The sequence below is a fragment of the Rattus norvegicus genome, chromosome 5, assembly GCF_021556685.1.
Source record: "Rattus norvegicus strain SHRSP/BbbUtx chromosome 5, alternate assembly SHRSP_T2T, whole genome shotgun sequence".
Classification (NCBI taxonomy): Eukaryota; Metazoa; Chordata; class Mammalia; order Rodentia; family Muridae; genus Rattus; species Rattus norvegicus.
In genome coordinates, this window is record NC_141538.1 from 73,648,298 (window position 1) to 73,720,386 (window position 72,089).

At 42.7% G+C, this 72,089-nt stretch overlaps 1 protein-coding gene and 1 pseudogene across 1 annotated transcript; one reads left to right on the plus strand and one right to left on the minus strand.

Annotated features, from left to right (window-relative positions):
• Positions 1-1,014: 1,014 nt before the first annotated feature.
• Positions 1,015-36,669, plus strand: Tmem38b (transmembrane protein 38B). Its single transcript, NM_001014191.1, is given in 6 exon segments — positions 1,015-1,154; positions 18,176-18,332; positions 25,588-25,772; positions 27,055-27,142; positions 30,419-30,536; positions 34,675-36,669. Coding segments are annotated over 6 exon segments (876 nt in total). The 5' UTR covers positions 1,015-1,042; the 3' UTR covers positions 34,891-36,669.
• Plet1-ps1 (placenta expressed transcript 1, pseudogene 1) lies at positions 15,518-18,053 on the minus strand (annotated as a pseudogene).
• Positions 36,670-72,089: the final 35,420 nt, after the last annotated feature.

A 72,089-nucleotide genomic window follows, 5' to 3' on the forward strand; every position in this document is an offset into this window, starting at 1 on the left:
ATCTCAAGTTCTTTTTGCAACTAATTTCAGCAGATTGCTCCTTTTCTTGTTTTTCCGAAACCTGGCTCCGTTTGCTGTCTTTACAGGTGGGGTTTGCATCCACTTTACTCCGCTTGCACCTGGGTGCCCTTAAGACCCACGTTTACAATCCTACCTTTTGTCTTGGACCAGTGAGTATATTTTTGATTTCCCTAGTCTCTTCTCATAAATCTTTGGTGCTGGATTGCAACTTCAGCCACCCGCCCATCTTCTTCGCTGGATCAACCACTCGGCACAAAGATTGGGCTTTTGGTAAACAAGATTGAGCACAGTGTAGCGATTGATCAAGAGCTTAAACCGCCTGGTTTCACTGTGGAAGGTTTTTTTTTTTTTTCATTTCTTTTCTAACTTCTTTTTTCAGGTTATAGTCTAGCCAAAATAACTTCTAACATTTATAGACTAGCTTTTAAAACCTTATGCATTTCCCTGCAATGATCTTCCGTAACCAACTGCCTGGGCATGGCATCCATACTTTTTGTGCTTTGTGAAATTCCGTCCTTTAAAAAAAAAAGGTTCCCCTATAATACCCTATAATACCTAGGGCAGTCCAAAAAGAATTGTTCAGTTCACATGCCAATGGTTCTACTGTTGAGAAACTTGGTTTAGAAAAATACTAGTTTCAATGCATAAAGCATTACCATTTTATTTTTCATATCTTCACTAAGTAACCAATGAGTTACATCGTGTTAGTTCACGTTGTAGAAGACGAATGGCACCGGTTTACACAGAATCTGACTCTGAGCGTCGCCCCTTGGGTCAGTTGACACTGACTGCAGCACTCAGAAAATGTCATACCTTTATTAGGAGAACCAGAGCCAGGGTATAATCCGCTGGCCCCGCCTCTCGTTCCGGCTCCCGCTCCGCCCCCGTCCCGGCCCCGCCCCCTAGGCACCAGGGCGCACGCGCAGGACTGGAGCTGGCGCGGCCGTCCCCTCCCCCATCCCCGCCGCCGGAGGGGAACCGGCAGCCGCGGCTGCTGGGGCCGGCGGGGTCGGTAGTCGTCATGGAGTACCCGTGGGATGATCTGACTCTGGCCTTCTCCCGCACGTCCATGTTTCCCTTTTTTGACATCGCCCACTACCTGGTGTCGGTGATGGCGCTGAAGCAGCGGCCAGGTGAGTGAAGGGGCCCGACGCGCTCCTGGTTCCGCGTCCTCACTGCCGGAGGCAGGGGCGCCGGGATCCCCTGCGGCCCACCCCTCAGTACAGGGCACCCGACTCAGACCCAGTCTTAGGAAAGTGATGTAGACCCCTGAACAGAGCGTCTCAGGTGGGACTTAGCACCTTGCTAGCGTGTTAAACCCGGAGAGTGGGTGGCTTTGCGTTTTCTCAGTCACTCGAGACGTGGTACAGGTAACAGTCACTTGGCTTTTGTAGTTCAGCATCCGTGAAACGTGTGGGATGGGATGTGATTTTCACAACGTTGAGTTCTGGGAACCATGTGATCAAAGAGCAATGTTTGTTCTCCTGTCTCTCACACTGAATGTGGCTTGACTTTTAAAGTTACCCACTTTCCCATCATTTTTCTGAGTCTTTCTGTCTTTGAGTTCGGCATTTCTCGGCCTTCTGCTCTCTGCTGCCTTTTCTTGTCCGTAGGTGAAGGGTGAAAGTTTAAGGATGGTATGAATGTCTTACCTTTTCCTGAGTACCAATTCTCTAAATCCTTGACTCTCATAGGTTTTTGACAGTTTCTATGGAGCTCGTTGAACAGGTCATCTGCATGGGATACTGTTTCTGTGATTAAGGAGAACTATAGTTTTGTTACTGCTCCATATCCAGAATCTGATAGTACCTTGTATTGACTAAATCAGACGTTTTTAAAGTCTGATTCAAAGGCTCACTTTCCACGTACTTCCCGGTCACGCACTGTAAAATTCATTATTTTCATAATGTACCTAGAGGTTATTCATCGTTTCTTGCCTTTATGAGCGTACAGCGAAGTTTCTCAATGACCATGTGACTTAGTGTCGTAAGAGATGATTGAGGCAGCTGATAAGTCCGAGCTAGATATTAAGATTTGCCTAACTGGACAGCAATGTGCCTTTTCTCACGAAATACTTTCTTGCTTTGGATAATAGTTATTTTGGTAAAGAACACATTATTTACATTTAATGCATTATTTTAAAATCCAAATGTGAAAGCTTTAAAAACTGTTTATGTTTCTAAATGCTAAATATAACAAAAAACTCTAGGCCCTTCATTGTTGTTACTGGAGATGGAAGCTACTGAAATGCTCTCCCACCAAGTGTAGCCCCTGGCCAAGGAATTTTAAAAGTAATTTTTTTAAAGGTATGCTTTCCATAAGTATATTCACTATTTTTTTAATCACAAAGTTATATGATTTTGGATAAAAACAGTAATAGAACGACTGTCATGATAAAAATATAAAGTATTTTCCTACTCCAAATCCCCTTTACCCTTCTGTAGTCTCTAATCCCCAAATCCTGGCAACCCATTCATGCCCTCTTTAAATTTTAGGGGTCTATATGGGTCCAAAATTTGAGAATCACTTGGGTAATTGAATGCTAATTACCATGGAGGGAAACATGCTTTTCACCTAGTATTAGCAAATGACAGCAGTCACAGGAGAATGCCTACGTAAGCATCCAGGGAGTGTGTTAGAGGACCTACTATTAACTTTAAAAGTAGTGATTATTTTCAATCCTCACCATCTGGCCATTTTCAGAGAAAGCCATTTTCATTTGCATTTTTATGGTTATTAATGTGTATGCTTCCTTGGTTTATTGGTCATTTGTATTTAATTCCTGTAAATGCCTAGTATCTTTTGCCTATGTATCAGGACATAGATTGTTTTGTTTTCTTCATACTTCATGGACCTTTCATTGTAAGTGCTGAAGGGTTTTCCTCTCATTAAGTTTTAGCTTTTAGTGCAGAAGTTTTAAAAAGATTATGGTTATATCTATTTATTTATTTATATTTTTTAAATTTATTTAGTGTATGAGTACACTGTTGCTATTTCCAGATAGCACCAGAAGAGGGCATGGGGCCCTGTTACAGATGGTTGTGAGCCACCATGTGGTTGCTGGGAATTGAACTCAGGACCTCTGGAAGAGCAGTCAGTGCTCTTAACTGCTGAGCCATTTCTCCAGTCCTCTATTTACTTTTTTATAGACAGATCTTCTTTATGACTTTTAGGATTTATATATTGTTTCAGGAAGGTTGGTCCAAAGATTATAGCAATACTGACTTATGCTCTTTTACAAATATATTTATTTTTATTATTTTTAAGTGTGTATGCGTGCGTGTGCATGCATGTGCGTGTGTGCACATATTAGTACAGGTGCCTGCAGAGGCCACTGGGTCAGATTTCCTTGGAGCTCGAGTTATGTTAGAGTTAGAGGTATTTCTAAGCCATCCATTGAGGGTGCTGGAAACTGAATCAGATCCTCTGTAAGAGTAATAAGTGCTCTTAGCCCCTGGACCATACATATCTCCAGCTTCTTAGGTATATGTCTTTTTCATGTTTTAGACTTCTGCCCTAAAAGACAAAGCTGAGTATATGGTCACAAAAGGAAGCTCTCGGGGCTTGAGATTAGATGGCTCAGTGGGTAAGACAGCTGCATACACAAGCCTGAGGACCTGAGATCAAATCCCCAGACCTATGTAAAAGCTGAGAGTAGCTACCTGTGCTTGTGACCTAGACTCTATGGCGGTTTGGGAGAGACAGGATTGCTGGGTCTTGCTGACTGCTAGCCTAGCTTCAGGATCAGCTGGAGATCCTGTCTAGAATGAGTAAGATAGACCATGATAGAGTAGGACGTCTGATGCTTTCCTCTGTTTTCCATGAATTCGAGTACACACACATAACACACACACACACACACACACACACACACACACACACACACACACACACACACCACACACACACCACACACCCTTAACCTTTCTATAACAGTTAGGTGGCGGATGGGTATTTCATTGCAAGTCTTTGCATCTCAGTGATGAGTTAGTGCAGAGAACACTTGGAACTCAGTGATCTTGGCAGAGCGGCCAACTGAATTGGTCCTGTCCTATCACAGAGATCCCTCTTCTGATGGCCATTTGCAGGTCCCTAGTATTTACGTGCTATCTTTAGCTTTGGATTTCCTTTGGGAGTTGCTGAAATTCTTCCAGTAAATTCTCTTTGGCTTAAGTTTGTCGTGTTGCTTGTAGCCAAGAAGCATATTTCCTTTTCTAGCCTCATGTGAAACAGCTGGTGCAGAGTGACCAGTAGTAGCACTGGCTGTAGTTTTCCTTGCTCCTGAATTCACGAGGATGCTTCTAAAGTTTAATGAAATGTGAGGTTTGCCATGGGCCTTTTGGAAGGGTCCTGTAAGAAAGCCTTATTGTGTTTGTTAACTTCCTGGTCAGCCCCTATTTATTTACCAATTTTACCAATTTTATCAAGTTTCTGTTTGTTTGTTTCTTTGCTTCTTTGTTGTTGTCTTTAATCAGAAATCTATTGATCAGCACTGCTGAATAATGTCTATAATCCTAGCACTTGGGAAGCAAAGCCAGGAAGATTGGAGAAAATTCAAGTGAAGCCTGGGCTACATAGCAAGACCTGGTTTCAAAAACCAAAATAGAAGACATATATTGAGATAAATAATTACACATATTGCTTTTCCCATGGAAATGTAATGTCGACTACATGAATGTAATTACTGAATTGAAGAACTATAAATCATTCTTTCATTCTTGGAACAAACCTGACTTGCTCTATGTACTATTTCAGTGTAGCGATTTGATTTGCTAGCACTCCATGTCAGTTGTTTTCTTCATGTTCATGATTGGTGTTTGCACATTAGATTGTTTTGTTGGGCTCTCCATTTCTGGTTTGGGCAGTAAGGCTCTGCTGCTTTCATAAAGTAGGTTTGGGTCAAGATGATGTATTTAATAGGCATTGCCTGATTTTAGGTCTTTAGTAGACTTCAACTATGAAGTCTGTGAATTTCTTTCTTGGTACATTCTTTTGTTTTGTTTTGAGATAGTTTCTCTCTGTAGCCCTGGCTGTCCTGGACCTCACTCTGTAGATAGAGGCTGGCCTCAACCTCACAGAGATCCGCCTGCCTCTGCCTCGAGAGTTCTGGGATTAAAGGTGTTCCCCCCACCCCCATCCCCTCAACCTGGTCTTAATACATTCTAATGGGTAGGCGTTTCCTTCTTTTCTCATTAATTGTAAGTTGCTTGGTAATTTACACTTTTCTGAGGAGTCACCTGTCTCCTGTAGATTTTCTGTCAGAGCACATGTGCACATGTCTAGGTCTTTCAGTAGTTCAGACTTATTGTGTATGTATGTGTTTATGGAGATGTGTACATTCATGCTTGTAGGTACCAGTGCATGAGGAGACAAAAGTCAATGCTGGATTATCCTCCTTGATCCTGTTCCTCCTAGTTGAGACATGTTTCCTCAGTGAATCTGGAGTTCACTGTTTGTCTGGGCTAGCTGACTGTGGGTTGCAGAGACCTGCCTCTAAGTGCTGGTTTCTGGATGTGAGCATTGCTATTCCCAGCTTTTCTGTGGTCACTGGGGATCTGACTCAGGTCCTCATGCTCACATGACAAGCAGTTTAACAGTGGAGACACCTTCCTACCCCGCCTAGTTGTTTATTCTTAAGTGTCTCTTCAACTTTTGTGCACCTGTCTTATGCCTTATGATAATTTTTATAGGTTTTTGTCTATCTTTTATCTTTTTATTTTTATTAAAATATATTTGTCCAGACTCTGTCTGTAGATAGAGTGATTAGCTTCTGTGTGGTCAGCATTTCTTTCCCTTAATTTAGAATGGAAGCCCTGGTATGTGTGTGTCTCATCCAAGGTTTAATTAGATCATCGCTTAGTATATCCATGCTTTACCAATCGACAGTGCTTTGTGATGGCCTAGGAAAACTCCACTTTGTACTAGGCACCCATGGTAGCCATTTGACTCTGGCCTAAATTCCTGAAAGCTAAGTTCCCACCAACTCTGACTTCTTGCCCCTTCCCAAGGATGGTGTGACTGCTGTGAAATGACTAACTGCTTGCTCTGGCTTCTGTAAACTTGCTTATTGCTGTGAGCATGTGGAGTAAGGCAGTTGCTCACATCCCTGTAAATTCCACAGCTGTGAAGTATTTGTGGATTTTGCCTTTCAAAGCCCTTTGTTCACCTGCTTCTGGGCAACATGTCTCTAATTTGGGTTAGAGATTGCAGCCGTGCTAGCAATTTTAATAAATTTGGCTAATTATAATCTGAATGGAATCTAGTGGTCTTTTCCAGGTGGTCTTGAACTTCATAATACTTTCAGTTCCCCCCATGACCAGTTTTCCAGAGCTCTAGAGCCCACAGTACAGTAAAGCTACATACAATTCATGCATGTGCAGATAGCAGAGTCCTTCCCTCACCCACCACATGGCCCTAGGAATTCAAGACTAGCCTGAGCTATATAGGAGTTCAAGGCCATCCTGGGCAACAAGAGGCAATGTCGCAACACCCCTCTTCTTCCAGCAAACTGAAAACAGCTTATCCACCTAACATTAGAGGATTATTGGGTAGTCATTGCCTTTTTTTCAATGTAATTTTTCTTCAGCCATTAAAGTAATTCAGGCAGTTTTAAAATGACACATCATTAGAACACCGTGGAATACGCTCGATTGTGTGTGCACAACACAACACAACACAACAACACACAACCCACACAAATCTACCTTAAGTATGTGCTATAAAAATGAGTTCTGCATCTGGACATCAAGTGCAGGAAAGAATGCTATTGGTGTTGTGATGGAGGGAGTGTGGGTGGTTTTAGTTCTGCTACCACAGTTCTTTCTAGCGTGACCATCCCCCACCAGAGGAAGATATGACAGGCTCCTGTTGGTGTGGCTGACACATGTTAAGTTCCTCTTCACACTCACAGTGACAGCTGTGGGCAGCCCACAGTGCAGGCACACCTCCATCAATCTGCTCAGAGGTGGCTCAGGGGCAGCCATAAGCCATGCCTGTGAACAGAGGGGTTCAAGAGTTGGTGATATTGAAATATTTTTGAGGAGAGACACAAAGAAGTCTTCATGCTTACTCTCACAGTAAGTGGGGTATAAAGGAGAGTTTAGATTGGTATTTTAGCAACAGCTGATGAGCTGTTTTCGGAATACTCTACTGGATTATAGCAGATACTAAAATACCATTGGTTCTGGATCATATAGAAGAGTCAGAGACACTAGCAGGAAGATTCTATAACTGGGGACTAAAATAAAAATAAAATTAAAAATGAGACCTGGGGCTGGGGACATAGCTTAGAAGTGGAGTACTTGACTGGCTGGCATGCACTAATGTAGCACAGAAAAACTAGCAAGCAAGCAAACCAGTTTCTGTAGGGTCTAGGGCTGCTCACAGAGAAGAGACAGTGAGACTTGTTTGCTCAAGTGCTTTGCTCACTTCTCTTGAGACGGGATCTCATGTATTCCAGGCTAGCTTTGAGCTTGCCGTGTGGCTGAAGGTGACCTTGGGTTTCTAGTTCTTCTGCCTCCTCCTGGTGAGTGCTGGGATTACAGGTCCGTGTCACCACACCTGGTTTCACGAGGTCCTGGGCATCAAATCCAGGGATTCATGCGCATGCTCAACCAACAGTCCACTAGCTGAACTCTGTCCCTAGCTGGCTCTCTGTTCTCCCTTTTCCAAGACCCTGTTTTGTTTTCCCATCTCTGCCAATGTGTCACTCTTTGGAATCCGCCCATTTGTGTTCTCTCGTGTGTAATCTCTGTGGAGGTTTTACGAAATGCCAGTGTAAGTTAGAGAATAAAAGGTTTTTTGAGAAACTGGTTTTCTCTCAAAGGTGGCCAGCTTGCCATGCCTAACAGAATGTCCCCCAGCTTGTGAAACTTCTATGCCAAGAAACCCAAATCTGTTACCATCCCCTACACTGTAAAACCTTTTGTGACATTCTTAATCTTTCTCACCGTTGTTAAGGGAGGCCCACTGCATTCCCAGACTGGAAGATCCCTTTCCTCTTTCTGACGCCTCAGTTGTTCTCCACCCAGCCAGCATGGGAGACTGTGAGGATGTTACCTAGCTGATGGGGAGAGGCTTCAGCCTCCTTTGAGGGGATTAAAGTGTGTACCACACTTCCTGCTTTGTGTGCTTGCTTGCCTCCTGGAAAGAAAGGGTCTTGCTGGGTTACTTTTGTATTGTTCCTATGTTTCTTTGTGTGGCAATAAGAATATTTGTTCCCAACAGTTTGGAGAACTACCTCTCATATTTGTGTGCTTGAGATTGGAGGGTTCTTTCTTCTTTAGATTTATTCTTATGTTTTAAATTATGTGGATGAGCGTATGTCTGTAGGGGTATGTGTGCATGAATGCAGGTGCCAAGGGAAGCCAGAGGTCCCTGGACTTGAGCGACCCAACATGGGTGCAGACAATTGAACTTGGGTTCTTTGAAAGAATACCAAGTGTTCTTAACTACTGAGCCATCTGTGCAGCCCAGTAATCATAGTTACTCAAACCCAAGGGAAGGGTACCATCCTTCCCCTCTTCCTACATTACTTTTGCTTCATAATCAAAGACAAAAACATCAGTGTATTAATGTGAATTGGATCTTTCCCCCTTTACCTCCATTTGTCTTATAATTAATTCTAATTCCTTGGCATTTGATTGTCTGCAGTTTAGGGCTGCAGCTAGTAGTGTAAGATCTGTCTGTCTGTCTGTCTGTTGATCTAGCTAGCTATCATCTGTCTATCTCTGTGTAGCCCTGACTGTCCTGAACTCTAAGATCAGCCTACACCTGTGCTGGGATTAAGGGTGTATGCCACCATGCCTGGCTGGTTTTTGTTTGTTTGTTTAATTTGTATTTATCGTTTATGAGACAAGGTCTCATCATGTAACGCTGACGGGCTGGAGACCCTGTGTAGACCAGGCCTGGAGACCCTGTGTAGACCAGGCCTGGAGACCCTGTGTAGACCAGGCCTGGAGACCCTGTGTAGACCAGGCTGGCTGGCCGAGCCGCTCAGGTGCTGGGAGGGAAGGTGGACGTCACCACCCTTGGCTACATTGTCAGTTTTATTCCACCTTGTTTTGTAATGAGGATTTTCTCTCCTTTATACTTTTTTTGTTGTTGTTATTTCTGTTTTTAAGGTTTTTGTTTGTATGTTTTGAGAAAGAGATTTATGTAACCCAGGATAGCCCTGAACTTACCTTAGAGCAGCAGTTCTCAACCTCTGGGTCCCTCCATCTCCAAAAAATATTTACATGAGATTCATAATGGTAGCAAAATTACAATTATGAACTAGTAATGAAAACCATTTTATGATTGGGGTCAGCACAGAACGCTGAACTCTATTAAAGGGTCACAAGCATTAAGAAGGTTGAGAACCATTGCCTTAGGGGTCCCCTGAGTGCCAGGTCGTATGAGGGACTCGTGCCACTGTTATTTTCATAAATCTTAAAATAATTTGGCCACGGTGGCTGTGCTATGGTGAAGATTTGAAATCTCATTTCTCAGGAGGCTGACAAGTGATAATCCTAAATTCCAGGCCAACCTAGGTTGCATATAGAGACCCTTTCTCAAAAACACAACAAAAATAACCATCCAGTCCCCTCCACCTCAGAAAACCCCTCCTCAGACAGTTGTCTTTAAGTCTTTGTTCTCATCCAGTAGTCTGTTCTCTAAGACCCTCCCCTCAAGGTCTCATGTACCCTAGGCTAGGTTTGAACCAGAAGACACCTTGGCATTCAGGTCTTCTGGCCTCCACCTCCTGAGTGCTGGCGTAACAAGCATTCAGCATGGTTTCTTTTGCAGTGCTGGGAATTGAGCCTTGTACCTCCTGCATGATAAGCAAGCACTTCAGCAACTGAGCTACACCCCAGCCTTCTGAAATTTAATCTACAATTATTTCTTCTATCCACGACAGCTTTGTTTTAGTCTGAAGTCTTCAACAACCATTTTCCTAACTTTCAAATCATATGTGCTTCATTAAATCACATTGTCACTGAGCAGCGTCTCTTTCAGGAACTGTGTTAGACATTGAGGCTCCCTAAACAAAAGATAGTTATAGCCCTAAAGAAGCGCAGCTCTTTCTTCTCTTTGAGGGGTGCCTCATACTGCGGCACTGTCATTCTTACATGGTAATGATAGTTACCGAATTCAGCTCCATGAAGACCATTGCAGTGGGATATGTATAAATCCCTATGCATTTCTTTTCTGATGCACTCGTTTGACCGATGTGGAGTTTGGGGAATGAAGTGCCCTTCCTAGGGCACGTGGGTAGTAAATTATAGAGCTTGTTCTTGACTCCAGGTCTTGCCTGTTCCAGTTTCTTACTCTTTGCTGTTTGCTTTCTCTTACTGTTCTGGGTTTTCAGTATTTACAAGTCTCAATAAGCTGCCTTGTTGTGTTTTATTCTCCATGATTTTTATAATTTCCACACCACAAAGCAATTTCTCTACTATTTTTGTAATTAAATCCAGAAACAAAGGATGCCGCTGAGCCTATATCTAGTTTGTGGGTGATGAAAAGTTGATATATCAAGAATTTCCTTGTCAGTCTTGGTGTTAGGGACAGTGGAAAGTGACAGCAGCATACCTTGCAGTTTTTGTGGATGCTTATATATATGCATCAAAAGGACAAAAGTCATAAATGGATGGCCTGGGAGTGCGCAGATGTACCAGTCCATGTAATTAATATCTGGATAAGAAGACAGCATCCATAATCTTCAGAAACACCCTGTGTTGTATGATTTAAAAAGCTAGAATAGATTCTATCTGGTGTGGAGTGAGAAAGGATGTATGAGAAGTGACCTAGACTGGGGCTGGGGTTTTGTTTGTAAAGTACTTGTGACACAGCGTGATGACCCGAGTTCCATCTCACATAAGCCATTTTCAGAAGCTTTGTGCTGTGGTGCCCATTCCTAATCCTAGTGCTGGATTCCTGGCTAGCCAGGCTAGCTGAATTGGTTAGTTTTAAGTTTCATAAAAGACCTGTCTCAAAAAGTAAGCTTAAAGGAGATACCCAGCTTCTACCTCTGCCTCTACATGTGCATGACTAAACTCTACCAATAATGGGGTGGGTAGCATGGGTGAGAATTTTAAACTTAGCATCCTGTTTGCACAGTGAGTGGGTGGGACTGGACACCAGCTAGAGTGTCTCCTCCTCAGGGGTCCAGTTTTGGCTCTAAAGAGATTTTTCTCTATGAATTTTAACAATTTCAACTTATCTTTGTTCCCCCATAGTAACTGCTTTGAGACGCTTATACCTCCTACGCTGTATTTACCTTTGCTTTTCAACGGCTCGTTTGACAGTTCTATATGTACGTCGTTCTTTATATTAAATCCTCTCTGTTAAAATAACTGTTTTCTGTTTTCTGACTAGACTCTTAACTGATAGCAGAAACCCTGGAGTAGAGCTTACCTTCACACTCTGGTTTGCATGTGTCTTGTTATTTTGGTTTTGATTTTGTTTTGCTTTACTTTCAAAAAAAGAAAACATGTCTCTATGTAGCCCTGGTGGTCCTGGAGCTCCCTGTGTAGACCAGGCTGGCCTCGAACTCATGGAGATACATCTGTTTCTTCCAAGTGCTGGGATAAAACGCTTTTTTTTTTTATTAGCTCCAGTATACTATCTATGTAGGAAAGCCATCTGATGCTGTGTAGATGCCCAATAAGATCATCATCTGTGGAACATGTTAGAATGTAGGAAAGTTAGCATAGATCTGAAGGAAGACGGGTGTGGTCCAGTCAACTGAAGTGCTTCTGCCTTTCCTTTTTCCTTTTAGATTAGTATAGAGAAAAAGGCATTTGATTATTAATTGCAAGCTGCATTATAGGTGCTGGCTGCCGCCAGAGCTACTGCCTGTCTACATAGGATGATTCACAGCCCATCACCAGGAGCCAGTGGCTTATAAAAGACCTAACTGCCAAGCCACGTGCTCGCCATCTCTTGTTTTTCAAACCATTAGTTATGAAGAATGCTGCCAGGTCTTGTTATAACCAAGTTAGTGACGCTGTTTCAGGCTCAGGCTGTGGGTTCTTTTGGGATTTTGTATGTGTGATTCTCGGTGAGTTCATGGACGGCCGTATGATTTGATGTTTAGCTTTCATTCTTAGTAAAATAAGTCTAACTGGAATGTAGTGTTTTCACTCCATTACACATCAGCTATGACTGCTTTTCTGCCAAATTGGAGCTGGATGATTGAACAGACACTGTGTAGCCCACAGTGTCTAAAATTCTTACATCTAACCAATAGAAGCAGTTTGCTAGCTCCTGGTTTCATTGGGTAGAGGGAAATGCAAGCTCCAACTGTGAGCTGCAAAGGGCTTACTATAAATAACCTGGGTCATATGACTGGGCTACTCTTCATGTCCCTGACCACTGCTCTTCCCAGCACAGCCACTCCCCATGCCTTTCCAGCTCTAGGAGGCTATATGGGTACAGGCTTCATTCAGTTAGGCCATTTGCCTGTCACGTCCTCCGCTAGCTGTCCATTTGACATTAAAGTTCATATGTGATTGTATTTCAGCCATCCTGTACTTGAAACTTAATTTAGGTTGCAGTGTGACAGCTTTTGCAAAGAATTTTTGGGAAAACGATTCTGTTGATAGCATATTTGAAATATCTTAAGGTAGGATGGAGAATTTTTTCTCTTGCTCTTAAATGTATGTTAAAAATTAAGTAATTTGGGGCTACAGAAATATGCATAAAGCACTTGCTGTACAAGCATAAGAAAGGAGTTTGGATTTCCAGAAGCCAGGTAAAAGCCAGACAGGTATGCTGGCCACCTATAACCCCAGTGCTGGGGCAGACTCAGGCAATCCCTGGGGCAACCTGGCTCGCTAGTCTAGCTGGAATCAGTGAACCAGGGTTCAGAGAGAGACCCTGTCTCAATAAATAAAATGGGTGGAAATTAAGGAAGATACCAATGTCAACTGTGTGCTTCCATATACATGTACACACATGTTCACACACACCCATGTACAACATGTGTATCCACACACGTGTGAATACCCATACACACACCACAAACACATGTACACACACACACATCCACCCCCCCCCCCACCCACAGCTCCAATTAGTGTAGTCTGAGCTAGAGAAGCTTTTCTTACTGACAGGATTTTGAAAGTAGAGGGAGGCAATCCCCTCCCCAGAGCTCTCTCTTCTCTCAGAGTCTCCTCTAATCCATCCTAGTTCATTGGCATAAGGATTGTTGTGTTTACTTTCTCTGACATGGTGGGCACACCATGCCCACCCCCGCCTTTCAATAAAATGGTGATATTCTTGGCATAGAGGAGTGAAGGAGCAGCAGCCAAGGCTTTCGTTTAGCACGTGTGTTACTGCTGCTCCCAGATTGGTCTATTCAGCAACTACATCAGCCAGCAGTGTCTACCGTGTACTCAGCATAAACATGACTTTTAAAATATCCTTATAAAGTATATAATATTTTCATTTTGTATAGGATACAAATGAATGCAAAAGAGATTGTGGCTAGAGAGCTCCTGAGTGCTCCTAACTGTGTAAATTGTGATAACACTCGGTAAGGGAAGTTAATGGTGGCATAATTTTAATGCTTAAATGGTTTGAGATATTTCACTTTTTTTTTTTTTGTCATCTGAACAGTTTTAGAGTACCTATTCCTTACTAAGGTCTCCTTTAAAATCTTAAAGATTACGTCTCAAATTGAGCTATGACTTGTGGACAAGATCAAGTATCTGATGAGGTCTTAAATGCAGTGAGTAAATCGAACTTGTGAGAAATGTTAGTTGCTAGGCTTAATGAGAAATGAATAGCACTTAGTATGTTTGATTTGTGTTATCTTGATGGGTAAAGGGAAGTCTGGATGTATATGGGTCCTCTTATTAGCCAGCGAATGCTGAGTGCAGGAGAAAGGTCATTTGTTAGAAAAACACTCTAAATGTGAGCTTATGGGAAGTAGTCGGTTACTTTAGAATATGTCTTCATAGTGATGGCCACATGGCGCACTTTAAATCTTACTCAGGTAGAGCTTCCATTCCTAGAACTCATCTCCACTGCTAACCAGGGTATGCCTCTGTATGTGAGGAAGTAAAAGGGGGGAGGGGAGGGGAGGGCATGAGTGCACACAAGCCTGCATGCAGGAATGCATATGTGAATGAATAAGTAGCCTAGAGGAATAGATAAAGTCACTCCCCAGGAGACACATGTGACTGTGGAGTCACATGGTCATGTGGACATGGAAAAAGGGGCAGGCAGTTTTGCTCTTTTCCCCTGATTTTCTTGTGTGATGATGGAATAACCTACTGCTTACTATGTGCCATTCTCACTGTCATAAAGTTCTGGAAACGTCCGTCTGCTGTGGATCCTTATGACACTGCTGTGAGGTGGGATCGCCCCCAGCACACACACTTTTCCCACGCAGCTGGGCACTGGAGGTACTTGTACGTCACGGGGGAGAGCACTCAATTACTCGTTAACACCAGAGAAGGTACTGGAGCCAGAGTGTGTTGCTAGGAACCTAGGTTCTGTGCTCCACCTGCCTCAGCTGACTCTACTGTCTTAGCCCTAGGTGTTTCAGTGAAGTGTTAGTTATTCATTGATTAGTGAGCGCTCACAGCCCAAAGGAACAGATGAAAGGCCACTTCCTTACTGTGCTAACTCATCAGCATGTGGTCAGTCACACTGCAAGAGAAGATATTGAACAGGTTAATACACTCGTTTGCATAGATTATCTTTACCTTAACTAGCTGTCAATCTACCCACTTTCTTCTTCTTTCTTGTTCAATATATCATTTATTTGACTTAGGAAAAAAAAGTCATGTGTCCTGTCATTGGCTTCTGAGGCATAGTTTTTATATACTTTCTCTCTTCAAAACCTACTGACTGGTCTGGGCACAGTGGGCTAGTAGCCACAGGACAATCACTCATTTCTCTTTTTCCTTCAGTCATATAAGTCACCTAAGTCCTTTGTAACCTGAGTAGGTTTGGCCAGAAATCTGAAGATTATTCAGATATTCCCCTCCCCACCCCAAAGCCCAGGAGGCTCATGGAAATACTTTGGCAAGAAACACAAGTTCTCATTGCCTGTCAACATGTTAAACTGAGAGTCAGAACTTCAGGTTACAACCAGGAAGGACTAAGTATTTACAAAAAACAGAATTTGTGCCCTGAGAGAGCCAGGAAATGTTTGTGTTCCTCAAATGCACTGGTGTCTCAGGTCTGTGATCCAGAGGTGGTGGAGCTGCAGACTGAGGACATAAAACCTTCATTCATGGGCTGGAGAGGTGGCTCAGTGGTTAAGAGCACTGACTGCTCTTCCAGAGGTTCTGAGTTCAAATCCCAGCAACCACATGGTGGCTCACAACCATCTGCAATGGGGTCTGATGCCCTCTTCTGGTGTGTCTGAAGACAGCTACAGTGTACTCATATACATAAAACGAATAAATGAGTTTTAAAAAAACAAAACCAAAAGCCTTCATTCTTGTATGTGTGAGCTCGGGAGGATGCCCTGGAGGTTGGAGATTTGCTTCCCCAGTTTCCTTTAGAAGAGGAGTTTACTAATGAGAAAAACAAGCGCCTGCCAGGGGGCTGCAGAGAGTACAGATGGCCAAGCTTGTGGCTGTGGTCACGGCTATGGTTACGACTGTGGTCTTGGCTGTGGTCATGGCTGTAGTCATGGTTGTGGTCCGGCTGGTCTCAAAACTCTCAGGAGTTGGGGTCAAGATCGAGGATTTTATTTGTTCCAGTCTCACAGATGACTCTGTAGCTGTGCATGCGATTAATGACAGTGAAGACCTGCAGATTGACTTTAGTCACATCCTCAGAATTAGGAGCTGTCCAGGCTGTCCAGAAGGCCGGGTTGCTTAGGTATGTCCACTCATAGACACTGCTGTCGCTGCACTTCTGATATGCTCCACCCCAGATGCCCGCTGGGTTGTTGTTCTCCCCAGCACCGACTGACTCGTTCACGGGGACTGTCACTGTATAGATTGTATTCCCACCAGAGACCTCAGCCGTAGTGTTGATTCTCACATTGTCAGAGCTGTAGACTTTATCAAAGACCACGCAGGACCCATTATCACTGGCAAGCGGGGGAAAAGCACAGAGCCAGGCCCAGGAACAGCCCCAGGTGTGGCAGCAAGGAGCAGAGCGCAGGTGCGGTCCCAGTCTGTTGGGGTTGCAGGGCCTGGCAGTAGTCTCTACCCACCTTCTTCCATTTATATGTCTAATATCTAATATTTATTATGTATTATATATATTCAGAGGTACAATAGTATCATATTTAGGATGGATCATCCCAGTTCAAATGATCAAATCAAGAACATTTCTCACAGGCAGGCCCGGCTGCTGGGGTTTTAGTTGATTCCAGTTGTAGTCAAGTTGACAATCAAGGTTAGCCATTAGAAGCAGCAGTGTGTCTTAGCTATCTACCCTCTGTCCCCATTATCTTTGACATTTGAGTTTGTTCTTTATTCCCAGGTTGATATGTTGAAAGCTTAGTTTGTTTACTGTAGGTACTTAGTTTTCTAAAGTAATTAAGGTTATAAACCTTTCTTAAATAAAACAAACAGCAAACCTATTTCGTCATTGGTAGTGGTAGGGTACTACAGCAGATGTGTGGAGGTCAGAGAAGAGCTTTGTGGAGTTGATTCTCTTCTCACATCTTTTCATGGATTCTGGGGCGCTGAACTCAGGTTGTCAGACTTGTACAAGAACCTGTACCCACTGAGCCACCCAACTGGTCCAACTTTTCTTTTAAAAAAATTAATTACACTATTTATTTATTTAGCGCGCGCGCGCGCGTGTGTGTGTGTGTGTATGTGTATGTGTATATGTGTGTGTGCGCATGCGTGGTTGTCAGAGGACAACTTGTGGGATTTGATTCTCTCCATCCACAATATCTGTCCTAGGGCTCAAAGGAAGTTTTCAGGCTTGGCTTACTTGCTAAGCCATTTCACTGGTCTCCGACCTTAATATAGTCCTTTGACACATTGTTTCGGAGTGCTCACAGTAAGATTTGGGGTAGAAGGAAACACTAAGTGGGACCTTTTTTAAATGAACCATCTATTATTAGGGGATTGGTAAAAAAAACTTGGATGATATTTTGAGGATGTCAAATTAGTCATTAAAAATACCCCTGTGGCTGTGAGATGGCTTAGTGGGGAAAGGGCCTGCTGTGCAAGCACGGAGACTGGAGTCTGTGTCCCTAGCCCCTGTTAAAGCTGGCCATGGTGCTGGAAGGGTGGCAGCAGGAAGAACCTAGGAGTGCTTACCAGCCTGTGGAGTCAGAACAGAGAGCTCGGGATTTTGTGACTGACCTTGTCTCTAAAAGTAAGGTAGGGAGCCAGGCAGAGTGATGCATGCCTTTCATTCCAGCGTTCAGGAGGTTGAGAGAGGTGGATGGATCTCTAGTTTCTAGTATGAGACTAGCCTTGTCTACGTAGAGAGTTTAGGCCAGCCAAGGTTATATAGTGCCCTGCCTAACAAAAGGTAAAAGACAGCAATAGAGGAAGAAGCCCCGGGTCAGCCCCGGGTCAGCCCCACTTCCGTATGTGCACACATAGGCAATTGCATCATAGATTACTCAAGCACATAGATGTGTGCGCTAGCTCTTACCTTCTCCCCCACCTCAAAAACAAACCCTATGTCTGTTTGAAGAAAAACCTATTGTTTTGGGGTTAGAGGACTCGGTGGATAAAGCACTGGCTGCACAGGCGTCAAAAGCTGACTTTATCTCCAAAACCCAAGGAAAAGGCAATTAAAGCAACACATGCCTGGAACCACAGCGGATCCTGGAGGCTTACGGGTCTGTCAATCTAACTGCGGCAGCAAGCTTCGGGCTCAGCAAGTCTCAAAAACTAGTGTGGAGATTCGATCGAGGAAAGACGTCCTGACGTCACCTCTGACCTCCACGTGCATGCACTGGAGAGTACCCTCCCAACATACCTGCACACACTTGCACACACCTGCACATACCTGCACACACCTGCACATACCTGCACACACCTGCAGCCATCTCACTACACTCCACACAGTGAAGCCCATGACTTGAAAAGAACACAGACGTCAATCGCCATGATGAGCTCTCTTATGAGTATAATTTGTTAGAAATAAACAGTTTGTTTCTCTAGTGTATTGGGTGCTTAGCGCTTTTGGTAAATGTGCAGCTGTCTCAGGGCGTGTTCACTTGTCCTTTCAGGAGCGGTGGCCGCGGCCTGGAGCAACCCCCTGTCCAGCTGGTTGAGTGCTATGCTGCATTGCTTTGGGGGAGGAATTTTGTCGTGTATACTGCTTGCAGAGCCTCCACTGAAGTTCCTTACAAACCACACTAATATTTTACTGGCATCTTCAATCTGGTAAGTTGCCTTAGGCCCGCACTATGAGGGTTTTAAAGAATTGGTTAATAGACTGTAGTAAAATGGATCTTTTCCCTTGAAAGTTTTTTATGTCCTTAAGTTAATGCATGTGCAGTGAATGTTCCCAAGTAGAGCCAAAGATTTTTAAGTGCAAAGTTTGCCTCTTGCCTTTCCTCCCCTTACCTTCGCCCAGTGGAAATTGTTCTTACAGTTTTTGTGGGAATATTTTAATGTAAGAGAACATCAAATATTGGCCCAAATACTTTGTTTTGTGAAATAAACAAATAGACATGATAAGGAAGTGTGAACAACTAAAAAGTCCAAATGGTTATGGCTTATACATAACTTTTCTCATCTTCTTTTCTGTTGGCTTTGCATTTGCTTGTTTATTGATTGATCGATAGGTTCACTGTGTAGCCCTGGCTGTCCTGAACGAAACTCAGTATGTTCCTCGGGCTGTCCTCCAACTCACAGGGATCTACCAGCCTCTGCCTCCCCAGTGCTGGGGTTAAAGGTTTGCACCACCACATCTGGCTATTGGATTATTTAAAGGCTTCTGACGTCTTTAAACATGAATTTGGAAAACGATAGTAGGAATTGGCTTGGATTCTTCTTCATGCAGATTTAGATGTTCTTAAGATTGATTAATTAAGTTAAAAATATATTGATTATTGATACCAATGTATTGTACATGCTATGTTTTATTTAAAGAAAACTATGCTTTCTATTAAAACCCTATCTATTTATTATATATAGGAACATTTAGTGTTCATTGTCCCTGGGACTGGTGAGAGGGCTCGGTGGGTAAAGGTGCTTGCCACCCAAGCCTAGCAACCTGAGTTCGAGCCCCGAACTCACACAAAGCTGGAAGGAGAGGACCGATGCACAGAGAAGCTTCTTGTCTTCCACACGTTCACTGTGGCATGCAGCCCTCTGCTGCTCATGCACATGCAACACCGTGAGAAAAAGAACCAAAAGTACTTGTGAATGTATTAGGTAGTTGTAAGCAGGGTGAATGTTAAAAACAACATTGTAATGGTGAAGAAGTAGAGGGAACCTGTGGCTGTGGGAAGTAGGTGGGTGGAATTACTCACTTGATAGCTAGAAATTATTGAATTAATATTATATATCAGCTAAAATTCATTTCATATTATAACATGAATCCTGTGTTAGTATATTAGTTAGGGCTTTACTGCTGTGAACAGACACCATGGTCAAGGCAAGTCTTCTAAAGGACAACATTTAATTGGGGCTGGCTTACAGGTTCAGGGGTTCAGTCCATTATCATCTAGGTGGGAGCATGGCAGTGTCCAGGCAGATGTGGGGCTGGAGTTGAGAGTTATGTTTCTTGTTCTGAAGGCAGCTAGGAGAAGACTGGCTTCTGGGCAGCTAGGATGAGTATCTTAAAGCCCACGCCCACAGTGACACACTTTCTCCAACAAGGCCACACCTCCAGATAGTGCCACCGGTGCCCTGGGCCAAGCGTATTCATACCACCACACAAGTAGCTATTATAATTTTTTCTTTATTGGTGACATTAAGAGAAAAAAATTACTTAAATACCATGAAACTGTATGTTGTATCTCTCTGATCTGTAGCTAAAGGTTGAATTTATCTACAACTATTTTAAACATCCAGTAAATATGTAAGCTATCTAGTCAGGTATGGGATGACCGAGTGCATTGAACTGTTCTGCAGGATAAGGCTCCTTTATATATGACCAGGATTCCAAGTTTTACTGTGCTTTTGTTTTTTAAAATGCAGTGCGATAGTAAATTGGGATTTTTTTGGGGTTGGGGATTTAGCTCAGTGGTAGAGTGCTTGCCTAGCAAGCGCAAGGCCCTGGGTTCGGTCCCCAGCTCCGGAAAAAAAGAAAAAAAAAAAAAAAGAAAAAAAATTGGGATTTTTTTTTTACTAACAACAATTACACGTTTCTCTCTCAAGTAGTTGGTATCTAAAATCATGACTCACTCTGTCAGATGAGAACAGAGGAGAGCGTACTACCAAACTCAGACAGGAAGTCTCCAGAGATTGTATAGGCTGCTGCTATATGATCACTACCTCCCTCTTTTAGTAGTTCGTGTTTTTGGCTGTGGAAAGTGGGTGGAGTGGAGTTAATCACTGGATAGCTAGTATGTATTGAACTATTAGGTAAATTCTTTATATTTATTTTCATACTTATGAGTCCTATGAAGTAGCTATTGTAATTATGCTTTTAAAGATCTATTGATTTTTATTTTATGTGTATGAGTGTTTTGCTTGAATGTATGTATGTATGTGTGTATACATACATATGCATGCATATATGGTGTGTAACATGAATATGTATGTGCCTGGCACCTCAAGAACCCAGAAGGGAACATTGACTACCCTGGACCAGAAATTAGAGATAGTTGTGAGTACCCGTGTGGGTGGGTGCTGGGAATTCAGGCCAGGTCGTCTGGAGCAGCAGGAGCAGCAGCCAGTGCTCTTAGCTGCTAAGCCATCTCTCCAGTCCTTTATCACTTCCATTACAGTGAGGAGACAGACCCGGGAACAGTTCCAGAATGTCTATCTAGGTAGGTGTCGAGGCCAGCGTCAGAGCGAGTGTGACTGTAGGGCCCTGCGCATGACAGCTGCGCTGTGTCTTAGACTTGCTTACTCATCGCACAGCACCGCCCTCCACAAGCTCTGCTGAAGGACTCCCGTTCTATAGCGGTACTTTACAAAGGCACTAGCAATCCGGTTTGTTTTAATGTTGTGTAAATGCTGCAACTGTATAAAAAGTCAGATAGCCAGATTCTGTTAATGTCCTGTCTCTTCTGTTCCTAGCATTAAATACTCACCCCTTCCACTTCTGGTCTGGACTTTAGTAACTTCCTAAGAGGGCTAGTTGCTTTTTTCATTACCCCCATATCTATTCCTCACATAATGATGAAGTAATTATCTGAAATAAGTTACAGCGTGTCACTCCTGTGTGTAGTAATTTCTTTTAGGAACAACATCCTGAATTTTCCCATGACCTACTGTACATCCCTATAAAGTCTCCCTCTGCTCTCTTCCCTGTGCTGTTACTCCCGCTCCTCTTACTCCTTCCTTTCCAGCCGCACACGCACATTTGTGGACACCTCTGACTTGCCCGAGTGTTGTTTAGCTTGTTGTACCACTGTAGAGAGGCGGGGCTGCTGCTCATCCTGCAAAGATGATCAGTTTTAAAACAATGGTAGCAATAAGAACAAACCTATGTATGAACTCAGATTAAAGGATGTTTTGGGAGATTATACAGAGTGCAACTTTTGTGTTTATTTGAAACTAATTGTCCCATCTTTGGCCTGTGGGAGCCTTTTCAGATGATTCCCTCAGCCCTGGGTATTATAAGAGTCTTATCCTTTTTTCTGGAATTAGTTTTAGTTTCTTTTAGGGAGAAATAGCTTTTCCAAGGTTCACTCAGAGCATTGGAGACACTGCTAGGGCATCCATTGAACTGAGCTGGGGTAAAGAAAGAAAAAAGTGACTCAAGTTCATACTAATATTTATCTCTAATTCAAATTCAAGACTATTTATTATTTATCTTGTCTCTGTTATATATGTAATACTTGGAATTTAGTTACATACAAAGATTTGATATTTGTTGGGCAAAGGATGTTACAAAATTAAAATATTCTGACATTCCTAATTAATTTTATTCAGTTCTTTGCTCACCTACATTTAATTTTACTCATCTTTTAATCAAGGGTGTTTTCTGTGCTGTCAGAGTTTCACGGTCACTAAGCCATTTTTCCCTGCTTAGTCTTCCCTCTCCGAGTTTGCTCAGTCCGTACTTGATGCTATTATATCTTGGCCCTGTAGTTTGGCTCTTTGGAGCTATGGTGAGTACTGCTTTATCCTTAACAGATCATGACTGTGAGGCACGAAGAGGTTCGCAACTTAGCCAAGGAATTGGAGACCCTGAGTATACAAAGCCCAGATTTAAACTGTGTTTATTTTATCTTTTAGTTGGTGCATAAGCAGTGAATTGCTTTGAATTCTGGAATAGAAACATTGTCCTTACAGTCTCTTAAATATGAGAAATTATGCTGGAGTCAAGACGGTATATATTATTGTTTAATTATAAAAGTTTCAACACTTAGAATAAAATTCAGTCTTTGCTTCTGATTTTGAGAGTCAAATGATTTGGGGAATCATATTCAAGTAAGGTCATCTTCAGAACGGTAGCATGCCTGGGGATTAGCGCCATCTACTGGTAAAGACAAACAAGCGCTTGCTTCTGTCCCTGTGTAGCTGCTTTCTGAAAACTCCACATACTTTCATATGAGTTGTCTGTTTAAAAAGGCATTTATGGGGGCAGTACATAATTTATAATTTTCTATCTATTGATCTTATGTCTCAGAATGTTTTCCTTAAACTTCCAAGCACTCTGTAGGGGGATTATATTTAGATGAGGGAAATACATATGAGTCACAGTTTGCGTCTTTCTTAAGGTATATCCATGAAATTTCTTTGCTGTCCTAACCTCATACCAGGGCTATTGCAGTAGAATAGTGTGGGCAGAGTCTGTGTTCGTTTGGCTCAGTTAAGTGACACTGCCTCTGGAGGTTTGATGGTAAATGAGGAGGTGTTCTCTGTGAGAAGAACCCAGCGGAGCTCTTCCTGCTTGATCGCTGCTTAAAACCTGCTCACTGCTTTATGTTGGCTGTTTCCTATTTTCACTAGTTTCTACTCTCCACCATTTTTCTCTTTATTAATCTGACCCACAGTACTTAAAAGTATATGAGAAATTTATTATCTTCTCATTCCATTTTTTCCTTTCGTGTGTGTGTGTGTGTGTGTGTGTGTGTGTGTGTGTGTGTGTTAGGTGCTAACAAGGTAAAGGTGTTTTGTATATTACAAACTTAAGGTGAAATCACAATCTTTACAGAAGAGCCGTGCTGTTTAAATAATGACCGATTCCCAGAATTCATCAGAGGGACGTCCACAGCTAACTTACAGTGCAGAACGACTGTTTTGTCTGCAGTCGGTTGTTTTTCACGTTTATTTGTAAGTCTCTTGAACACTACAGAGAACTAACTGTTCCTTTTGCTCCATGGTGACTCAGGCGGGCACAGGGGGTTGTAACAAGTGAGGTTGTAGGTGTACTTTAGAAATATCTGATGTTAGGCAATGCCTTTAATCCCAGCCCTTGGGAGGCAGAGGCAGGGAGATCTCTGTGAAGTCAAGGCTAGCCTGGTCTACAGAGCTGGTTCCAGGATAGCCAGAACTGCAAAAGAAACACTGTCTTGAAAAACCAAAGGGGGTGGGGGGAGAAAGAGAAATATTCAATTAAAAAGGATAAAAACATAGGACTCAGAAGTAGCAGTAATTATAAATTATAGACTGAAATTATAATATCGCATAGTAGAATGTAAAAGTTGCTGTTGTGGTAATAAGTTTTAGCACATGTTGAAGATGGAATTATGGAAGGCAAATGGGGCTGTTATTACACTGGTTTTCTGCGTTTGAGCATGTCATTTTTAACATGAATTACTGCTGAAGGGAAACTATAGCATCTGTTCTTTACTCTATAAGAGGTGCCAAGCTTGCCTAGGAAGCGCAAGGCCCTGGGTTCGGTCCCCAGCTCCGGGGGGGGGGGGGTTCCTCTTTGGAGGAAAGAACCAAAAAAAAAAAAGAGGTGCCAAAGTATTGTTTCATTTTATTAAGAATATATATACAATTCATTATTTAAGTGATTTTTTCTCCATTGTCCAACTTCCTGGAAATCACTTCTACGTTTAAAACTTTCAAAATATCATATGTTCATGTAAACAATTTTAAACCATACAATTTTATTTCAGATTGCATAAAATTGTCTCCAGAGACTTCATTTCTTTCTCTCAGACTCTGTCTGAAGTTAACTGATTCTTTGCTATGTTTTTATTTTGTTTTATTTTGTTTTTTTTTTGTTTTTTTTTTTTTTTGCCTCCAGATTGACTGTTAATAGACTATTCAGTTCAGAGCTCTTTTTCCTTGTGCTGAATTTTTGGTTAGAGAACAGCTGATAAGATGTAGGATTCCTGGGGTTGAGGATTTAGCTCAGTGGTAGAGCGCTTGCCTAGGAAGCGCAAGGCCCTGGGTTCGGTCCCCAGCTCCGGGGGGAAAAAAAAAAAAAAAGAACCAAAGATGTAGGATTCCTGCCATCCAGTGACCAGTCTGTCCACCTATGAGCACGATAGCCTTTATCTTTATGTTGTAAAGAACACTGTATACAGAGCCCCTCTGAGGTGTAAGAACCAACTATTTCAGCTGTACAGAGCCACTGCTTTCTGAGCTGAGCTGAAATGAAACAGACATTCTGTGGACTGTGAGTACTTGAGTAAGAAGGAAGGTAGTGGCTGACCATTGCTTCCGTATTAGGTCTCTGGAGCAGTGCTAGCAAATATTTCATATTCAGTGAATGCATGTAAGGTTTTTTGTTTATGACTCATGAATTAGAATGAAACTAACACTTGTTTTCAAAAGAACCAAAACAAGTGCCTAGTTTTCTGTGTCACTCCATTAGAAGGTGTACTGTGCTTTGTGTACCTGTCCGGGTATTAGGAATGGGGGACAACTGTATATTCTATCTCGTAATACTATTGGTAGCATTTGAGGGGTGCTGAAGAACAAAGGAAGATTCAAACCATAGGTCACCAGAGAATGCTTAGATCACTGGCTAAAACTAAGCTATTCAACCAGATTAAAGATTGAACTCTATTCTTTCAGCTGCATGAAAATACATTTTCCACAACATAAACCTATTTCCTCGTGAGTTGTCTCTGTCTTTGTATAGATTTTAACTTATGCTATAAGCTAAGGATCACACAGGTCGAGATGTTGGTAGGAGTTGGAATGCCACTCTGGCTTATCTGCCAAAAGGCTGGTGTGTCTAACTCCTTTTCCCTACGAACAAAGACACCGGATGCTCATAGCCCATCCCTGCTGGGACTGCTGAGGCACTTGCTTCTTTCTCTGGATGAATCATGCACCTAACTTTCTTTTCAGACTGTGTGGGTGAATGAAAAGCTGTATATAGCATTGCAAAATGTGTGCTCCTCCTTGTGACACAGTCTTATCATATATGTATCGTGTGACTCGAAAAGTAGTCTAGTGTCCAGACTCCCTTTTTGAAATCATACTCCAAGCTCTCATGGATGATTGCTTTGGTTGTGTAATGCCATGTTGTTAGTGGTGAAGACTTAGATTTTCACTTCTATTCCTCTGATATTATTTACGTATTGAAATATTTAAATTTTAATTTCAGGTATATTGTATTCTTTTGCCCACGTGACCTAGTTTCCCAGGGCTACTCATATCAACCTATTCAGCTCCTGGCTGCGGGAATGAAGGAAGTGACCAGAACTTGGAAAATAGTAGGTGGAGTCGCGCATGCTAATGGCTATTACAGGAATGGCTGGATAGTCATGATAGCTGTTGGATGGGCCCGAGGTAAGATTAACAGTCTGTTCACACGTATTGTGTAGCTCATGAAGATTCCTTTGCTTACAGGAATAGGGCTCACATGCGGTAATAAAGCCTTTTTGAAAGTGAGAGACTTGTCTGGTTTCTTAGCTAGTAAAGTTAAAGTTCTTTACGTGAATACTAGTGATTAGCCATTATTATTTTAAAATTTTATTTAGTATATATACAGTGTTCTGCCTGTATGCCTGCCTTTGTGCCAGAAGAGGGCACCAGATCCCATTAGAGATGGTTGTGAGCCACCATGTGGTTGCTAGGAATTGAACTCAGGCTCTTAACCACTGAGCCATCTCTCCAGCCATTATTTTGAGCCTCATGGCCTTGTAAAGTTTCTTAGGAATAATTTCTTTTGTTATTTCTGAAACAGATGGAATCAGAAGTAATTACTTTACCACATATGAAATATGTTTAATATGAAATTTTATCTCATTAAATTAAGCAACATTGCTGAGGCAGGCCTATAATCTGAATACTTGGGGACAGGAGAATCACAAGTTTGAAGCCTGCTTGAGCTACACAGAGAATTCTAGAAATGCCCTGTCTAAAAATGAAAACAAATTGTTTTATATTCTTCCCTTTCTTGTCAGTTGTTGGAAATAGCAAATATTCATATTCACATTGCTCTAATTGCTTTCTATTTATTCTATATTTCCTCCCTCCCTCGGTCCTCTCTCCCTCCCTCCCTCTCTCCCTCCCTTCCCTGTCGGTATCCCGAGGAGTCCCTGCTGACCTCAGCCTCACAGTGCAGTTGAGATGATCTTGAACTTCTGGCTTGCTCTGGCTCCTGAGTGCTGGGGTCACAGGCCCGTGCTGCCATGCCTGGTTTATGCATTGTTGAGGACTGATGTGTGCTAGGGAAGTGCTTCTAGCAATGCCACTAATCCTGTTTTATGTAGGTATTGACAGAGTTCTATACCCTTTGCTCTGGTGTGCTGCACCTAAAACTAGTCATATCAAGGAAAGACATGGACAGAGGATCTTACTTTTCCTAAAACAGTTCTGTATATACATGTCTGTGCCTGAGAGCCCAGATTTAGCCTTAGGTCACAGTAAGGCAGACAGTTGTCATTCTGAGGAGGGAAAATGCACTCGTCCCAGATCTGTGTACGAAGACAAAGTTTTTCTTCCTTTTGAGAATTCTGTTTCGGTGATCTTGGATTTTAGACCGGGAGGGGAAACTCTAACTTCCCCTACCATGTATTTTCTTAAGCAAATCGGTTAAATCTTCGTTTCTTCTCTATTTTATCTTTAGGTGCAGGTGGTGCTATCATCACAGCTTGTGAGCAGTTGTTAAAAGGAGACTGGAAACCAGAAGGTGATGAATGGCTGAAGATGTCCTTGTAAGTGGTCTCTGTTATACTGAGGTGTGGGCTTTCAGCCTCAGATATCACCCACTGGCTTTAAATGAATGCACTTGGAGCTCTGCATGTGACTGAGACACAAGCACAGACACAAACAGAAACAACTAGCTGTCCCATTGGGAAGAAAACCAGCAAACTCATTAAGAGTTGTTGATCTCAGATGAACTCTGAAAGGAAACATCAATTTTCTGTAGATTTCCCTTCTTTATAAAAACAGCTTGGCATGGGCTGGACCTAGGGCCCCCCATATGCATCAGAAGTACAGCTTTGTCTTCATGTGTGTCCCCAACAACTAGAGCAGGGCCTACTATTCCCCTAACTGGGCTGCCTTGTCTGGCCTCAGTGGGAGAGGATGTGCCAGGTGCTGTGATATGGGGGGTGGGGTCTCCCCCTTCTTTGAGGAGAAGCGTAGGGAGAAGGGGGCTGCAATTGGGATATAAAGTGAACAAATAAATAAATTAATGAAATATAAATAAAGCCAGCTTGGAGGCTGAAGAGACAGTTCAGTGGCTAAGAGAGAGCACTTGCTGCTCTTCCAGAGGACCCACATAATGCCTCATAACTCTGTAACTCCAGCTCCATTGGAGCTGATGGCCTCTTCTGGCTTCTGTGGCACCAGCCGTACATGTGGTACACAGTATATGCATGCATGCAAAACAACCATATACATAAAAACCACACCAACAAATGCTACCAGACACATGATGTCTTAGCTTATATGCAGGCCCTAGCTTTTAGTATATATAATGTGTGGCCATGGGTAGGAATTGAGTCCTGGAACTAGGAAGCAACCAAGAGAAGGGAAAGTAGTTTTGAGGAAGGATGGGGAGTGTGACAGGTTAGGGGCACAGGCTAGAGCTGAAGTACAGAGGCCAGGGTCATGGTGTACAAGGTTAAAACATGGAGTCTGAAGCCAAAGCCCTTGCATCCCTGTGGAACTTGATCTGCTGGATTTTGAAACGTCTTAGTGCCAGGGCTCTCTCGAGTATCTGCTATCATCTGCTCCACCATTGTGGTTTGGAAGGAGGATCTTACTTCCTGTTTCATAGGAAACAGTGACAGAATTTTCCAGTGCACCTCAGTCTTCGTGGGTAACAAGTCTAATCCTGATTTAACTCTTCTTTAAGTCCTCCTCCGGTGCCCTTTCCCAATTGTCTCCAAACTGCTTATTTTTAGAGTCAGTCTTTAAGAAAACATAATCCAAAATGGCCAGTGTGTATGTCAAAGCCGTTTCCTTAGGAGCCACTTTAGCGTAGGAACCAAACTATTAGAGTAACAAAGTAACATCAGATAAATCCTACTCCATTGGGCAGAGCTCATATGTATGTATGTGTGTAAGCATGTTCACATGTATGGGCTCATGTGTATCATAGTGCATGTTTGTGCCTGTGGAGGCCCAGGGCTGGTGTGGGATGTTTTTATCGACGTGTTTCCACCTCATATCTTGAGGTGAGGTCTGTCAGTGAACGTGGAGCTCCCTGTTTCTGTTATTCTGAGTAGCCAGCCTATTCCAGGGAGTTTTGTCTGTGCCTCCTGGGCCCTGGGATTACTGGTGGGCTTTTATGGACTCTCAGAATCCAATATGGTTTTCACGCTGTACAGAAAGCGCTTTACCCACTAAGCCATCTCCACAGCCCCTCATTTGCCCTTTATACTGTAAATGTTTAATTTGTATTCATTTTATAACATAGTTATACGTATATAAACTAAGTATATTAATATTAGTAATTGTTTTAAAGTATTTTTAAAATGTAGGAATATACAAAAAAAAGTTTAGAAATCTCTATTCCAAGCCATGATTGTTATTCAGTTATATTAATATGTCAAGTTCAGACCTTATACTGTTTTGAACCCATTCCTTAGTTTATAACACTTGAATAACCTTTAAAAGTAAATTGACATATAAAAGCCTCTTGTCATTTTTGCAGCGTGGCATTCTCATAGGTTATAATTTATCCTCTGTAGGCATAGCAAAGCTGGATGGAGATCTTCTACCGTCATACTTTAAGCATGTCACAAGTGTGTGACAAATCCCTGCTGCTTATGTAGGTTAGCGGTACAGTGGATTCATAATTTCACTATTAGTCCTTGAGATGTTGGCAAACGCTGACCTGCTGTGCTCTGTGGTATGCTAGGGTATATGGCTATGCTGCTGTCTAAGAGAAAGGGCCTCACTGTGTAGCTATGCTGGCCTCGAACTTACGGAGATCCACCTGACTTTGCTTCCCAAGTACTGGGTTTATTATGGGTGCCGCCCTACTGCTTTCTGAGAGTGACCGTGTGATCTTACTCTCGGTTCTGTACAGCAGCCTGAGGTTCTCCAGTGGTGGCGTTTACACCACAGTGCAGGAAAGACGTTTCCCCATTTCTCTCATCTGTCTTGGGTCTTGTTTATCACAGAAGGTTTTCAAGTCCTTTAAAAAAGTCTTAGATGGATAAATATGTTTATGCAATACTGTGCTATGGAAGCGTAATGGACACTCTAAGAAGTTTTGTGCCCGAGGGCTTATCTCAGTGGTCAAGAGCACTTGGTGTTTATCTTGATTAGGTTTATTGTTGCTGTGAGGAAACACCATGACCAAAGAAACTTGGGGGGGAAAGAGTTTATTTGGCTTATATCTCTCCATCAGTTTTCATCTGCAAATGAAGTTAGGACAGGAAGTCAGACAGGGAGGAACTGATGCAGAGGCCATGAAGGGGTGCTGCTTACTAGCTAGTTCCACCTGCTTTCTTATGGAACCCAGGGCCACCAGCCTAAGGATGGCACCACCCACAGTGGGCTGGGCCCTTCCCCATTGATCATGAAGAAAATGCCCTCCAGCTGGATCTTAGGGAGGCATTTTCTCAACCGAGGTTCTTTCCTTCCAGACAAGTCTAGCTGTGTGAAGCTGACAGCAGACAGGCAGCACAGTGCTCTTCCAGGAGAGCTGAGTTTGGTTCCCAGCATCTGACTCAGGCAGCTTACAACTGCCTGCAACTCTGATCTGATATCTCTGCGTGTGTGTGTGTGTGTGTGTGTGTGTGTGTGTGTGTGTACGCAAGATACACAAAGTCAGTAAAAATCTCTAGTACTTTATGCTGTGAGAAAAGATTTGTAAGTTTAAATAACTCAGCATTTCTGAAACTTTAAAAATATATTACATAGCTCATTTTGTGTTAATGTCTGCTAACAGTCCATTGAGTTGATGTTTACAGAGCATTCAGACAGAGCACTTGTTTTGTTTGTTACTGACTTAAAATTCTATTTCCTTTCAGCCCTTGCAAGGTAACCCTGCTGGGGTCAATTATGTTCACTTTCCAGCACACCAGGCATCTGGCAATATCAAAGCATGATCTCATGTTCCTTTACACCATCTTCCTCGTGACCATAAAGGTAAGCACGTTCCGGGTGTCCACCAGCCTGCACTATACATCCTGTTTAGGCCTTTCGTTCTGATGGAGTCCCTCAGGCAAAGCTAGTACCAAGAACACTTGTTTCTACATTGTTGAATGTAGAAGGACGGTTCTGGGGGAGTTTGCTCGATGTATCAGGAATTCCTGAAGCTCCTCTGTGGTTCTTCATTTGCCACCAGGAGGTGTTTATGGTTGGACAGGATAGGCAGGCGGTGTCTCGGAAGCCAGAGAGTAGTGGGGAGGAAGGTCAGGAGCTGCACAGGTAGGCCTACTTCATTCTTAAAACTAGGCTAGGACAGAGGTTTCAGTGAGCACTACTCTTTGTTGTTGTGAAGGGTAAGTGTATTGAGTTTGCAGGTAGAGGAAACCACACAACCTGCTCTTCATTCTGGGCCAGGTAGACAGGTGTGGATATTGATGTTTTTCTGTCTCTGCCTGTGGCTGTCTTCGTCCTTGAGAGAAATATATTCAGCTTCTTCCTTTCCTCCTTCCTTCATCTCTCCTCTGCAGTTTCCTTTCCCTCCTCTTCTATTCACCCAGAACTCATGTTCAGCTGTGCTTAGCCAGGTTCATTAAAGGAAAAATCATTATTTTTATAATTCTCTCAAGTACTTTATGATCACTAAAACTCAAGCCACAGGGAAAGAAAATAAATGGGGAAGATTATCAGTAGAGGAGAAAGCCCTATTGTGTTGTTGCTACACAGACTTATGTTGAAATGGAGGCTTTGCAATCTCGGGCAAGTCTGTGTTTTCTGAACTAGGGTTACCATGCCCCAAGGGATATGTGGCTTCTGGCATTTTCTGTATAAAATCATATTATAAATGTGATGTATTTTCTACCATTGATCTCAATGGTAATTAACTTTAAATATGTTAAATGCATTATTGGGTAAAATTCACATGTCCTTTATTTTTTATTATCATTTTACGTGCATTGGTGTTGGTCTGCACCTATCGTTGTGTACCTTGTATAAGTCTGGTGCCCAGTGAAGCCACACGAGGATGTTGGAGGCTTTGGAGCTAGAGTCACAGTAATTTGAATAATTGTGCCATGTGCATTATGGGAAATGAACCCAGGTCCTGTGGAAGAGCAGCCATCTTAACTGCTGAGCCATCTCTCCAGCTTTCTGACTTAAGAAAAAGGTTTTAAGATAAATCTTTTGTCCGTTTTGAACTGTGTCAAATTTGGATCCCTTCTTCATCAGTGGATACTTGAAAGGACTCTGAGGAACATGTATTACTAACTGGCTGTTCACTTGAAGGAACCACAGTGAACTAATTCCTATGAAACAGAGCAAAGGTGCTGAGCAGTACTAACTAAAACTGTACAGCAGCTCTGCGGTTTTAAAATTAACCATGCATGATGACCTTGGTAAAAGCACTTTCAAAGATTGGTGGAACTGCAAAATGATTTTAGTTAGTTGAGGTAAATAAAAGTGGAGACGAGGAGTATACAGGACTAAAGGGACCTGGGGAGCATAGACAGGAGCGGCCGTGGGAGAGCAGATTGAACTGTCCTGTGGCCTGTGGCTTCCACTGTTGGTACAACCAGCAGCCCTACCCCGGGCGAGGTGTAGACACCAGCTTGTCAAGGTCACTTAAAAGACCATGTAGCTAAGTACTGATTAGTGTGTTTTTACAAAAACTTACAAATGAGTACTTCTACATTTTAAAAAAAATCAGTATTTTACTAGAATAATTTATGTGTACTAAGGCCTGCTCAATCAGGGAATACATATTTATATTAAGATCTCTGGCTGCTCTTCCAGAAAATCCAAGTTCAGTTCTTAGCAACTATATAGCAGTCTTCTGCAATTCTTGTCCCAGATAACTTCTGTCCTCTACTGGCCTCCTTAGGTGTCAAGCACTCATATACATGCAGACAAAGCACTCATATATATAAATAAACTAAAATAAATACATTTAAAAATGTTTAAAGTAATATGGGTGCACCGCCAGTGGCTACAGCACTGAAGTAAACGTCTCTCCCTCTTCCAGTAACCATTAAGTACATATAAACTCTCCAGGGATCGTGGCGGGTCATGAGCACCTACCTCTTCCACGGCAGAATGTTGGCAGGTCCAGTCTTACATAAACGTTGTGCAATCCATCACCGGTGCTGTGAGGTAAAGACTGCAGCAGCGCGTCACATATCATGTCGACTTTCCATACCACCCCCCTCTTCTTCTGTTTCTTGGTTCTGACATTTCTGACATTTCTCTGAGGTTTCCTAAGTCTTGGAGTAGGATCGATGTCCCAGTTGTGCTGAGCATTAAACAGTCACTTATTCTCATTTCTTTGACCAGTCACGAGTCCCTGCACTTAATGCTACCCATTGCAAAAGGAAGCTTCAGACCGAAGCTCGCAGCAGCACTAACTGAGGCCATAACATAGCTATTGTGGATAGGCACACCTTGTCCATTTAGCAAAACTGAAGCAGTAGCCTCCCCATTAGGTCTCATGATGGCTTCTGATGAGGTTTTAGAGTATGAGATGTGACTGCATCCCCTCCTGAGGAGTGGGTCTCAAATCCAATGAGAAAGCTGCTGTATGCCCCTGGATTGCACCAGCGGGCAGTTTGCCTCACTGTTCAGTAAAGTAGCACCAGACTCCACAGCTGAGTAATACTCCATGTCAGTCTCTCTCATCAGCCTTCTGGCACCATCAGCTCTAGCAAGCATCAAGGACATTGTCCCAGTTCAAGCTTGCCTTCTCCGTGTTCTGTGACCAGAGTCTTCAGTGTCTTCAGCAATTGGCTCTTACCATCTAGTTTTGAGAGGCAACAGCAGGGGCACTAGCTTGTATTTTTGTCAGGGGATGGGGTAGGGAGGAACTTCAGACACCTCTCCAACCAACAACTTGTAGGGAGGTTGCCCTCCCCAGACACTGGACTTTGCACTTATCCTGTGGATTCTGGAAGCATCTTTATCCACTCACATAGAATATTTTAATTTTACTCATAAAATGTCATGCATCTCCATCCCTTGTCTTACTCTCCTCCTTCTGTCAACTTCCTACTTCTAGGATTCTCCTTCTGGTCAGACATCACAGATGTTATAAAAGTAGCTGTTTGGGGGCAGAAGAGATGACTCAATGGTTAATAGCATGGACTCTTCTTCTAGAGGATCCAGGTTCAATTCCCAACACCCACATGGTGGCTCATAACTATCTGTAACTCATGCATGTGATACACAGACATATGCAGGCAAATACATAAATACACATAAAATAAAGTTAGAAAGAGACAAGGGTTTTTTGTTTTTTGTTTTTTTTTTTTTTTAAATATAAGGTAGCTGTTTAAAAGTATACATGTCAGACCATTTAGGGCCTGCACAAAGTTGTGTGCAAATGAGCTTTGCTTTATATATGTGGTAGTGTTAGTAGCCTATAGATTATATTGTGCTATTTTCATCTGACAATGTGTTCTAATTAGTTTCTAATTATTTCTGGCTACTTTAACTTGTATGCACGCATCTCATCTATCTGTTTTTGAGATGGACATGGACTCTTTGTACCTTCCCAGCCCCTCGATGATACAGTTACGCTGAATGATACTTTATTCCTGACGTCATGTACCCTAAGCAAGTGGGTTGTGTAGGGCCTACTTTAGGGGTGTCACTCCAAATGCCTCTAGTTTGATTTTTCTGTGATCCAGAAGAACTGCCTGTTACAGAGTCTTAGGGCTTGAAACTAAGTTAGATCCTGAGTTCTCCCTGCAGATCCACTTTGGGATTAGTCTAATTTCTTGGTCAAGTGTGAACATTTCTGAGCAGTGTGACTTAGAAGGTAAGTGGACTTTTCAGTCCAGATTCTGAGGTCTTTGTTCTATATTTAAGTAATTCAGACAGACAGGACTGGTGGGGAGGTTCTTCCGTAGTGTCTTTCGGGAAAGTTCAGCAGCTCCTGAATGCCTGCACCATTGGTTATACTTCATTTGGTATAATGTTCTTTAAATTCATAGTGATCTGAAATTTTTCCAGAATTTAGCTTATTTTTTTCTCCTACAGATTAAATAAAAAATACATTTGAGTCCCTTTGTCCATTATTTATTTTTCTCTCTCAGTTTTAAGAAACAAAAAGTGTTTATACTGACATTCAAAGTGGATTTTCCCCTAGGTGACCATGATGATGACGAAGGATGCTGCTGTGACTCTCACGCCCTTCGAGGACACCTTGACTCGGATGCTGTTTGGCCGGCAGCAGCAGCAGTTTTCGTTGAGTGAAAAGAAAGCTGAAGTCAAACCGTCTTCCAATGGTTCTGCCTCCTCAGCGTCCAAGCGGGGCACAGAGCCTCCAAGTAGTGCTAAGAGACACGCCAAGAAAGAAGACTGAGGATTGTCCCTGAGCTCCAGAGGCAAAAAGAAAGAGTTACTTATCTCTCAGAGTGTGGTCTAGTTCTATGTAAATGATGTGAAATAAGGCTTATCTGTAGGGATGGAGGAGACAAAAGGAGAAGCGCTTTGTTTCAGGGACACCGCTCGCTCTGCTGATCTAACTCTTGGGGTCACGAGTGTATCATGTGAATTTTTCTGGTGTAAGAGATTCTCATAATTATTTGAATAGTTTTATATTGATAAAAGAATACTTTTTTAAATGTTAGAAAAGTTCACTTGTTACTAAAAAATTATAAGAATTTAACACAAAAAATTCAGTATTTTTTTTTACTTTTTGAATGACTATAATTGTGTTTTAATTCTGCAGAATTAAACTTTTACTTCATATTTCCAATATAATTCCTGTATATAGAAGACAATTCCTATTTAATTTTGAACATGGAGAACTTTTCCTAAATACTTTTTGACCTAAAATAAACAAATAGTGTATATTTGGTGTATACATTTGTTTTATATATCTTACACACATTAAAAATACCCAAAATATAATTTATTTTATTTTCAAGTATTATTTTTCATTGAGGTTGCAATGTTAATATGAGTCTCAGTTTGAAGTTCGTTTCATGCCCTTGTTTTAAAAACTACTTTTTCCTCAGAAAACTAGGGTTACAATTTGTGAGTATCTTTTTCTTTTTGCAACAGCAATCTCACTCTGTAGCCCAGGCTGGCCTCAGACCTCCTACCTCGGCTTCCCAAGTGCTGGGCCACCATGCCAGGCTGGGACGCAGTTTCTATTGTTAATAATCCTGTGTTTGGAGCCTGGGTGGTTTTGTGTCTGTCCTTACCCCGTTTCAACAGCTGGAGAGATTCTTCACACGTTGAATGTTCCCCCTGACTCGATCTGTCTGAATATGCTGGTGGCATGTGTCTGCGACTCAAGAAGAAGCCCCGTCGTGGCTGAAAGTGTGTCCCGTACCTCTGTTCCGGTGATCACTGCTTCACGAGTTTATTTGACTGTCTCTTGTGAGTTTGCAGTTTGGTATCTCTACTTAATAGACGTGTGTATATTTCTAGTTGTATTGGAAATGAAAGCTGTTTTCCTGCAAAAACGCTCAGCTCTCATGAGGACTGTCGTCCCACAATTGACGTGAACCACAGAACCTAACCTCACAAGGTAGACTACTGGAGTGAAGCAGTACAACGTTAAGTCTGCCGACTAGTTGACCAAAAGCAAACAAGCAGACATACTAAATGATAGGTTTTATTTGCTTTATTTGGTACATACAAGTCGTGTTATAACATTCATATTCTGTGGTGTGACTTTCATACCAAGAATGTGAGCTGTCTGTGTTAGGCATGTTTGCTTGGTTAAGCACTTAAATGACATCCAATATATAAAGTTTTCCTTTTTTCCCCTTTTTCCTTTTTTTTTTTTGTTTTGTTTTGTTTTGTTTTTCAAGACAGGGTTTCTCTGTGTAATAGCACTGATGGTTTCCGTTTTAATTTTTAACACACATGCACAATAGCAGGTAGTTTTACTTGATTAAGAAAAAGATTTTGAGTGGGGCACTTTTGATAACTTTGAGAAAATTGCTTATTTTTGATATTGTGACAAAAAGCACTAAATTGCATTCTCTATTATATTTGATAATCTGTAGTTAAAAACTTTGCAAAATTCGTATGTTATTGGTCTGAAGTTGTAGTTGTCGTTAAAATGGTAAGAATCTTGTTTTTCATTTGTGTTAAAAACAAATTCATTAAACTAAGTACTTTAGTACTCGAGGGGTATTTCTTTTTTCCCCGTTTGTATTATTTTGAAGAAGGAGGTCAGAATCCTGTGTTGTCTTGACACTTATGGAGCACAGTCTGAAGGGGACATTGCTCTGGAGAATGGACTAGACTTAAGGCCCCCTACCCTGAATCTCTCATAAGCTAGCGCCTTTTTCCTTACCTACCAGGAAACCCGGATGTAGCCATAGGCCTGCTTCACATGGCCCAGTCCCACTGAGGGGAGTTAGGAAACCTGTCAGAGCATGACCCCTGGTGGCAGTGATGGAGCTCTAGCAGAATGTGCCTAAATACTTTCAACCTGGGTCCCCAGAGTCTTCATTCTTCTTTGCTGACAGTTTCCAGTGACCAGTGGCCTTTCCAGTGGGCACAGACTGAGGGGCAATGAGAGGAGTGAAGGGTGCACACTTCACTGTGGGTGTAGCTTGTGTTTCTTTCAGCAAACCACTTTTTAATTAAAATGTTCTTAAGGGATAATAGCTACTTCAAGTCACAAGTTGATTGCAGTAGAGAGGAATGCTGGAAACTGAATCATGTGTTGAAGGTGTTTTAGAAGAGGAGGCAGAAAGATCGTAAGAGCCGGAGGGGATGGATGATGGAAACTTCCAGACACAACAGGACAGACACACATCTCCACTCAGAGACTGGCAGCGTGCACAGAGCCTGCACAGGGCCTGCCACATGGAGTCCCGGTGCAGAGAGAGGAAGGAGACGCAAGACTCCATCCCTAACCCAGAAGCGATCTCCAATTTACAATCAGTTGCAAAAGGGAAAATTAGTTCTGCCAATGGAGTCTCATGTTGCAGTAAATATTAATTAGGGGTTTCTACCCTACCTTAGATCATTTAGTTCCCGAATAAAAGATGTAAAACCGGGGCTGGGGATTTAGCTCAATGGTAGAGCGCTTACCTAGGAAGCGCAAGGCCCTGGGTTCGGTCCCCAGCTCCGAAAAAAAGAACCAAAAAAAAAAAAAAAAAAAAAAAAGATGTAAAACCTTTATATTTATAGCAAGTTTTAAAGCACCACAGCTGCACAGATATCAACCCTCAGTGCTATTTTGTCTACTTCCCTGTCAGTATCCCTGAGATATCCCTTGTCGTGCTCTGCCTGGGCTGCTTCTACTCCAATAGGCTGGCCCTCGTGGCCATACATTCACTATATGTCCTTACCCTTTTGTGACTTCTTCCTCTCCTCCCTCTTCTTCCCTCTCCTTGCAGTCCCTGCCTCAGACCCCAAGCCTTCAAACTGACGCCCCAGCCACCTCTCTTCTGTCCAGCTACAGGTTGTAGGCATCTTTATTAACCAACCAATCATGGACGACAACTTGGGGCAGGCGGATGAGGTTTATATAACAAAAGCTGCCATACAGGACGATCTGCTCATCTTGGAATGACCAGATCTTGGGGTACAGAATTAGCATTTGAATACAAGCAGCACTAGACCCACCCACTACAGTCTCACATGATATGCAAACTACAGTTGGGATCAGGCCCATTCCCAGAGTAGATGGCCAACATATTATCTTTTTTTTTTTTAATCTCATATTGCCTTGTTTGGTATGTATGTATGTATGTATGTATGTATGTATGTATGTATGTATGTATGTATGTAGTATGTATGTATTTTTGTATGTATGTATATACCTTTTTTTTTTTTTACCTTACTGGTCTTTTTGCTTGCATTTGATGGCTTCTGATTTTGTGTTTTTAATGTGTGTGGTTCTCCCTTCTTCTTTCTTGTTTGTGTTCTAAAGAGAGAAAGAAGACCTGGAAGAAGGGATGTGGGGAGGATGTGGAAGGGGAAACTGATTGGAATTTACTGTATGAAAAACTTTTATTGTCAATAAATAAATAAAAAAAAGCTCTCCTTCCCCTTACACAAAGCCCTCCTCCTCGTGTTGGCCCATGGCACACGTGGTCATGCTCATTTGCTTATTATGTGACAGTTGAAAAAAGCACAAGAAAAATGCCTGTTGCTATGGAGTTTACATTCCAGTGGTGGAGGCAGGAAACAAAGGAGTTCCGTGGGGTTAAAGGTCATGGATATTAAGCAGGATAGAGAGTAAGAGTTAGACTGCTGTTTAGGTGAAATCGTTCAAGCAAGGCAAGCATCAGACTGTCTCTTCGTTAAGTTGATTTACTCGGTTTTTGTTTTGTTTTGTTTTTTTTTTGAGTATTTTTTTTTTTATTAACTTGAGTATTTCTTATATACATTTCGAGTGTTATTCCCTTTCCCGGTATCCGGGCAAACATCCCCCTCCCCCCCTTCCTTATGGGTGTTCCCCTCCCAACCCTCCCCCCATTGCCGCCCTCCCCCCACCAGTCTAGTTCACTGGGGGTTCAGTCTTAGCAGGACCCAGGGCTTCCCCTTCCACTGGTGCTCTTACTAGGATATTCATTGCTACCTATGAGGTCAGAGTCCAGGGTCAGTCCATGTATAGTCTTTGGGTAGTGGCTTAGTCCCTGGAAGCTCTGGTTGCTTGGCATTGTTGTACATATGGGGTCTCGAGCCCCTTCAAGCTCTTCCAGTTCTTTCTCTGATTCCTTCAACGGGGGTCCTATTCTCAGTTCAGTGGTTTGCTGCTGGCATTCACCTCTGTATTTGCTGTATTCTGGCTGTGTCTCTCAGGAGCGATCTACATCCGGCTCCTGTCGGTCTGCACTTCTTTGCTTCATCCATCTTGTCTAATTGGGTGGCTGTATATGTATGGGCCACATGTGGGGCAGACTCTGAATGGGTGTTCCTTCAGTCTCTGTTTTAATCTTTGCCTCTCTCTTCCCTGCCAAGGGTATTCTTGTTCCCCTTTTAAAGGAGGAGTGAAGCATTCACATTTTGATCATCCGTCTTGAGTTTCATTTGTTCTAGGCATCTAGGGTAATTCAAGCATTTGGGCTAATAGCCACTTATCAATGAGTGCATACCATGTATGTCTTTCTGTGATTGGGTTAGCTCACTCAGGATGATGTTTTCCAGTTCCAACCATTTGCCTACGAATTTCATAAAGTCGTTGTTTTTGATAGCTGAGTAATATTCCATTGTGTAGATGTACCACATTTTCTGTATCCATTCCTCTGTTGAAGGGCATCTGGGTTCTTTCCAGCTTCTGGCTATTATAAATAAGGCTGCAATGAACATAGTGGAGCACGTGTCTTTTTTATATGTTGAGGCATCTTTTGGGTATATGCCCAAGAGAGGTATAGCTGGATCCTCAGGCAGTTCAATGTCCAATTTTCTGAGGATCCTCCAGACTGATTTCCAGAATGGTTGTACCAGTCTGCAATCCCACCAACAATGGAGGAGTGTTCCTCTTCCTCCACATCCTCGCCAGCATCTGTTGTCCCCTGAGTTTTTGATCTTAGCCATTCTCACTGGTGTGAGGTGAAATCTCAGGGTTGTTTTGATTTGCATTTCCCTTATGACTAAAGATGTTGAACATGTCTTGAGGTGTTTCTCAGCCATTCGGCATTCCTCAGCTGTGAATTCTTTGTTTAGCTCTGAACCCCATTTTTTAATAGGGTTATTTGTTTCCCTGCGGTCTAACTTCTTGAGTTCTTTGTATATTTTGGATATAAGGCCTCTATCTGTTGTAGGATTGGTAAAGATCTTTTCCTAATCTGTTGGTTGCCGTTTTGTCCTAACCACAGTGTCCTTTGCCTTACAGAAGCTTTGCAGTTTTATGAGATCCCATTTGTCGATTCTTGATCTTAGAGCGTAAGCCATTGGTGTTTTGTTTAGGAAATTTTTTCCAGTGCCCATGTGTTCCAGATGCTTCCCTAGTTTTTCTTCTATTAGTTTGAGTGTGTCTGGTTTGATATGGAGGTCCTTGATTCACTTGGACTTAAGCTTTGTACAGGGTGATAAGCATGGATTGATCTGCATTCTTCTACATGTTTACCTCCAGTTGAACCAGCACCATTTGCTGAAAATGCTATCTTTTTTCCATTTGATGGTTTTGGCTCCTTTGTCAAAAATCAAGTGACCATAGGTGTGTGGGTTCATTTCTGGGTCTTCAATTCTATTCCATTGGTCTATCTGTCTGTCTCTGTACCAATACCATGCAGTTTTTTATCACTATTGCTCTGTAATACTGCTTGAGTTCAGGGATAGTGATTCCCCCTGAAGTCCTTTTATTGTTAAGGATAGCTTTAGCTATCCTGGGTTTTTTGTTATTCCAGATGAATTTGCAAATTGTTCTGTCTAACTCTTTGAAGAATTGGATTGGTATTTTGATGGGGATTGCATTGAATCTGTAGATTGCTTTTGGTAAAATGGCCATTTTTACTATATTAATCCTGCCAATCCATGAGCATGGGAGATCTTTCCATCTTCTGAGGTCTTCTTCAATTTCCTTCTTCAGTGTCTTGAAGTTCTTATTGTACAGATCTTTTACTTGCTTTGTTAAAGTCACACCGAGGTACTTTATATTATTTGGGACTATTATGAAGGGTGTCGTTTCCCTAATTTCTTTCTCGGCTTGTTTCTCTTTTGTATAGAGGAAGGCAACTGATTTATTTGAGTTAATTTTATACCCAGCCACTTTGCTGAAGTTGTTTATCAGCTTTAGTAGTTCTCTGGTGGAACTTTTGGGATCACTTAAATATACTATCATATCATCTGCAAATAGTGATATTTTGACTTCTTCTTTTCCGATCTGTATCCCCTTGACCTCGTTTTGTTGTCTGATTGCTCTGGCTAGAACTTCAAGAACTATATTGAATAAGTAGGGAGAGAGTGGGCAGCCTTGTCTAGTCCCTGATTTTAGTGGGATTGCTTCAAGTTTCTCTCCATTTAGTTTAATGTTAGCAACTGGTTTGCTGTATATGGCTTTTACTATGTTCAGGTATGGGCCTTGAATTCCTATTCTTTCCAGGACTTTTATCATGAAGGGGTGTTGAATTTTGTCAAATGCTTTCTCAGCGTCTAATGAAATGATCATGTGGTTTTGTTCTTTCAGTTTGTTTATATAATGGATCACGTTGATGGTTTTCCATATATTAAACCATCCCTGCATGCCTGGGATGAAGCCTACTTGGTCATGGTGGATGATTGTTTTGATGTGCTCTTGGATTCGGTTTGCCAGAATTTTGTTGAGTATTTTTGCGTCGATATTCATAAGGGAAATTGGTCTGAAGTTCTCTTTCTTTGTTGTGTCTTTGTGTGGTTTAGGTATAAGAGTAATTGTGGCTTCGTAGAAGGTATTCGGTAGTGATCCATCTGTTTCAATTTTGTGGAACAGTTTGGATAATATTGGTATGAGGTCTTCTATGACGGTCTGATAGAATTCTACACTAAACCCGTCTGGACCTGGGCTCTTTTTGGTTGGGAGACCTTTAATGACTGCTTCTATTTCCTTAGGAGTTATGGGGTTGTTTAACTGGTTTATCTGTTCCTGATTTAACTTCGGTACCTGGTATCTGTCTAGGAAATTGTCCATTTCCTGAAGATTTTCAAGTTTTGTTGAATATAGGTTTTCATAGTAAGATCTGATGATTTTTTGAATTTCCTCTGAATCTGTTGTTATGTCTCCCTTTTCATTTCTGATTTTGTTAATTTGGACGCCCTCTCTGTGTCCTCTCGTTAGTCTGGCTAAGGGTTTATCTATCTTGTTGATTTTCTCAAAGAACCAACTTTTGGTTCTGTTGATTCTTTCTATGGTCCTTTTTGTTTCTACTTGGTTGATTTCCGCTCTGAGTTTGATTATTTCCTGCCTTCTACTCCTCCTGGGTGTATTTGCTTCTTTTTGTTCTAGAGCTTTTAGGTGTGCTGTCAAGCTGCTGACATATGCTCTTTCCTGTTTCTTTCTGCAGGCACTCAGCGCTATGAGTTTTCCTCTTAGCACAGCTTTCATTGTGTCCCATAAGTTTGGGTATGTTGTACCTTCATTTTCATTAAATTCTAAAAAGTTTTTAATTTCTTTCTTTATTTCTTCCTTGACCAGGTTATCATTGAGTAGAGCATTGTTCAATTTCCAAGTATATGTGGGCATTCTTCCTTGATTGTTATTGAAGACCAGTTTTAGGCCGTGGTGGTCCGATAGCACGCATGGGATTATTTCTATCTTTCTGTACGTGTTGAGGCCCGTTTTTTGACCAATTATATGGTCAATTTTGGAGAAAGTACCATGAGGAGCTGAGAAGAAGGTATATCCTTTTGCTTTAGGATAGAATGTTCTATAAATATCCGTTAAGTCCATTTAGCTCATGACTTCTCTTAGTCTGTCTACATCTCTGTTTAATTTCTGTTTCCATGATCTATCCATTGATGAGAGTGGGGTGTTGAAATCTCCCACTATTATTGTGTGAGGTGCAATGTGTGTTTTGAGCTCTAGTAAGGTTTCTTTTACGTATGTAGGTGCCCTTGTATTTGGGGCATAGATATTTAGGATTGAGAGTTCATCTTGGTGGATTTTTCCTTTGATGAATATGAAGTGTCCTTCCTTATCTTTTTTGATGACTTTTAGTTGGAAATTGATTTTATTTGATATTAGAATGGCTACTCCAGCTTGCTTCTTCTGACCATTTGCTTGGAAAATTGTTTTCCAGCCTTTCACTCTGAGGTAGTGTCTGTCTTTGTCTCTGAGGTGTGTTTCCTGTAGGCAGCAGAATGCAGGGTCCTCGTTGCGTATCCAGTTTGTTAATCTATGTCTTCTTATTGGGGAGTTGAGGCCATTGATGTTGAGAGATATTAAGGAATAGTGATTATTGCTTCCCGTTATATTCATATTTGGATGTGAGGTTATGTTTGTGTGCTTTCATTCTCTTTGTTTTGTTGCCAAGACGATTAGTTTCTTGCTTCTTCTAGGGTATAGCTTGCCTCCTTATGTTGGGCTTTACCATTTATTATCCTTTGTAGTGCTGGATTTGTAGAAAGATATTGTGTAAATTTGGTTTTGTCATGGAATATCTTGGTTTCTCCATCTATGTTAATTGAGAGTTTTGCAGGATACAGTAACCTGGGCTGGCATTTGTGTTCTCTTAGGGTCTGTATGACATCAGTCCAGGATCTTCTGGCCTTCATAGTTTCTGGCGAGAAGTCTGGTGTGATTCTGATAGGTCTGCCTTTATATGTTACTTGACCTTTTTCCCTTACTGCTTTTAGTATTCTTTCTTTATTTTGTGCGTTTGGTGTTTTGACTATTATGTGACGGGAGGTGTTTCTTTTCTGGTCCAATCTATTTGGAGTTCTGTAGGCTTCTTGTATGCCTATGGGTATCTCTTTTTTTAGATTAGGGAAGTTTTCTTCTATGATTTTGTTGAAGATATTTAATGGTCCTTTGAGCTGGGAGTCTTCACTCTCTTCTATACCTATTATCCTTAGGTTTTATCTTCTCATTGAGTCCTGGATTTCCTGTATGTTTTGGACCAGTAGCTTTTTCCGCTTTACATTATCTTTGACAGTTGAGTCAATGATTTCTTTCTTTTTTTTTTTTATTAACTTGAGTATTTCTTATATACATTTCAAGTGTTATTCCCTTTCCCGGTTTCCGGGCAAACATCCCCCTCCCCCCCTCCCCTTCTTTATGGGTGTTCCCCTCCCAACCCTCCCCCCATTGCCGCCCTCCCCCCATAGACTAGTTCACTGGGGGTTCAGTCTTAGCAGGACCCAGGGCTTCCCCTTCCACTGGTGCTCTTACTAGGATATTCATTGCTACCTATGGGGTCGGAGTCCAGGGTCAGTCCATGTATAGTCTTTAGGAAGTGGCTTAGTCCCTGGAAGCTCTGGTTGCTTGGCATTGTTGTACTTTTGGGGTCTCGAGCCCCTTCAAGCTCTTCCAGTTCTTTCTCTGATTCCTTCAATAGGGGACCTATTCTCAGTTCAGTGGTTTGCTGCTGGCATTCACCTCTGTATTTGCTGTATTCTGGCTGTGTCTCTCAGGAGCGATCTACATCCGGCTCCTGTTGGTCTGCACTTCTTTGCTTCATCCATCTTGTCTAATTGGGTGGCTGTATATGTATGGGCCACATGTGGGGCAGGCTCTGAATGGGTGTTCCTTCAGTCTCTGTTTTAATCTTTGCCTCTCCCTTCCCTGCCAAGGGTATTCTTTTTCCTCATTTAAAGAAGGAGTGAAGCATTCACATTTTGATCATCTGTCTTGAGTTTCGTTTGTTCTAGGGATCTAGGGTAATTCAAGCATTTGGGCTAATAGCCACTTATCAATGAGTGCATACCATGTATGTCTTTCTGTGATTGGGTTAGCTCACTCACGATGATATTTTCCAGTTCCAACCATTTGCCTACGAATTTCATAAACTCGTTGTTTTTGATAGCTGAGTAATATTCCATTGTGTAGATGTACCACATTTTCTGTATCCATTCCTCTGTTGAAGGGCATCTGGGTTCTTTCCAGTTTCTGGCTATTATAAATAAGGCTGCGATGAACATAGTGGAGCACGTGTCTCTTTTATATGTTGAGGCATCTTTTGGGTATATGCCCAAGAGAGGTATAGCTGGATCCTCAGGCAGTTCAATGTCCAATTTTCTGAGGAACCTCCAGACTGATTTCCAGAATGGTTTTACCAGTCTGCAATCCCACCAACAATGGAGGAGTGTTCCTCTTTCTCCACATCCTCGCCAGCATCTGCTGTCACCTGAGTTTTTGATCTTAGCCAATCGCACTGGTGTGAGGTGAAATCTCAGGGTTGTTTTGATTTGCATTTGAGTCAATGATTTCTATGGACTCTTCTGCTCCTGAGATTCTCTCTTCCATCTCTTGTATTCTGTTGGTGAAGCTTGTATCTACAGCTCCTTGTCTCTTCTTTTGGTTTTCTATATCCAGGGTTGTTTCCATGTGTTCTTTCTTGATTGCTTCTATTTCCATTTTTAATTCCTTCAACTGTTTGATTGTGTTTTCCTGGAATTCTTTCAGGGATTTTTGCGATTCCTCTCTGTAGGCTTCTACTTGTTTATTAATGTTTTCCTGTGTTTCCCTAAGGGAGTTCTTTTCATCTTTCTTTCTTTTTTTTTTTTTTTTTTGGTTCTTTTTTTCGGAGCTGGGGACCGAACCCAGGGCCTTGCGCTTCCTAGGTAAGCGCTCTACCACTGAGCTAAATCCCCAGCCCTCTTCACGTCTTTCTTGAAGTCCTCCAGCATCATGATCAAATATGATTTTGAAACTAGATCTTGCTTTTCTGGTGTGTTTGGATATTCCATGTTTGTTTTGGTGGGAGAATTGGGCTCCGATGATGCCATGTAGTCTTGGTTTCTGTTGCTTGGGTTCCTGCGCTTGCCTCTCGCCATCAGATTATCTCTAGTGTTACTTTGTTCTGCTATTTCTGACAGTGGCTAGACTGTCCTATAAGCCTGTGTGTCAGGAGTGCTGTAGACCTGTTTTCCTCTCTTTCAGTCAGTTATGGGGACAGAGTGTTCTGCTTTTGGGCGTGTAGTTTTTCCTCTCTACAGGTCTTCAGCTGTTCCTGTGGGCCTGTGTCTTGAGTTCACCAGGCAGCTTTCTTGCAGCAGACAAGTTGGTCTTACCTGTGGTCCCGAGGCTCAGGTTCGCTCGTGGGGTGCTGCCCACGGGCTCTCTGCAGCAGCAGCAACCAGGACGACCTGTGCCGCCCCTTCCGGGAGCTTCAGTGCACCAGGGTTCCAGATGGTCTTTGGTGTTTTCCTCTGGCGTCCGAGATGTGTGTGCAGAGAGCAGTCTCTTCTGGTTTCCCAGGCTTGTCTGCCTCTCTGAAGGTTTAGCTCTCCCTCCCATGGGATTTGGGTGCAGAGAACTGTTTATCCGGTCTGTTTCCTTCAGGTTCCGGTGGTGTCTCAGGCAGGGGTCCTGCCGCTCCTGGGCCCTCCCCTACGGGAGCCCAGAGGCCTTATACAGTTTCCTCTTGGGCCAGGGATGTGGGCAGGGGTGGGCAGTGTTGGTGGTCTCTTCCGCTCTGCAGCCTCAGGAGTGCCCACCTGACCAGGCGGTGAGGTCTCTTTCCCACGGGGTCTGGGAGCAGAGAGCTGCTGCGGGCCGGGCTGTTTTTTTTTGAGACATTTATTTTTCTTTCTTTCTTTCTTTCTTTCTTTCTTTCTTTCTTTCTTTCTTTTTTTTTTCTTCTTTTTCAGAGCTGGGGACCGAACCCAGGGCCTGTGCTTGCTAGCCAAGTGCTCTATCACTGAGCTAAATCCCCAACCCCGACATTTATTTTTCTTAATAAGTACAGTTCCACTATGTCATTTAATATAGGTGATGCTTTTTAAAAACATTTTTAAATAAGTATTTACTAGTCCAGGCTGACCTGGAACTTTGGGTGTAGTGCAGGCTGGCCTGGAACTCCAGGCCTTCGCATCCTTGTTGACAGTGTACTGTGACTGCTTAGCTAACACAACTTATTCTTACTGCCCATCTTTAACACAAAAGTTACATGAAATAAAGGTTTTAAGTGCCTATGCACTTGAGGGTTCTTCCCTGGGTCTGCAGGTGGTCATGTGGAGGGTAGAGGACACCGCTGAGTGTCTTCCTCAATCGCTTTATAACTTGCTAATTTAAACTACATTTTATTCAGTGTGTGTGCGTGTGTGTATGTGTGTGTGTGTGTGTGTGTCCGTGCTCGCGCATGAGTGTGCCATGGTATGTGTATGGAGGTCAGAGGACAACTTCCAGGAGTCTGTTCTTTCCTGCCATGTGGGTGACCAGGAGTGAACTCGGGTTCAGGGTTGGCAGTAAGTGTCTTTACCTGCTGAGCTGTCCCGCTTCTCTAGTCCCCTTTTTGAGATAAGGTCTTTCTTAAGGAGCTCACCAGGCTGACTACACTGACCAGCAAGCCCTGGGGCTGCTCCTGTGATCCCGGTACTGGTATTGTAGCTTTTTACATAGATTCTGGGGATCTGAGCGTGGTTCTCACTGCAAGCACCATGTCTACCACTCAAGCCGTGCCCCTCACCCCATAAATTGAGTTTAAACAAACGCCAGTGGCTATGCACTCCTAACCAGACCATGAATATTACAAGGACCCCAGGAAATTAGCATCCAGGTAATTCCTTCCCCAATGGATATACTATACAAGAAATCTTGTTCATGTAGATTTCTTAGAAACAACATATTTTTAGATGTCTGTATCTGTGTTTATCCGGTTCATTCCATATTAGTCCCTTCATAGTCTGCTTAAGTACCACCATTCAGTCATCCTGCGATGAACACTGGCTGTTTCTAACTTGGGCTGTTTCAAATAAACAACAATGAACACCTTTGTGCAGCTTTGGTTAACCGTGTTCTTCTTTTTGACAGTCGGAGCTATTGTGGGTTGTGCTTGGTTTTATAAAGACAAAACAACTTGTGTGTTTTTTTTCCAAAGTGGTTTTACCATTTAATGTTCCAGGACAGTGTCTTGAAATGTTCTTATTAATCTGTGTCCTTAGCAAGGGTCAGTATTGTCAGCATCTTAATTTTGTTCATTTCCAGGGAATGCTTTTTGGGGCTTGAGGCTTTCATTACCCTGACTAATGATTTTAAACAGATAGTATGTGCTGACCATCTGACTGGCTTCCTCTGAATTATCGTTCTGATCATTGCCCATATTTTGCAAGAGCTTTCTTTCTATTGGACAATCCTTGATATTTCTCAAATAATCCTGTATTCATTGCCCTAACATGCCAGGCATGTGGAACCATGTTAACAGACAGACATGAGAACTGGAAAGGCTGAGTGAGCTCAGACCACGTGAATCTCAGATCTGAGACCGGTAGGAGTGGAGCTGCTCCCTGCCTGTCTGTGCACCTGCTCTGGAACAAGTAACCACAACATCTCACTGAGGACTGGGATAGCTCCGAGCCTTCGGCCTACGAGCTTCCCTTACCTGGTATCCCTTCCCACAAAAGGTATTTAATCCCTGGTTCACCCCAAATAAAGTGTACGCATTTACATCCACCATTAAATATGATCAAGCAAGGACAGTCTTAGAGAACTGCCCCCCTAATGGATCTCTGCGGGAAGTCCTTTGCCTAAAGAGCTGTACCTAAGACTCTTGAGGAAGGCTTTCCCCCCTCCAGACTCTCCGGTACTCTCAGCTCTCCCTCAAGAGTGAGTTCTGCTTGTCCCAGAACTCCCGTTTCTGCCTGGTGGATGGATGATCCAAGGGGAAGCAAAGACTCTGGTTCCTGACTCTCAGAAGCACACCAGAGACGCCCTGTTTCCCAGAGAGTAGACAGGGGGTGCAGATGATAGGGTGGGGGGTGTTGGGGGAGGATACAGCATTGTACTAGACTTCAGGTACTTCCCCTCCAGTCTGTTGAAGGAAGACATGGGCTGTGGACATCCCCCTCCCTTTCAGATTCCCTTCTCCTTCCTCGCCCAGGCACCCACGGTGGAGAGGCAAAATGAGTATGACACTAACATATTTTCATGAACAATTTTTTTTTTGTGGGGGTGGTAGCTCAAGACAGGGTTTCTCTGTGTAGTCCTATCTGTCCTGGAACTCTCTTTGTAGACCAGTTGGCCTCGAACTCACAGAAATCTGCCTGCTTCTGCCTCCCAAGTGCTGGGATTAAAGGGAAGCACCCAGATCCAGATTTCAAAAATTTTGAAGACAGCTCGTTTTTGTGCACTTTCTTTTTATTGTTACTGCTCTTTCTGACTCATGTTAGGAAGATAAATACATGCCCATCTGAGGAACCCTACATAGTCCGTAGAGCAGACATTCACTTGTGAGTCGACTCCCTCTGGGTTGCACATCAGCTATATACATACAATTCATAATAGTAGCAAAATTAGTTATGAAGCAGCAGCAAAATAATTTTATGGTTGGTGTCACAACAACATGAGGAACTGTATTAAAGAGTCACAGCACTGGGAAGGTTGAGAACCATTGTTCTAGAAAAACAATGATGAACACTGTATGTTGCTATGTATGGCAGGAATTCTATTACTCAGGAAGTCACCCAGGCCTCCCTGGTGGCTCTGAAGACCTTATGTAAGTGGCCATTTTCCCTGTGTTTGTGCTGTAGGCTATGAATCACAAGTCAGAAGTTCAATGGCTCAGTCCTCTCTTAGAAATCCCTCCTACTGGAACTGAAGGGGATTGCAACCCCTAGGAAGAACAACATCAGCTGGCCAAACCACCCAGTAGTCCTAGAGTCCAGACCACCAACCAAGGAGCATACAGGGAGGGATCCATGGCTCCTGATACATAGGCAGCAGAGGATGGCCTTGCCCGACAGCAATAGGAGGGGCAGCCCTTGGTCCTGGAGGTTTGATGCCCCAGCATAGGGGGATGCTGAAGGGGTGGGGCCGGAGAGGGTAGGTGGGTGGGAGACCACTCTCACAGAGCCAAAGGGGAGGGAGGAGAGAGAGGTTGCAGGATGGGTGGTTTGTGGAGGGGTAACCAGGAAGAGGGATATCATTTGAGATGTAAACAAATGGAATGATTAATAATAATAAAAAAAAATTCTCCTACCTGTGGGGATTTCTCCCACTTTTTCCTAATTTCTCACTCTTCCTCAAGTTCTCATTTTTTTTCTAGAAATCTTAAGAAGCTTGTTTATAATTTTTGTATACCAGTGAGAGTCCATACCTTCAATTTTCATTAATATGAGATAGGAAGCTTGGAGCTACTCCCTCAGCCTGACCTTTGGCCATGGTAAAATGTCTGGCATCTTAGGACCTTGAGTTATGCATAATTGGGCTGTGAAAGGTCACTTTGTACTTTATAGTATACTTTGAGAATAAGGTGGACAGGTTTTAAAAACATGGTTTTATAGTGAAAGGTTAAGCGTGCCCTGGGCACGCCTGTTGTAACAGATACTTAAAGTCTGCAAGTGGGGTGGGCGCTTGAGAGGTTTGTGTTCCTCGTTATATTATTTCGTGTCTTATTATGATTATTCTAATGATGTGGTGACGGTTTGATAATAGACGTTCTTAGTAGGGTATTCTGACTCAGGCATTCAATGATCCTGCCATTTTAATCACACGTAACTCTCATGTTCACATCCTGTGTTAAATCTTTCATGTTCTCAGTTGGATACGAGTCTCAAGAGCCTATCTTATTCTTCCCTGTAATTCAATATGTGTATGTGTGTGTGTATATATATATATATATATATATATATATATATATGTCTCCCCATGAATTTTGTAGTAATTAAATCTATTAGACAGAAAGCTCCCTTCTCTCCCCCTCTGATCCACATGGAGCTTCAGGGTTGGTCCAGTCTCCTTGCCCTGACTGGTGTTTTCCGTGTAATTCACAACAGAAGATAAGCACCAGAATCTTCTGATTAAAACAACTTCAGATGTCCCAACCCACCCAATCCATGGGATGCCAGAATGGCTACTCTATAAAGGTGGCATTGACTTGTGTCGGTAGGCTTTGAAGAAAGAACTGGCGTATTGAAGGAATTGGGAAATGTTGGGAACAGGATGTGAGAGCCAGGAATAGCACAGAGTCTTCTAGGACAATGCCAGGAGGGCTCCAGGGAGACAGATGTTCCCTCAGCTGGCACAGTTACCTGTAAGTACAGGGTCTGGTAGCAGAAGAGGTGTCAAAGGTCACTTCCTATACTTCAGGTGCCATTAGAGTCTTCACACTCTCTGGGTCAGAGGCAATGGAGGGTCTCAATTTCCCAGCACTTCCAGCAACTGGTCACTTAACAGCAGCCTCCAGGGTACACACCCAGAACTCCCATTTGTTCATCTTCATCCTCTGTGATTCTCCCAACAGGAGATAATTTGTAAGGCCATCAAACCACTGTTAATTTTGTTTCCCAGTAGAGTATTTTGTCTGCAGCCTTGCTCACCTCAACCTCCTTTCCTTGCACAGGTCACATGGGTCATTCCCACCTCAGAGTTTCTATTCATGCACTCTACTTTTCTGGAATATTACCTTTTACTCCCAGATTTTTTACTTCTAGGGGACAGGAACAAATGAGAGCCTTCTCAGAAAAGAGGAGAGTAAATTTACACAGCAGCCTATCTCAAAATGCAACTGACAGATCACTAAGAATAGACACAAAAAACATCTATATTCGGTCAGGGCACACCCCTCAAAGAACACCACCCTATTCCTGGAAGCTAAAGGAGATCAGTTCAGGCAAGAATGAGAGAAGAAAATCAAGGCAAGCATTCTCTTCTAGAAAGGCTATCATAGTTTCAAAGGAACATTTATCGGGCTTGCATTATGAATTTGTAATGGATGTCTAGCATTCTGACTAGTGCACAGTTCAAAAGTTTTTGTCTGGTTAAATAATCACAAAGGTACCCACATAAGATCTGCACAACACTAGGACCACCAACTTTCATCCCAGATAGGAGAGGGGCTCTTAAGGCCACACCCCTTCCTGAAGATCCAGAAGGTAATGCTCTCTTTAGTGCTATGGCCATTGATAGCTACCAGTGTTCTAGTAAACACCTGCCAATCAAACTCATATGCATGATACAAATTAATTAAACTCAATGGGTCATCAAAACAAAGCAAAACAAAACAACAAAATCCTGAAAGAAAAACTTGTAAAAACAGAAAAGATTTGGGAAAAGGAAGATTTAGGGGGAGAGGGAATTGGATGACAGATGGTAATGTGTGTGTGTGTGTGTGTGTGTGTGTGTGTGTGTGTGTGTGTGTGTGTACATGGTCAAAATTCAATTATATACAAGTACAAAATAGAAAAATTAAAATCACAGAAAATGTATTTTTTTAAAAAAAGAGTTATGGATTTTATTGCCAGCATGTGCCCATGGAATCCTGAAGAGGGCATTGAATGTCCTGGAACTGGACTTATAGATGGTTCTGGTCTACCAAATGGGTGCTGGGAATCAAACCTGGGTCCTTTTACATGACTGCTGGAATCATATTGCACTTGGTTTACTCCATAACATTTGTGTCAAGTCCTGACTGCATCTGTGGTTAGGTCTTGCTACAGCCACACTGGTTATTACTGTTATTCACAGAATTCAGAGCTGGGTAAACCACATGATGACTGTTCCCTCCAGCATCCTACCTAGAACCTTCCAGGAGTATGAAAGAAAGCTAACCCGCAGGAAGGAAGCTTCCTGGTCACTACCAACTACCAACTTGAGTTCTTGATGTCCTGTGACCAAAATGTATGGTGGCTTCAGGGTCTTACCATCAAATTCGAGTGGGGAACCAAGAGCAACAGAAATAGTGTGTATTATTTTTGGGGGTGTCTGGAACACCTCTGACCAACAACTAGGTGGGGAGGTATCCCATGCTGGCTCTGGGTGTTTTATTGTTAATGTATTGTCTTCTGGGATGAGCATAATCCCTTATAAATAAATTATAAATTCCAAATAAACTGCGCATGCACATGACTTTCAAACGTCTTTAGCATTGTTAAAGCTCCCCTAGTTCCTTCCTGTCTCATCCTTAGTCCTCTCCTCGTGTGAATGTCCCTCTCATCATCCCTCATTGTGTCTTCAAATCATTTGTAGAGCAAAGGTTTTAAAACTGCGGCGGGGCTCAGTTGATTTCTTTTCTTAGATTGTGTATATTTTGGGTATTTTATTGAACAACTTTCCTTAATCCAAAATTATGAGCGTCTCTACTTCTGCCTCCTTCTGAAGAATAGTTTCCCAGTTCCAGCTTCTATATTTAAGCACCTGACACACTTTGAGTTGCTTCGAATCTTATCGTATGATGAAGGGCATTAGTGTAGTCTTAGAATGTCCTGATTCAGAATTATGTTGTTTACAAGTGAAGCTTATTTCTTTTTTATGTACTTCAGATATTTTTTTTCTTGACTCACTGAAGCGTATTAGATCAGATCCTCTAGCGAAGATTTGAGTCTAAGTTGAATTATGGTGGCTTCACCGTCGTTGGAACGCTACTGTTTTTGGCTGGGCAGAGACTGTAACGGGTAGGACTGCCCAGAGGAATATCGCACACAAAGTGAATTTGTAAATGCAATCCAGTTGACTCTTCTTTAATTTGTTACCTGCTATCTTCTTTAATTTATTGTTTGCCAAGTAAACTTATGGTAGCAATTTATTCCCTCTATACGGATGCCTAGAGGAAGAAAATGAACTAGTTAAGCCAATTTGCATAGTGTTGATTGTAATAATCATAATTTAAATTTTAAATTGGTAAACTTGCTGACTGGTTTTATCAGGCATCTCGGTTTGTGTGAGACTGCCTCTAAATGGATTCAGTCAGATTTATAGGCCTGTAAGGCTGAGAGGCATACTTAGGACTGTGATAAATTAATCATTTTAACACCACCTGTGAGGTCCGCTGGGAACTAGGCCAGCCACTCTCTCCTGGAAGCACTCTCTCCCGAGTGCACATTTTCTGCAAAACTTCAGAAAATTCACTGTGATGATGTCTCCATCGCCAGAGACCATAAAACTCACCATTTTATGCTGTCCTTTCTCCAAACATTAGGGTACTTGCCCATGTGTTTTTCGGGGAACAAAGAGATCTATATTTTCCCAAACTTCCTGCATCTGATCTTCCATTGGCTAGGTTTGGAAATCAGGATAATTCTGATTTCACTTATTTCTCCTACCATCAAAATGTTAGGCTTTCATTACTACATTTCCAGGATCTGCTGACCTCAATTATGGTTTATAAAATTTGCTGACACCAGGGCTCACTCTTTGTACCATAAGGTTGCACAGATTTAATAAATGTATGTTGCATATCCGCCATTTACAATATCCTACAAAATGATTCCTGTTACCAGTCCTTCCTGAACCTCTGAGCTTCACTTATTCAGCTCTCTTTGGCCCTTGCGCTCCTGACATCCTATAACACCTTCCTCAATCTTGCTAGGATCTGGGTTTTTCCTGAGGTTGGAACTGGTCATATGTAGCTTTTCTCGGCTGGCTTCTTTCACGTAGGCGATACTCATTCACATTTATCTGTGCATTTTTGTAGCTTTAATGGCTGATTTCCTCTCTCAATAGTGTTCTACTGTTTAGACAACCACAGTGTGTTTACCCATTCACCACTTGAAAGGCATTTTGGTTGCTCATAAACAAAGCTGCTGTAGATGTTGACGTACAGGTTTTTGTGCAGGGTGCACATTTTCAGGTCAGTTGGGTAAATACCTGCTAGATGTTGCATTGTATGGCAAGACTAAGCTTAGCTTTAAGGGGACCTGCCAAGCTGTCTTCTAAAATGGCCATACTATTTTTACAACCCATCAGCAATAAATGAAGGTCCTTGATATTCTTCATTCTCAGCAGCAGTTGGTATTGTCTGGGTTTGGATGAAAGCCATTCTAACAGGTGTGCAGTGGAAACTTGTTTTAACTTGTAATTCCCTAACAGCAAAAGATAATAGCCTTTTTACAGGCTTCCTCCCATGTTCCAAGTTTGATCATGAGGCCTTTTCTTTGATTGCTGTTAACTTTAAAACTATATGTATATGTATGTGTGTGTGTGTGTGTGTGTGTGTGTGTGTGTGTGTGTGTTTTGGATTAAGACAATTTCTGTTAATTGTCAACTTGATATAATCTAGAATCACATGGGAAGTGGGCCTTGGGGTGTCTTATGTTTTCTTATGGATTTTAGTTTTGCCATTACAGGGAAGAAAATGCCCAAACTTTCAGGGCAATATTAAATAATATTGACCCTCAATGACCCTCAAACTTAGTTTTCACACACAATTCAGCTGTGATGATGAACAATTTTATATGACAACTTGGTTGGACTATTCATTTATTTAATCAAATGGATAATACAGGTGTTGCACATATACTTTGTAGGTAGAGGTGAGCTGAGATTACCATGAGGTGTGTTTCTTGGAGAACATAGATAGTTGTATCTAACTGACTTTCTTTCTTTTAAAGATTTATTTATTTTATATACATGAGTACACTGAGCTGTATTCAGACACACCAGAAGAGGGCATCAGATCCCTTTATAGATGGTTGTGAGCCACCATGTAGCTGCAAGGTATCCCATCATTGCCTTCCGTAGCACCTTTTTCTTGTTGCTAGGAGAAAATACTTGGGGTGGCAGCATAAGAAAGGAAGGATTATTTTAGCTTATATTCTAAGATGACCTATCATGGTGGGAAAGTGAAAGCACCGAGAGGTTTAAGCAGCTTGTCACATTCTATCTGTTGTCAGAGGAAGACAGGGATGAGCAAATGAATGCTAGTGTCCAGCTCACTTTTTCCATTCTTATAGTCCAGGTTTCCCTGCCTAAGGAATGGTGTCACCTACAGTGAGTGAGTTTTCTTAACTTGATTAATGTAATCAAGGTGATGCCTTTCAGATATGCCCAGAGGACCATCTACTAGAGATTCTAGAGTTTGTCAAGTTGACAGTGAACACTAGCTACACACTAGCTTAGTAAATGTCTGAAGCTCTTCCTTTTTTCTATGCTTGCAACACTATATATATGCATATATATGTAAATGTATAGAGATACATAGTAACCTAGTGCCGAAGATTAACACACACATTTCATGTTGGGGTTGATAGTCACAGATATTACTGCTTTCTGACCTCTACTGTCATTGTATCCACAGAGTCTAGCCTAATCAGTTGACTTCACACAAGAGAGATTACCTTTCATAACGAGGTTGATCTTATCCAATCAGTTTGGAGGCTTAAGAACCGAACTGGTTCATCCAGGGAACAAAAGCTTCTTCCTCAAGATTACATATCAACCACTGCCCAAGTTTCCAGCCTTCCACATATATTTTGAACATGCCAACTTTATAAAAGTATAGGGTGATTCTCTAAAATGAGTATCTTTCTGTGCATATGTATGTTTGTATCCTTGCTCTGCCCATCTTCACCAATCAAAGAGAAGAGAATTGTGTGAAATAAATTGAATCAAGAATATAAAAGACTTGTGAACAAAACAGCACTGACATACATGAAAAGAGACTTAAAGACACAGAAGGATATCCCGTGTTCATGAGATGGCAGGCTTCATAGTGCTAGGATAGCCATACTTCCCAAAAGCATTATAGAGATGTAATATAACCCCAGCAGAATAGTGGTAATTTATTTTTGCGATAATAGTAGAATCAGTCTTAAATTCCCATGGGCTGTGCATGAGCTCAACCTCATGGACACCTCAGAGGCTGATCTGCTTTCATCACTAACAAGTACTGGATCTGCCAGGACTAAGTTCCCAACTATTGGTCCATTTCTCAGCATTATCAGCCACTTACACTAGGTAACCACGCTAGGACGCTTCTGTCATGGAAGGAGCAGCATTGTGCTCTTAGCAGAATAGACATTTTCTCTAGACACAGACTTGACATCCTTGCAAACAGTACTTCTAACAAAACTCACACCCATGTGTAGGCTTATAGAGTGCCTTATGCCATCGCGGTATTTCCTGTAACCCTGTTTCTGATGAAGGAACCTATTCTATGAGGAATCAAGCATAGCAATGATCAAGCATAGCATGGTCGCTGGATGTGCGTTCCATGATCCTCTCCTATCTTCCCTTTTGCCTTCAGCTGGTTCATGGGCCTCGGTTTCAAGCATCTCACAAATTTTGTAGGAAGAGCACATATCAGATGGGACCCAGGACACCCTACGTAACATTTTCAAACTGGGTTAATAGAGGTTCTGTCTAGTTTCAGGCATTTCTAATTACTATAAAAAGGTACCTTCCATGTCTGTTCACGAGAATCAATTTTTAAAAAATCTACAAAAGCAAGAAAGGTCATTAGTATAATAGGTGAGAGCTTGTCTTGACAGCCGTACTTAATTCCAGGTTCCTGTTGCCGGGCATAGGGCTACTTGGGCCAGGGATGGCTCAGGGATAAGTTGGGGGGGGGTGTTTCTCTTGTTAATATGCTTTTTTTAAATCTCCACCTTTCAAAGAGGGCATGCCATTCTGTACGTTAAAGAGATTACTCTTGCGGAAGTGGAGTTGGCAAATGGGCAGGTGGGCTTTTGGTACCCAGGTCTTCCTCATGCAACCTTAGCCACATTTCCCAGCTTTCAGGACTTTACAATAAAATGGGGGGTAGGATGCAGGTCCTAACTTTCAGTGTCCTGCGCTCACTTAGGATACAGCCCCTCAGACATGTAGCTAGGAGCCAAGTAACCACCCGTAGGTTGCACAGTGAGAACTGGATCATAAATCGCATGCTTTGTTTGCTTTTCTCTTTGGAGGTAGGAAAAAAAAACCCTTAACAATTGTTTAGGGCTTTCTGAAAATTGTCTTTTAAGGATGATACTGCATGTACTATCTGGAGATATTGTTGGAACAGATGTTGTGGGGCTCTTACATGCTCAAATGCCAAGCATGCCCATGTATCCCCCTGGCATCATCTCAGAAAAGCCTCAAGCACATTCACAGCACCACAGGGCGTTGCCTTCCACTTGACCCTCTCCTTCTCCTGATTGTTCAATGCACAAGGGTTATTAAGAAGCTGAAAGATGATTATTACGTTCCGCTGTGGATGCCAGCTATGTGCTGGCAGATTTTTTGCAAACAGATTCAGGAAATTATTGTAGGTTAACGATATAACGGGATGAGGGAGATTTTGGTCTTTGAAAAGACAAGGCTATTTTATAGAGAGAAAGCTGGGGTGTTAAGAGGAGCAGTCTATTGCAGAACTTGAGCATAGTCTATGTATGTGGAGAGCATCCATTTACAGGCAATTTGACCTTCACTTTTTTTCTTCCTTCCTTCCTTCCTTCCTTCCCTCCTTTCTTTCTTTCTTTCTTTCTTTCTTTCTTTCTTTCTTTCTTTCTTTCTTTCTTTCTCTCTTTCTTTTTGAGACAAGGTCTCTTTATGTAGACCAGGCTATCCTGGAACTCACATAGATGCACCTGCCTTTGTGTCCCTAGTGCTGGGGTCAAAGATGTGTGCCATTACACCTTAGACATTTTGTTGTTGTTTGTTTTATTGATTGATTTTTGCTTTTTTTTTTTCCTCTGTGTAGCCTTGACTGTTCTGGAATTCTCCCTCTTTAGACCAGGCTGACCTCGAACTCAGAGATCTGCCTACTTCTGCCTCACAAGTGCTAGGATTGAAGGCATGCACCAACAAGCCTGCACCTCGACTTAGTTTTAGCTGCTCAGTACCCCAGTCTCTTCGGATGAGAAATGGAGAGGACAGAAGTATAGCCTTCACTCCCATGGGATTAGCGATAGAACTAGGAAGGGCAATGTACTTGGCAAAATGCTTGGCACCTATATTTATAGGATTAGGGTTTAAAAATGTTTTTAAAGTTACATTTACCTTGTGTATGTGTAACAACACAGGTGGAATCAGTTCTCCCCTTCCTACACATGGGACCTGGGAATTGAACTAAGATTTGTTGGCAATCACCTTTATTTATTGAGCCTAAGGTTTTTGTTTTTGTTTTTGTTTTTTTTTTAAAACTTGTTGTTTGATCCAAACACTTGTTCTTAATGGGTCTTTGGAATCTGTCGGTAAAAGTATACTTTTGATGCCGTCCTCCAGCATTGCCCCTTTTAGTCAGAAAACTCACAGTTCATGTAGAGAAAATGACTCAATCTATTGCCATAGGGAGACTCTGATTCCATCCTACCATCAGAGAACTTGTTAGAATTCCTTTAGACTCACAGAGCCACAGATACTGAGGATCAGGAGGGCCCAGAAATGAGTCCTTCAATGGTATTTTAAGCATGGTGTTGAGAGCCACTGGCTTAGAGCCACCAGAGACTGACTGATAAGCTGTGGTCTGTGGTCAGTACAGAATACGTGTTGAAGATCATGATCTAGTCCTGTATCTTCAGTTGCCGGCTGGGGGCTCCATCTGAGTCCCACCCCCTCACCCCTTCACTCTGCCTTCTTCCCGGACCGTCTTGGCTTTTCTTTCAACATCCGGTCTTTTCTTTTCTCTCTGAGTCTGCTGCTTCCGGTTCCCAATGCTTAGTCCGTTGGTCCTGGATTTCCACAGTTTGAGCTCTCCACACAGTGAAAGTGGATGGTAGAGAAGGGTCAGTCGTTCCACTCGGATCCCTAAAACCACGCTCTACTATAGACACCTTCCTGACCAAGGTGTTCCGGCTATGGTTCAACCTCCCCAGCAACAATTCCTCCAGCCTCCTGCCCCTTTCCACACTCTCATGACTCCTTGCTCTGTAGCTGGCCTCGGCTTTGATGTTCTTCACCATCTCCGCTTCTTGGAGCCCGGTTTATACCTCAGCTGTAGCATCACAAACCCTGAGGCAACTTACTTGTTCTGAAGAAAACTTAGACTTTCTCAGTATTTCCCAGATATGTTCTATTTTATTTGCGTGTACATGCAAGTGTGTGTGTGTGTGTGTGTGCGCGCGCGCGCGCGTGTGTGTGCTTGCATGTGACACGAGTGCTTACATGCCTGTGTGCATATGGAAGCCAGAGGATAACCTCAGCTGTTCTTCCTCAGGGGCTGCACACTTTGTTTTCGGAGACAGAGTCTCTCGTTGACCTAGGGTTCACCAAGTAGGCTAGGTTCACTCACCTGGGAGCTCCAGGGATTTGTCTCTGCCTCCCTGTGTTGGGATTATAAATGCTTGTAATTATTTTGTTTTTGGCCTATGATGATGGTGGTAGTGGTGGCGGAGGTGGTGGTGGTGGTGATGATGGTGGTGTGAGTTCTAGGGAGTAGAGCTCATGTCCTATACTTGACAAGTACTTTATCAACTGAGCCAGGACCTCACACTCTCCCAGTACGTTTTGAAAGGCGTTTACTCCTCTTATTGATGGCGTTCCTACTAGTCTGAGCTTCTCAAGGGCCCCAAACAGACTGGCTTGCTTATTTATCTTTGCATGTCCAGCACGGTGCTTAGCACTTGTTAAGTGGGGACATAATAAACATTTGCTGAAGGAATGAGAGCATGAGAGAGGGTTTTCCTTGCGAGGAACAAAGCCTCAGCTGCCGGGGCACTGAATACTGCCTCGGAGAGAGTATTTATGTTCTGGATCACAGCAGCTGCGGAAGAGGAATCGGTCTCGGAGGGAAACCGCAGGAGGGTTTGGGCAGGTGAAATGTAATTACCCACGCTGGCCCTGAGCCAAGGACTTGCAGAACCACCTCGAGGCCAGGGCTAACCATGAATGGGGACGACCTTCATCTTACCTCCCTTCTGAAGACTGACTCCTCTGGCGGTGCTGAGCGCCCTAACAGCTTGCTAAGGCCTGGGGTCACTCACAGAAAAGAGGCAGCACAGCCTGATGACCCGGCTGAGCTGGCTACTTGACCTCCCATCCCCTTTGGTCTAAACATACAGCCGGGTGCAGGAGAGGCAGCCTGTGATCGTTCCCTCTTTCTGCAGCTGTACTGCAGGAATCCTTCCGGCTGAAGTTAGCAACACGCGTTTGCCTTTCAGAACAAGGACCTCAGCATGTCAGGATCACTTGTCATCATGTTACTGGCAGCCAGTTTGCGCTCTCTCTCTCTCTCTCTCTCTCTCTCTCTCTCTCTCTCTCTCTCTCTCCCCTCTCTGCGTGTTTATGTTTATGTCCAAACCAATAAATCTGTCTACCTAAATTACAAAGCAATTCATGCACACATGCAGAGAATCCAGAAGTCCTTTTTTTTTTTTTTTTTTTTTTGCAGTTGACAGTAAATCCTTTTTGGAAGGAAATGTAGGTTATATAAAAAATGGCTGAGGTGGAACTTGAAGTAAAGAAGTGTGAGACCTCTGACTTCGCCAGAAGATCTACCTGGGAGGGTTTTGGGGCAACAGAGCCCAGCAAACATAGTGAGGACTCTGGAGGCCCCTGTTTGTTTGTTTGTTTGTTTTTTTTTAATATAACTAAAGCCATAGACTCTCCGAGCTTCCACAAGTAAATGACCTTGGAGGTGGCCACTGGAGACAGCAGAAAGAATGCCGAGTGGAGAATCAGGTCTGTCCTTTCTTCAAAGCAATCTCACATCTCAGTCAGTGCCTCAAAACCATTCTCCAGACAAGGCTTTATGCCCAGAGCACAGACTTCCCCCTGAACAGCAATATTCCTGTATGTTCCACTTTTCATTTTCTTCATTCTCCCTGCAAAGGTCTCCAAGCAATTTACAAACCGCAGGTTATGTTTGCAATTCGGACCCTTAAAGTTTATCTTTCTTGCTGCTCTTCACTTTTCTTTTGTCTTTTACGATTGTGATGGAAAAAGAGGAAGAAGGGTTGGGAGGCCAGAGCTCATGAATGTATATGAAGCCATTACATCTGCAGGGTGAGACGCAGGCGCAGACGCGGCCACGGGCGGCACCGGCGCGGGCACAGGCACAGGCACAGGCGCGGGCCGTCTTTAAAATGCTTGTCACCCCATCACCAGAAATGCTTTGCTGCTTCTCCTTCAATTGCACAAATTCATTATTTACTCTTTTATTGCAACTATTTATAAGTCTGCACGGGCCCTCTGGGAGCCACAGTTCGGGCTCAGAGCACCTGTAATGAAACCCAGCCCCCTTCACTCTGATGTACCTCACCGCTACTGCTGCCCGGAGGATAGAAGCGTGCCCACCTCTGCTTTTGGAAGGTCAGCTTGACAGAGGACAAAGGATTTTAAATTGTGCTCTGTGGAATCCCGGTATCCTGAGTAGGCTGCCAAGAGACCTAGAAAATAATAATAAAACTGGCCACAGATAGATACTTTCATTTTTCAAGACATTGAATTTTGTCTTGGTTGTTAAACTTTCTCTGGGCTTAAAAATCTATGTCTCGTGCAAGTAGATCTTATCTCCTAAAGTTTCTCTCAAAACTGGCCATAGACAGGAGTGGAATGAGTGGGCTGGGAAGAGCAGGAGGAGAGCAGGCGTTGGGCCACCCTGAGGAAGATTTGTGGCTGGAGATAGTGGCTGAATGAATGAACTTACCCGGAGGTTTAATTTTCCTCCAAATCTCACAACGATTTTGACCAAATAAGTTTTCTTTTTCCTTTGTGGGGGTCAAACTCAACATGCTAGATTGAAACTCTAGCCACAAAGAAGGAATTTGTTTTATCAACATTGCGTGAGAGCGTGTGTGTGTGTGTGTGTGTGTGTGTGTGTGTGTGTGTGTGTGAGTGTGTGTGTGTGTGTGTTTTGTGTGTGTATCTGTTTGTGTGTTTAGGCCAGAAGCTAACAATGGGTCTCTTCTCTAGTTATTCATCTTATTTTTGAGACAGGGTCTCTCTCTCTCTCTCTCTCTCTCTCTCTCTCTCTCTCTCTATCTCTCTGAACTTGAAGCTCAGTGGTTTGGCTAAGCCAAATTTGGCCATGAGTTTGAGGGATCTGCCTATCTCTGCGTCCCCAGCACTGGGATTATAGGCATGTGCCACAGTGCTCTCGGCTGTTTACAGTGGCACTAGGGATCTGAACGCAGGTCCGCATGCTTGGATGATGAACACTTTACTGGCTGAGCCATCTTCCCAGCCCCTGATCAGCAGCTGTATAAGACTCCTATGCTTAACATCAGAGCCCCTGTGCCTAAGTGGGGACACACTACACATTTGTGACCCGATAGCTGACTGTGTCATATTCTGTGAGCCTCTAATGTTTTTAGACACTGGAGTACTTACCCTTGGTTTTAATTCTGCTCTTTCTCTCCTAATCAAGGCTCCTAACCTCCCTGGTTCAAGGGTAGAAGTTCTGAGGTCCCAGCACCTATGGCTTTCCTTCAGATGATGCCTACAGTGAGCTTTAGGTTCGGAGACAGAGACAGAGACAGAGGAAGACAGGGAGACAGAGAGACACGGGGAGACAGAAACAGACACAGAGACAAAGACAGAGAAACTGTGTCTAAAAAGTAAGGTGGAGAATGGGCAAAGAAGGCATCCATAGTTGTCCTCAGGCCTCCATACGCACATACATACTCACTCACTCATATTAAAATTGTCTTCCGTAGTATGTATGCTGGAGTTTGACCCGTTTTTTCTCTTCAGGGACTCAGAATACTTTGCATCCCCTACCACCAAAGATCAAGGTTCTCAAACTAGAGTTTGGAAGAAAGGGAAGTTTCTGATCTCTACATCCCTGGTCACAATACTCAACAGTTAACAGTACTTCACCTGGGTAAACAACTCCTTGGAGAGATTAGACCCTGGAACACTTGCTTCTGGTTCTTACATGTGTAACACTTGGACAGAAGGTTACTTCCTGGGGCCTCTGCCCTCTCCCTCCACAGGGAGCTGGGTGGGTCCCAGCCATTCTGCTGAGACTCGTGATTGGTAGTGCAGGTAGGTCAGGTGGGGAAGGGCAAGGCTCTGGAAATGGGACAGCCAGCCAGAGTCTCCTGAGTGTGGGGGAGTCTCCAACCAGGAGAAGCAGTTCTAAGTAAGACTGACTGAACCTTAAGAATAAATAGGTAAGAAGCAAAATTTAAGAATTATCACTCGAGTTGTGTCTGCGATCTTTAATTTTATTTCTTTTGTTATTTTTCTAAAAGCAGAGTAAAAAGTTCAAATTCCTTTTGCCCGCTAGGCTAGTTTATTTGATTAGGGTGCTGTCTTGGAATTAAACCACTTGGGAGTCAGGCATTTCATCTGACTTACAGTGAATGTTGAATACTAGAGATTCAGTCATGAACAAAAGTGACCTCAATGTCCTCCTGGGCGGGGCACTTTAGAAGAGAGAGAGAAATTAAGTAAAATAGCAAATTATGTCATGCAGGTAAAGTAATAAGGGCTATTAAGAAACAAAGTCAGAAAAGACCAAAATGTTTTCTATGTGGAAGCCCGGGCTCTGTGGATTTCAGATTCAGTGCCGGGGGATCTGTTTCTAGAGAAAATGACACAGAGGGAGGAATGGAGGCTCTGAGGGGCTAAGTCACACGGAGAGCTGACGCAAAGCCTTAGAATCCCACTTAGAGCCAGGCGTGCTTGTGAAGTGGTCAGTCTGTCCAGCGTGGCCGGGATGGAGTGAGCAGAGAGTGCAGGTAGAGATGTGTGTTCAAGGAGGAGCAAAGATCTGACTAGATGGGGCTCTAAACCACTTGGAGGCCTTTGCCTCTCCTCTGCAGAGCTCTGGGCTGAGGAGAGGGAACTGTGACTTAAATGTTAAAAGAGGAATGGAAGGAAGGGGAGGCTGAGGTAAGGAGTGCTGTCCCCATTACACAGGTGATGAGGTGAATAAGGAGGACGGCGATGGATCCAGTGAGGAGTGTCAGGATCACCCGACAGCGTGCGTACATTTATTTACTGACCAATTAGTTAGTTTAACAATCATTTAATAAACGAGTAAATAAAGATTTATTACATCCTTGTGGAAACTGCAATCGGAAATAAAAGGCAAATGCCTAATACGAACACTTAATAAAGCCAGTTGCTCCAACATTCTAAGTAGCCCCAGGAGAGAAGGAGCCAGCCCCTTCCTCTCATGGAGTCTACGGAGCAGTGTAAATGCTTGATAGGACTGTCCCACGTGACCACCAGCGGCCTAAGGCTGAAGGACTCTCCGGCCTTTCCTCTCACTCCTTCATTCAGGAGAATTCATCTCCGACATCCACTGTCTTGAGGCCCCATAGGCTGAGGGCGGGATGCTGCAGGCTTGCCTTTCTCCTAGGGGGTTGGACCTCTGTCTCCGTTTTGCTCTTGTCATCTGTCTGGACTTGCTCCATACTGCACGCTCTTGCTCTGGGCGCTGGCACCTCCCTCCCCGATGTCCCATAGGAGTCTCTGCCAGTCTTTCCATCCATCTCCACACAAATCAGCTACATGAACATGTTTCCCACTAAACCCTAAGGCAGTCTGCTCCAGTCCCTCGGGTCTCTGCATCCTGCCATCTCCTCCTTTCCCTGGGAGAATTCGTCCGTCTTATCCTTAGTTCTTGCACCTCCTTTAAAAGCCCCGTGTTTCCCCCTCTCCTTACATTACCTCCTTCTGATTACTCAATATTCTCAGAAGCGCCCAGGGGATTGTCGGAAAACCGAGTGAGTGAGGGGATAATTCTCACCTGAGCGGTCTTACTCCTGCCTTCTAGAAGAAGCAGGGCACTACGTTTTATGTTCGATCTGGATTGAGTGGAGTAGACTCATTAGCTCTCCATTAAAAAAAAAATATAACGTTTTCACATTTCAGGAGATTTTCTTTTAAAAATACGTGTTTTCTCTCCCCCTTGCGTAGGTGTGCCCATGTGTGAGGGCTTGTGCGCATGTACTGTATGCATGCTTGTGATATGTGAGGAGATCTAAAGAGATGTAGAGCTGTCTAACTGGTGGGCGGGAGCTGCTGGACGTGGGTTCTGGGAAATGGAGCAGCAGCCATTGCTCTAACCTGCTGAGCCATCTCTCGAGCACAAAGATTTTCATTTTTCAGATATGAGTCTTTGTTGTTGTAAAAATATAAAAATAAAAATGTACTGTGGTCTTTACCCCACTAGGTCTGCACCGTGGTGTCCCAAGATATCTGCTAGATATATTGGCGGAAACACAGCCCAGCCGCACACTTTCTTACACTCAAACCCTCACATAAAAGAACACACAACACAATAATCTTAGATCTAATTGGTAAGATATAATTGCCCACTTAAACATACAAAGCCCAGTACTATCCATCCCTTGAGAACATTAATAACAACTTGTAAATACACAGAGCAGAATCTTAACATCACCTGCCATGGCTTCTCCCCTCTCTCTGTCTCCTCTTCTCCTCCTTCAAACTTCTCTCCCGCCCATCCTTCCTTCTCCTCCAATGACAGGCCTCCTTCTATCCTGTACCTGCCCCTCACCAGTACTTTACAAATTCAATGGAGGTGGCTCTGGTGAAGTCACCTGAGTTCTGAGTCCTTGACTAGGCAGCTGTCCTTGGGGCAGTGGAACTAGCATCAAAATACAGTAACTTCAGGGCAAACCACAACAAGTCTTTACAACCAGCAACTTGGGCTTCCGGGTGGAACACAAGCTGGTCTTCCTGCTTGTGATGGTTTGAATCAGGCTCCTATGTCAGGACACTTAGTCTCCAGCTAGTGCTGCCATTTCAGGAGATGGTAGAGCCTTTAGGGGGTGACAGATGAGGTTCACTGGGAGCAGATCTGTGCAGGTTCCTGTCTACTCTGAATCCCCATCTGTCCTAGCATGGAGACATACACTGTGCTATGGGCAGATGTGCTCCCCTGCTATGGTGAGTTACATTGTATGGCTGCTTGCTGTCTCACCCCATGGCTTGCTCACAGACTCATGCTTGCTCACACAGGGCAAGGCCACCTCCCTAGGGACAGAAGCACCCACAGTGGACTTGGCCCTCTTACGACAATCATCAATCGAGAAAATGCCCCACGGACATGGCCACAGGCCAGTAGTATTTAAGCAATACCTCAGTTGAGGTCCTCTCTTCACTCGTGAGGAACCTAGGCTATTTGAAAATGACAATAAAAAGAAGCCAGCATACGGCCTAAAGGAACTCACAGGAGGCACACGTGAGGGAAGCACGAGGAAATACATACGCGCGAGCTGTGTGTGTTGCAGGAGACGTAAAAAAGGCCCCCTGCAAATCATCAGTGTTTGGGGTTTGCCTTTTCAACCTCAGCAGCAACTTGGAAAATTATTCCCGCAATAGGTGGATATGGCCACCAGGTGGCAGGAGAGACCCGTGGCCCAATTAAGGAGGCCAAATGTGCCAAGAGAATTAGTGAAATAAAATAAACGCTGATTGTTAAGAGCTTCAACTGGTTAGTGATTATTAAATAAACAACAGAGCTTATTTGTAAACCACAGCATTCCAGAATAAAGCAAACATAAACTTCCAGTGCAGTGAGCCTCGAACGGTGCTTTAGGCTGCTATGATCCTCGGCAGCTGGAATCTTGCACAGAAGTCCACACAGATCAAAGCAGCAGTGCTTTCTCTGAAGCTGGGCAGGGACACTGGGACATCTCCCTCATCTGGTTCTTTTGTCCTTGAGCCACCTCTGCTGAACCTGAGTTGTTCATGGGAAAGAGTTTTAAGTCACGGGTCTAATAACTGTTTTCTTAACACCCTTTGTAAATAGGCGTCCACAGTTGCACCAGACACAACCTTTTCAAAACAATGACTTTAAAATAGATTATATAACATATAAATTATAAATATGTGTATACAAACATAAAATATAGCTTACGTCTATATTAAATAGTACATAAAGCACAGACTCTTTCCAGACCATATATATGTATATATATTATATATTACATATATAATATGGACTATACAAACATAACATTTAAAACTCTGGCATGAAGAAAGGGTTTTTTTTTTTTTTTTACTAAAGGAACTTGAAGAAATGGCCGAAAAGATAATTCTTACTATTCTAAGTTGCTATGTACCCTGCAATCGCCCATAAGTGCTGGCTTGAGAGTGCACTGGATTCAAGTGCAGCCTGTGCGACAGCAGGAGCACTGATTCAATGCCTTGGGCTTTACATTCACTTCCTTCTGCCTTCTAACCACTGTGGGATGCATTTGAGGAAGCCACAGGAGGAAATCTTTGCCTGTTTGATTCCTTTGTCTATATGAGTCCTTCAAGGCGTTCCTGCAATTCGTTGGGTTGAACTCTCCATTTTTAGTCAGATGCATTTTTTTCCTCCTTTGGATCCGAAGACAGGAAGGAAAGGATTTGAGAAGACCCTTTCTTTCACAACCTTCTCACTGAGTCTCTGACGAGTCCCAGACTGGTTCTTTCTTGCCTATGCTTCAGTACAGGACAAATTAAAGCTCATTCCTTAAGAAATCCTAGGAAAATCGAAGTAAGGTTTATGGAGTGACTCTGTAACCCAGGAGGTGTGGTGATGTACTATAGATAAACACATTCACTTCCCTCCAAAATAGATCCTAAAAGTGAAAGAAACATTAAAAATGTCAATTCCTAATAAGAATCACGTGGATACTTTCTTCCACTAAATGGTCCAGTCTGCTAAGTGGAGGAAAGAGAGAAGGAAAATGAAAAGAGGCATGGAAGTGAAAAAAATAGTAGCAGAAAGAAAAAACAAACAAACAAACAAACAAACAACCTGGTTGACAGAGACCAGGGTGTTGATGGTGTCTGCTGGTTAGACCCAAAGGACTACAGTATCCAGGATCAGTAAGAGGCCCTGCCACAAGAAGATACGGTAGAGAGTACTGGACATCGGACATCCTCCTTTGGCCTCTACATGCAGAGGACTGTGAACCTGCACATACTCATACCACACGTATTTGCAAGGCTACATACATACATACATACGTATGTACATACGTACATACATATATACCAAATGCAACATGTATAGACTATAGCTACATACTACAGCTTAGCAAGGCAGTCATATCCAAGGAATGTTAATCTTCCTCAGTGAGCTTCGAGCTTCCTAAACATAATTTAGCGATAGATACAGTTGTAGGGAAGGCAAAGGTTGTATGTAAAGAAATGATACTTCCTTAAAAGGGAAAATGTAGTGTGGATTCAGAATAAAGGGCAACATCGAGAAAAGTCTGGGGGGAGGAAGAATGCAGCTTCTAATTTCTACATTCTTTATTCAATAGAATAGAGTAAAAACCGCAGTCTTTATAGTTCAGACATAAGTACAGATTTTGAAAATTTTGAATGCAATTAGCTACTAGAATTCCAAATATTCGCAGGAGATTAAAGCATAGAGCAGCTCATTGGGAAAATTAGAATGAGAAGGAAATATCAGAGAAACAAAACTCAGAAAGAATAAGATAATGTGACAGTGACCAAGCATAAAGCATATGAGATGACACATGGACACGCTTTACATATTTAAATTAATATTCTCTTCAGTTAGATTACAAAGTAAAGATTTAGTGGTGTGCTAATATGCTTAATATACTTAGTCAAACTTTACATACACAAATAAAATGCCAAAATGTATTAGGAAAACAGAAAATTAAAACGAAAGCATAACGCTACAGCAATCACTAAATGAATCATCTAATATCAGTTCGTACTGGGCTGGGGATGTAGCTTAGTCTGTAGGGTGCTTGTCTTCAGTGCCTGAAGCTTGGAGGTTTCATTCACAGAGCCCCATAAACTAGGCATGGTGGCACACACAGGTAACCCCAGCCCTAGGAAGGTGGAGTCAGAGGACAGAGAGTTCAAAGACATTTCTGACTACAGATCAAGTGTGATGACATTCTGGGCTGTGTGGGATCCTGTGTTTAAAGAGATCATTCCATATGCTAAATCTTGGTCGGCGATGCTCTGATCGGGTGATCTGTAGGGGTCTGAAAGGCCATCTCTGGCCTCACCCAGTTTCCAGCTCTTCAGGTCTGAGGTGGGTGGGGTGGCAGGATTTTCTGCCTAGCAAGTTCCTAGGGGAGGCAGATGCTGGTGGGGAAAGAGCTGAAGTGCAGGGAGAAGGCGGAAGAAAGAAGATTGGCGTGGTGAGAACTCACGGGCCGAGAGTAACCTGGAAGCACGGGTCACACGCGTGAGAAGTGGACGGGAACAGCAAATCTCAACGGACTTTAGATATTCAACAGCAATCTAATAAGCAATTAAGTTATCTAAATATTCTACACAGCATCACCACAGTAGCGGCATAAAGACAGAACAAGTGCACTTTCAAGTGTCCACAGATACATAACATTCAAATATTTAAAGTATCTCTTTCTAGAAACCAAGGTAAAAAAAAGTACATGATTATAGTTCTGGCATATACATACATACATATATATTTATATATCCATGCATGTGCGTATAATGCATATTATACACAAGGTCAAGAACCCAATTTCTAAAAAGTACAAACAGTGATAAGAGACCGTAGCTCAATGGTAGAATTTTTTTTTTTTTTTAAGGATGCACGAGGCCCTGGGTTCCATTTGTAGCATCAGAAAAGAAAAAGTACCAGTTTGTTAATTTGAGGAAATTCAAATAAAAATGTAACAGAGCCAGGACATTAATGATATTGGACCTAGTTCTGATGAAGCAGACAAATTCCTAAATTCTTATGATGCAAATGGGGAAATATAAAAGAATGGCTCAGAACAGTAACAGCAAAGCGACATATTGGCGGCTTAGAAGTCAGCTCGTAAAACACCTAAAGAAATGTTCAACATCTTTAGTCATAAGGGAAATGCAAATCAAAACAACCCTGAGATTTCACCTCACACCAGTGAGAATGGCTAAGATCAAAAATTCAGGTGACAGCAAATTCTGGCAAGGATGTGGAGAAAGAGGAACACTTCTCCATTGCTGCTGGGATTGCAGACTGGTACAACCATTCTGGAAATCAGTCTGGAGGTTCCTCAGAAAATTGGACATTGAACTACCTGAGGACCCAGCTATACCTCTCTTGGGCATATACCCAAAAGATGTTCCAACATACAACAAAGACACATGCTCCACTATGTTCATCGCAGCCTTATTTATAATATCCAGAAGCTGGAAAGAACCCAGATGCCCTTGAACAGAGGAATGGATACAGAAAATGTGGTACATCTACACAATGGAGTACTACTCAGGTATCAAAAACAATGACTTTATGAGATTCATAGGCAAATGGATGGAACTGGAAAATATCATCCTGAGTGAGGTAACCCAATCACAGAAAAACACACATGGTATGCACTCATTGATAAGTGGCTATTAGCTCAAATGCTTGAATTACCCTAGATGCACAGAACACATGAAACTCAAGAGGGATGACCAAAATGCGAATGCTTCACTCCTTCTTTAAAAGTGGAACAAGAATACCCTTGGGAGGGAATAGGGAGGCAAAGTTTAGAACAGAGGCAGAAGGAACACCCATTCAGAGCCCCACATGTGGCCCATACATATACAGCCACCAAACTAGATAAGATGGATGAAGCAAAGAAGTGCAGGCTGACAGAAACTGGATGTAGATCTCTCTTGAGAGACACAGCCAGAATACAGCAAATACAGAGGCGAATGACAGCAGCAATCCATTGAACTGAGATCGGGACCCCAGTTGAAGGAATCAGAGAAAGGTCTGGAAGAGCTTGAAGGGGCTCAAGACCCCATATGAACAACAATGGCAAGCAACCAGAGCTTCCAGGGACTAAGCCACTACCTAAAGACTATACATGGACTGACCCTGGACTCTGACCTCATAGGTAGCAATGAATAGCCTAGTAAGAGCACCAGTGGAAGGGGAAGCCCTGGGTCCTGCCAAGACTGAACTCCCAGTGAACGTGATTGTTGGGGGGAGGGTGATAATAGGGGGAGGATGAGGAGGGAAAGCCCATATAGAAAGGGAGGGGGAGGGGTTAGGGGGATGTTGGCCCGGAAACTGGGAAGGGGAATAATAATCGAAATGTAAATAAGAAATACTCAAGTTAATAAAGATGGAAAAAAGAATAACTAAAAAAAAAAAGAAAGAAAGAAAGAAAGAAAAAAGAAGTCAGCTCCTAGGTGCTTGTAGCGATGAGTTAGTTTCTCCCAGATGGGATGAGTTTCCAGGAAGAAAAGTAATGATTAAATCTTACCCTTGTCCTGACTATAGGCTGGGGGTAACTTTCAGTATTCTTGCTTGGCTGACAAGAATCAGAAGCTTACCTTATCACTCTGGCTGCTGTAGAATATGAGCTTAAAGCCAATTAAAATCTTACATAGTTTAATATTCTAACAGAGGTAAATGCAAAGATGGTTCACAGGCTAACCTGTGACTCTCTAATCTTTCTTTTTTGAAA